The sequence below is a fragment of the Cryptomeria japonica genome, chromosome 10 (assembly GCF_030272615.1).
Source record: "Cryptomeria japonica chromosome 10, Sugi_1.0, whole genome shotgun sequence".
NCBI lineage: Eukaryota > Viridiplantae > Streptophyta > Pinopsida > Cupressales > Cupressaceae > Cryptomeria > Cryptomeria japonica.
Window position 1 is genome coordinate 214,952,255 of NC_081414.1, and position 72,089 is coordinate 215,024,343.

The 72,089-nt window shown below is 36.2% G+C and overlaps 1 protein-coding gene across 4 annotated transcripts; it reads left to right on the plus strand.

The window, feature by feature from the left end:
• The first annotated feature begins 13,606 nt into the window (after nucleotides 1-13,606).
• LOC131037688 (transcription factor HHO2) lies at nucleotides 13,607-16,829 on the plus strand. Of its 4 annotated transcripts, none has more exons than XM_057969871.2 (6): nucleotides 13,607-13,756; nucleotides 14,877-15,090; nucleotides 15,216-15,454; nucleotides 15,556-15,943; nucleotides 16,065-16,138; nucleotides 16,236-16,829. In XM_057969871.2, the coding sequence occupies exons 1-6, from the start codon at nucleotides 13,622-13,624 to the stop codon at nucleotides 16,650-16,652; spliced, it is 1,467 nt and encodes a 488-aa protein (XP_057825854.2). In that variant the 5' UTR covers nucleotides 13,607-13,621; the 3' UTR covers nucleotides 16,653-16,829. The 4 variants fall into 4 exon arrangements, with proteins under 4 accessions (XP_057825854.2, XP_057825856.2, XP_057825857.2 ...); XM_057969873.2 differs by lacking the exon at nucleotides 13,607-13,756 and adding an exon at nucleotides 13,839-14,257; XM_057969874.2 differs by lacking the exon at nucleotides 13,607-13,756 and adding an exon at nucleotides 14,302-14,400.
• The last annotated feature ends 55,260 nt before the right edge of the window (nucleotides 16,830-72,089 follow it).

Sequence of the window (72,089 nt, forward strand, 5' to 3'; positions counted from 1 at the left end):
CTACACTACCAAAATAAATTTCCAACTAGTCAGCTTCTCAAAACTACAAAATATGAAATGTGTAGGCTCATGTCGGCTCAAACCAGTTCAAATCCTTATATCGAACCTAAAACATGTAATCAAAAGATTCCCATAGGTTGGCCCAATCACCTTGAACTCATCAACATCCACCAGAATCACCTCAATTATCCAGACAATACGCTACACCATCAAATATAAGCATAATCTTGTTCTTCCTGCAATACCAGATAACCAGACCAAGAAACTTGCTCTAGAATCAGCACCAGAGGCTAGAATTGCATGAAAAGTTGCCTCACTTATCTAGTCAACTATCTCTATCACCACAACAAAAACTGCATCACTAGAAATGAATTTTGCTTATCAAATTCATACAATGTGTTCCACCGACCAGACATATGCTCATGAATAACCAAACTTACTTAAGACTTTCGGTAATTCTAATCTCCATATACCAGATAGGATTACAAGGTTGAGGTGCCATCACTAACAAACCCTAAGTAATATCCATGCACCTAACATCATCAATCTCCATTGGAACATCACCGAAATAGTGTCTTTTGCCAGCATAATGTTCGATTATAATATATATGAGTGTAATAATAAGAATATACAATAAGTCAGCCTTAACAATATTTTCCCAAATGATATCTTCAACGATCAATTCACACGTTACAATCACCAAAGCTAAATAATAACATAATCTCTTAAGGTTGGCCAAACATAATTCAAAATTATCCAAGCACCACAATCACCAGAAGAAAAGATAGAGCATCTGGGGTTACCTGAACCAGGCGAAGAGCACAAGTCCAGAGCACATCAACATGATCCAACTCAATACTATGAGGTTAAATACATGAACAAATAATCATCAACAACTTAACATCAGAAATGAAGAAACCAGAGCACAAAGATTTTCTCAACACTACATAACTGAATGTGTACATCTAAAGGACAACATTTAGGGCATAATTTTCTGAGCACCAAAACCATGAATACAAAAATCTCAACCAACGACAACACCCATATAAAAAATTGCACTTCCACAACTGCATCAAAACACAAATGCGGAGGACTGCACTTCTGAGATAAGTTAATTGAATTTTGTTAGACTGCATGAATGACCAGAGCATGAAACCATTTGCCACAACCAACACCAAATCTCTCTCATCAAGATAAATTTATCTTCATACTGACAATACATATTTCTAGAGCAATAAACATGTTTGCAATACATCAAAAATATCTAAAAACTGCCATCTGAACATATATACCTATCTTCCACTATTCTACATCAAATCATACATACCTATCTTCCACTATTCAGCAACACATCCAGACCAATCTGGATCACCGGGTTTGACATCAATGACAACTTAAGACAAGTATTTCTAACAAACATGTGGGTTGTGGCTATCATAAAAAGGAAATGAATATCGTCAATTATGTCCCCAATATCTACAATTTGTGACTCAACAAACAACTCTATAATATCTTGCAAGAAGTAATCCCACAAGGTTAGAAGTAGAAGAAAAATACCATACTACTAAATCAAATTGATATATGAATATGCAGGTGGAAACTCAACACAAGTCTCATGAATCAAGGTGGATGATGGGAGCACACATAGGTTCATGTTACTAAGATTATTCTTAGATATACAATCCATTCTAGATGCATGAAAGTGTAAACTAGTAAATGAAACTCTAGGCTCATTTGAAGAAAAATTTGAGAAGACATAAAATCAAGAGGCATGATCAACTATCCCAACTACAAAAAACTCTCTACTATAAATATCTTTGATAAGTAGTGGATTGGGTGTGAACTGGACTATCTTCCTTGCCCCACTATGTGCAATTTGATATATGTAAATCAAATTGGAGGATAATGAGGGAACAAAGGTACATCATGAAGTGTTCCATCATGAACATATATTGATCCTTTCTCATTAATGCTAATACAAGTGAATTATTACTCATCAATATGTATGGTAATGTGCAAGGTTCATATGAGGAGAATCAAAGATAAAGCTCCATATGATGTGAGGCTCTTGGATTAAGAAGTCATTGGTTGGAGTAAGGATTTGTCGATGCGAAGAGTGCATGATTTTTCATCTTATCCACTACATGTGTCATGATGGATGACCTTGATTGTGTGGATGTTGAAGTGGAAGAAGATGATGTACTAGATGAAGGAAACTAAATATTATTCTTAAGTTAAAGGTATTTTTGTTGGCATTATGTGAACCGGCATGAAGACATAATGATATTGTATGTTGTCATTGATGTCAATATGAGACATGGTGTGAACCGGCACATGTGATAGGTGAAAAGAGAGAGGAACCGGCATATGTATGAACCAGTTTATATGCCAAAGTGAAGCGGTATATTTGTTCAAGGTGAACCGGCATGTAGTTATGGGAACCGGCACATGGAAGCATTGTATGACTACCGGTTGGTAGGTAGCTTCCACTTCAGGATTTCCAGTTGGATTACCTCAAGTCTGTATGACTCAATTGGTGATCTTTGTGTGATGAGTTAATAGTATAATGGAGGATAGATCGTGTTGCCACGTAAGCTCTGTGTGCGTGAAGGATCTTGCATAAAGATGACTATTCCTATCTACCTCGAGAATGAGCAAAGTCTGTCAAACAGTGATAACGGGTGATGGGTTATCAGCCACCATGAAATCGGTGGATAATGGATGATGGAGAATGTCTTGAGATTGATTCAAGATTGTTGCATTTAATGCAGTATGATTCAACGATCAGGATCGAACTTCTTGAATTGCTTAACTTAACAGGTTTAGGGTTTAGGGTTTTTGCTACCGACCTGTATGTTTCCTATAAGGTCAATGTTGTGTTTCTTTCTAAGGTTGTTGGCAAAAGTTGTGTGTGTGTATCCTAAGGAAGTGATACGTGATTCTTGCCAGACCAAAGGAGAGAAGAGATACCTGCAAAGTGAATGTGCAGAAGGTGAAGAGGAGCCGAAATGGATCTGCATTAGCATTGAGTACTGTTAATAGATCATTGTAATTCCTGTTGATCTCTAACCACTTCAATAGTTGTAAAATCCCCTAACAGGGTAGCCTTAACTGGCTTGTTGCAAAATCCCCTAATAGGGTGGTCTTAATAGGCTTGATTCAAATCCCTTAACCGGGTAACTCGAGGTTAATGAGTTCTGAGAAGCTATAGAGCTCTAGAGATCCTTTAGCTATTGAGTTCTTGAAATCCTCTAACAAGGTGACCCTACCGGGTTTAACCCTTAACCGAGTATTATTGCTATCCCTTAATCGGGTGATCCCTAACATGATCGGTTCCTAGCAGAACCTATTGTAATGTCTTTAACCGGACAAGGCTCCTAACAGAGCGGACTTCAAAAGAGTTCAAAAGAAACTTGTGGGTATTCATCCCCACCATGGTTTTTCCCAATTGGGTTTCCACGTGAAAAATATGTGTGTTATGTGTGATGCTTTTATCTTGTGATGCTTTGTTACTACCTGTTGAGCATATGATGGTTCTATGTTTTATGCCTGTCTATAAAGCATACTGAACTAACTATTGTGATGATCAGAGGATAGTTTACCTGTTCATGCATGAGGGTGAAATGGTAGTGTTGTTTTGAGTTAAATGAAAAGCTAAGTGTTCAACCGGTCAATGCATGTTTTAGACACTCTTGGCTTTACCGGTTGCAGTCTGTGTTGAAAAGGTATTCCCGTTTGCAAGTCATTTGGAGTATTTGCTATCAAACTGGTTTTGGACTGCAGATTGTGTTTGTACTGATTCACCCCCCCCTCTCAGTACTGGTTTGGTACCAGTGGTTCATCATTGAGTTATCAATTGGTATCAGAGCACCTCCAGGTCCTCTATGTTGTAAGCTTAACTACTTGAGGAAAAGATCCTAGTTAAATGATGAAGAGGGAAGGTCCAAAGTTTAACAGGGAAAACTTTGGTATATGGAAAGACAAGATGAAGATATTCATCAAAATCATGGGTGTTCAACATTGGAGTTATGTTGAAAATGTATATGTTGTTCCTACCAGTACTCTCATCGATGACCAAAAGAGAGAGATACAAGAAAATGGGCAAGTCATGGAAGCCCTCATCAGTAGTCTATCTGACATTGAATTTATTGATGTTCAAGATAAGGCAAATCCCAAAGAGGTATGGGATGCTCTTGAAAATATCTATGGTGGTGGTGAGCATGTAAAATAGGCTAAGGAAGAAAGCCTGAGAAGGAAGTTTGAAGACATGCGGATGGTTGAAGGAGAGACCATTCAACAGTATGGAATAAGAATCAAAACGGTTGTTGGAGAAATCAAGAGTGCAGGTGGCAAAATAGAAGATTCCACTGTGGTAAGTAAAGTCCTGAGATCCCTGTTGCCGGTCTATGCAATAAGGGTTGCTGCTATTCAGGAGCTGAGATCAATAGACAAGTCTAAGGTGTCCTTGGACTCCATCATAGCCAAGTTGATAGCCTATGAGCTGAATAGTTTTGATGACAGTGTTCAAAAGACAAAATTAGCATTTAGAGCCTCTGCTATACCATCTAAAAAAGGAAAAGAGGCTAGCACTAGTGGGGAACCTAATCAGAACAAAGAAATGAATGATGAAGAGTTTCTGATGGAATTTGAAGCTCTTCTTGCCAGGAAATTTCCAAAAGGAATTGGTAAATACAAAGGTAAGCTCCCTTTGAAATGTTTTTCCTGTAACTGGATATGACATATTGCTATGAACTGTCCTAATAGCAACAACAAGGATAAACCGGAAAGGTTCAAGAAATTCAAAGGAGGAAACCGGAGAAACTGTTTTGTTGCAGTTGATGAAGGTGTCACAAATGAGGAATCAGAAGATGAAGAGAATGAAGACATTGTGTTTGTTGTTGTAAAGGAAGATGTGGTAGACAAGAAGGCTCTTGTCTCCTGGTTTGATAATTCAAATGAGTGGATCATTGACAGTGGTTGTTCTCACCATATGACTGGTGACCGGAGCAAGTTTCTATCCTTAGAAGAGTATGATGGTGGTGTGGTCTTCTTTGGCAATGATGCACCATGCATGGTCAAAGGCAGAGGATCCATCTCTTTGAATGGAAAGATTAGTGTTGACAATGTGTACTGGGTTGATGGTCTCAGACACAACCTTCTAAGTGTTGCCCAGCTAAATGACAGTGGCCTCACTCTGCAATTCAAGAATGGAGTTTGTAGAATCAAAGGAAAAGATGGTAAATTGGTGGCCACCGACATGCAGACCAAAGGTAACTTATTTCAGTTGAATACAAATGTAAGTACCTGTCTTATGGCTAAGCTTGATGATAGTTGGATATGGCATAGGAGACTCTGTCATATAAACTTTGATAATATTGTAAAGGATAGTAAGATCAAGGCAGCTAGAGGGTTGCTGGTGCTAAACAAACCGGATAATACCTTGTGTAGAGAATGTCAATTGGGGAAAATGTCTTCCTCAACTTTTAAAGGTAAATCTTTCACTGCTGACAACTTGCTTGATCTTGTACATACTGATTTGTGTGGTCCTATGAAAACTAGAAGTGTGTAGGGTGATAGGTACTTCATGATCCTCACTGATGACTGCTCAAGAATGATGTGGGTCACATTCTTGAAAGACAAGTCTGAAGCTTTTGGGAAATTCAAAGCTTTCAGAGCATTAGTGGAGAAGGAAAGCGGTAAAAGGATCAAATGTCTCAGAACTGATCAAGGAGGGGAATTCACTTCCAGTGAATTCAACAAGTATTGTGAAGAATTTGGCATCAAGAGACAACTGTCTGCCCCCCAAACTCCATAGCAAAATGGCCTAGCAGAGAGGAATAACTGGACTATGGTTGAAGCAGCTAGAACCATGTTGATTCAAGGAAAGGTAGCTCACACCTTTTGGATAGAAGCGGTGAGCACTGCAATCTACACTATGAACCGGGTACTCATCAAAAAGGGTAAGGACAAAACTCCTTATGAGTATTGGACCGGTAAGACACCTGTGGTTAGCTACTTTAAGGTATTTGGTAGCAAATGTTACATCAAGAGGAGTGAACATCAGGGCAAATTTGAAGCTAAATGTGATGAGGGAATATTTCTAGGATATTCCACCAAGAGTAAAGCTTTCAAGTGCTACAACAACAGGACTAAGAGAATTATGGAAAGTATCAATGTAAGAGTTGATGAATCCCCTGGGAAAACTGAGGAAACCAGTAGTGAGAAAGCTATAAATGAACCGGTTGCAACCTTCTGGGAACTGGTTGTTAGCCAGCCAAGTACCAGTAACAGTGTCCCTAAACCGGTGAATGTTGATACTGATGAAGATGAGGATGAAGAAGAAAAGCAAGAAGAACCAATTAAGACCATTTCTCAGTATGTCAAGTTGAATCATGATCCTAAGTAGATCATAGGTGATAAGGATGCAAGAATCCTTACAAGAAGAAAGATCAGAGAAAACTCATGTATGATCTCTGAATTTGAGCCTAAATCATTCAAAGAGGCTCATAAAGATGAAGACTGGATCAAGGCAATGGAAGAGGAACTTGATCAGATAGAGAAAAATCGTACATGGTCCTTGGTACCTAGACCTAAGCATAAAAATGTCATTGGCACCAAATGGGTGTTCAGAAACAAGTTGAATGAGGATGGCACAGTGATTAGGAATAAAGCTAGATTGGTATGCAAAGGATATGCTCAAGAAGAAGGAGAAGACTATGGAGAAACCTTTGCTCTTGTAGGTAGATTGGAAGGAGTTTGTATGCTTCTTGCATATGCAGCTTTTAAGAGGTTCAAAGTATATCAAATGGATGTAAAATCTGCATTCCTAAATGGTGTACTTGAAGAGGAGGTATATATAGAGCAACCAGATGGGTTTTCCCTATTTGAAGACAGTGATATGGTGTGCAGGCTACATAAAGCATTATATGGTCTAAAACAAGCACCTAGGGCATGGTATGAGCTCCTACATTCCCATCTTATGAAGATTGGATTTGAGAGAACAAGTGAAGATAGCAATATCTACTTGAAGTCTGAAGGAGATCAGATCCTGATCTGTGAGGTTTTTGTTGATGACATTATCTTTGGAGGAGATGACAAGATGAGTCATGAGTTTGTTGATGAGATGAAGAAAGAGTTTGAGATGTCACTCATAGGGGAGATTAAGTTCTTCATTGGACTGCAGATCCAACAGATGGAAGATGGAATCTTTATCACTTAGTCCAAATATGTCAAAGAGGTACTGAAGACCTTTGGCATGGAAGATAGCAAACCGGTTGGTACACCGATGGTGACCGGTTGCAAATTGACAAAAGAAGATGATTCCGCACTAGTTGATGAGAAGGAATACTGATCAATGATTGGTAAGTTGCATTATGTAGTACATAGTAGACCAGATATTGCACATGCAGTTGGCATTACTGCAAGGTTCCAAAAGAGTCCAAGAGAATCCCACTTGATTGCAGTCAAGCGGATTCTTAGGTATCTGAAGGGAACAGTTGACTATGGATTGTGGTACCCATACAACAATGATTTCAATCTGAAAGTGTTCACTGATGCTGATTGGGCAGGTAATGTGGATGACTGGAAAAGCACAACCAGTGGTGCATTCTTTTTCGGTGGAAGACTGGTCTCATGGATGAGTAAAAAGCAGAGTTGTATCTCTTAGTCTATAGCGGAAGCAGAGTATGTTGCAGCTTTCATGAACTGCACTCAGACAATCTGGATGAAGCATGTACTGGAAGGCTTCAAGATCCCTGTATTTGAACCGGTAAGTATATTCTGTGATAACACAAGTGCTATCAATATATCAAAGAATCTGGTTTTACATTCTAGAACCAAACATTTTGTGCTTAAGTATCATTTCTTGAGGGAAAAGGTTCAGAATAAAGAGATTGCACTAGAGCATGTGTCTAGTAAGGAGCAGTTAGCAGACATATTCACCAAGCCTCTCCCAAAGACAACATTTGTGCATTTGAGAGGTGAATTAGGGATATTGCCCCTTCAGGAGGTGAACTAAAAGTAATTGTTCCACATTAGTCAGGTACTGGAAAGACAAATTTTTGGTTGATTGATGTGTTGAAGGATGCTACTCCTCAGGGGGAGCAACATGATGAAACAGAGATGCTTGTACCTCCACTTTGGCATTGTTGTCAAAGGGGGAGAAGGAGTGAAGCGAAAAGATATCTACAACAAATGGGAGAAGATGTGAAGCAAAGAAGATATCTTTGTATATTGCCATCAATGCCAAAGGGGGAGATTGTTGGCATTATGTGAACCGGCATGAAGACATAATGATATTGTATGTTGTCATTGATGTCAATATGAGACATGGTGTGAACCGGCACATATGATAGGTGAAAAGAGAGAGGAACCGACATATGTATGAACCGGTTTATATGCCAAAGTGAAGCAGTATATTTGTTCAAGGTGAACCGACATGTAGTTATAGGAACCGGCACATGGAAGCATTGTATGACTACTGGTTGGTAGGTAGCTTCCACTTCAGGATTTCCAGTTGGATTACCTCAAGTCTGTGTGACTCAATCGGTGATATTCGTGTGATGAGTTAACAATATAATGGAGGATAGATCGTGTTGCCACGTAAGCTCTGTGCACGTGAAGGATCTTGCATAAAGATGACTATTCCTATCTACCTCGGGAATGAGCGAAGTCTGTCAAACGGTGATAATGTGTGATGGGTTATCAACCGCCATGAAATCGGTGGATAATGGACGATGGAGAATTTCTTGAGATTGATTCAAGATTGTTGCATTTAATGCAGTATGATTCAACAGTCAGGATCAAACTGCTTGAATTGCTTAACCTAACAGGTTTAGGGTTTAGGGTTTTTGCTACTGACCTGTATGTTTCCTATAAGGTCGATGTTGTGTTTCCTTCTAAGCTTGTTGGAAAAAGTTGTGTGTGTGTATCCTAAGGAAGTGATACGTGATTCTTGCCAAACCAAAGGAGAAAAGAGATACCTGCAAAGTGAATGTGTAGAAGGTGAAGAGGAGCCAAAATGGATCTGCATTAAGATTGAGTGTTGTTAACAGATCATTGTAATTCCTGTTGATCTCTAACCAATTCAACAGTTGTAAAATCCCCTAACAGGGTAGCCTTAACTAGCCTGTTGCAAAATCCCCTAATAGGGTGGTCTTAACAGGCTTGATTCAAATCCCTTAACCGGGTAACTCGAGGTTAATGAGTTCTGAGAAGCTATAGAGCTCTGGAGATCCTTTAGCTATCAAGTTCTTGAAATCCTCTAACAAGGTGACCCTACCGGGTTTAACCCTTAACCAGGTATTATTGCTATCCCTTAACCGGGTGATCCCTAACAGGATCGGTTCCTAGCAGAACCTATTGTAATGTCTTTAACCGGACAAGGCTCCTACTAGAGCAGACTTCAGAAGAGTTCAAAAGCAACTTGTGGGTATTCATCCCCACTGTGGTTTTTCCTAGTTGGGTTTCCACGTGAAAAATATGTGTGTTATGTGTGATGCTTTTATCTTGTGATGCTTTGTTACTACCTATTGAGCATATGATGGTTTTGTGTTTTATGCCTCTCTATAAAGCATACTGAACTAACTGTTGTGACGATCAGAGGATAGTTTACTTGTTCATGCATGAGGGTGAAATGGTAGTGTTGTTTTGAGTTAAATGAAAAGTTAAGTGTTCAACTGGTCAATGCGTGTTTTAGACACTCTTGGCTTTACCGGTTGCAGTCTGTGTTGAAAAGGTATTCCTGTTTGCCAGTCATTTGGAGTATTTGCTATCAAACCGGTTTTGGACTGCAGATTGTGTTTGTATTAATTCACCCCCCCCCTCTCAGTACCGGTTTGGTACTAGTGGTTCATCATTGATTTATCAATTTTATCTTATTAATATGCTTTGTATAACACTGATGATCATCATGTCCTAAATTTTTGCAAAATACATATTTTTGTCGATCAAAGTCTTAGATGAGTCCCCCTTAGAAGAAGAAGAATCAAAGGTATCTTATGAACGTGATTCCTTTTCTTGCTCATTGTTCTTGTAATCCTTGTGTTTATGTTTCTCGTCTTTTCCATTTAAAAATCTTCTGGTCTTTGATACTTGGTGTTGAAATAAGAACGTGATTTGGAAGACTTGAAAGAGACCATTTTTACCAACTTTTTTTGCTCCTTGATGAGTCATTTAGAAAAATCATCAAGTGAATGCATAGTGAATCTAGTACCAAGTGCATCTCTATTGGCATAATAGAAATAAATACTTAATAGTCATACCAAGCTTGGAAAGGATGGAAAGAATCAACTAGGAGTTATGTTTCTCAGTACCACATTATGATAGCTATAATCTAAGATACGTGATTTTGGTGAAGAAGTATTGGATTCTATCCAAATTTGTAGGATTCAAACCCATGATCTCATTCTCCAACTAAAATCCCTTCAAGATATCTTTCTTAAAAATAATAATAATTGTTCATCAAAATCTGATTAGATGTAGTGCAAGATTCAACATGAAATAGGAGACACGAACATGCATAATGTATCAAAATCCTCATCACACCTATTGAACTATTTTTCTCTTCTATACATGAAGCAGTCACCAGTGAGGAGGGACCTCAAGGAGATCAATCCAAACCGGCCAACAAGAGTAAACACAACGAAAACAAACAGATATGATGGAAGCAATGTAGAACATATAGTTTTATTGCATGAAATTTGATTACATCCAACCGGTAACAACCGGATTACAACATACCGACACACAGGCCTGGTAGAATAGGTCACACCGGGACCTTGAAACGAAAGATCTATCTTCTAGGCATAGTCTAGCTATCTGATACTTCTTAATTCTCTGATTGATTACATTCTAAAGAATGATTACAAATATATATATCAATCCAAAGGATCCAGTCGGCCCAAAAGGGATCAAAACGCAAAGAACAAGACCTAACTTGCAAAATGAACAAGGTTGGCCTCCGCCAAGAGATTCCTTCGAAAAAATCCAAAGGGTGAAACGTAGAAGGTCGGCCACATGCCAAGAAACATCACAATCAACATCCAAGGCTCCACAAGCTTCGGAATGGGTTTCGGTAGATCACTAGAATAGGTCTCAGGCAATCGGTAACAAAGGAATCTGTGACAAGAAACTGTCATGAAAACCAGTAGCGATATCTTGTCGGAAAGTGATCCAAAAGAGATGCGGTTTGAAAGAAAGAAATATGATCAAGTCTTCAAGTAGAATCCAACTCCACAGGATCCGGTGAGCCAAAACCGGGACACACAGAAAGGAAAACTGAAACTGCAAACATAAAACAAAACAAAAAGAAAATGTTTTTGGTTTATGCAAGATTGTTGTGAACCGAGGATGCTCCTGCATCAATACAACTCATGTAGGCACAAGTTTTGTACGCATGGTCACTTTGCACAACCCTTATTTTTTATATGTATCTCCATTTTCTTCTACCTATTGGAGAGATATGGGTTGAATCGATGATGATTTGATTGCAAAAGTACATAATTTTTTTTAATTATAAAGACCCTCAAAATGCAAGAAAACCCTATTGTTCCCCCAAAATTGACCTAATTTACATGTTTTCCAAGAAAATAACTAAAATAGAAAAAAATGAGTTTTGATGAAGCTAATAGGTACCTGGTAAATATTCTAGAACAATAGGTTTTCTATCTATGAAGAGGGTTGCACTAAATTTTTGATGTCACGAGAATCATGACATACAGATTGTAGTGAAAGTTATGAGCCTTTGGGTGATCTAATTTTATAGGCCTATAAAAGACACCAATAGATAAATATAGAAACATCAATTAAGTTACACTGAATCAAAATTAAAACCAACTTTCCAATAATATATGATTTACAAGAGATGGAGATTAGACACTTAAGTTATACCTAATTTACCAAAAAAATTCCAATTTTCCCTTATGGTCCAATCATAGACGAAGGGGCTTAGAATTGGGTGTTGGGTGGCTAGGGCCTAGCCCCTATATACACACATGATTGTGGTCGAGGTTGGTATGGGCAAAGCAACTGGGCAGTGTTGCATTGGTAGAGGGGCAATGTGTGAGTGGCAGATGAGTTATGGATGGTGGGAGCTCCAAGGAATAATTTGTGAAATATTTTGCATGAATAAAATAAATGATGTCAACACTTGCATAGGAATCAACCAATGTACAAGAATTGACAAATTACGTTAGCGACCAATTTAAATTACATTGATAGTTAAAAAATTAAACAATTACATTGGCAAAATTCATAGAGTTGCAATAGAAATGGAAACCATGGCTGCATGATATATAGTTTCATAAGATGAACATATGGATTCCATACAACAATATGAGACTTTTCCTTGAAAAATGTGCCTAAAAAATCTTGCCCAAAAATCAACTACTTAAATTTTTACTTAGAAACGACAATCGATCTTTATATTTTTGGCTATTCAGGATGTAATGGTGAAGTTTGTTTTTCTCCAAGATGCACTAAATTGTTTTCAAATCTATATCCCTCAAAATTTGAATCGAAGCTCAAAGATTTGGTGTTTGGATACTATGTTGGAATTGATGATTGAACCTTACAACTCCTAGAAATCACTTGTAAAAAAATACGTATCAAAAAGAGAGATCAATCAAGATAGATTTTGTCAACAACCTGAGAATTGTATTGATTCAATAGATTGTATGAATGATTTCAACAAATGACCAATTCATATGAAAAGAAGAAAGAAGCCCTAAGTCAAACCCTGGGTTTACATTAGATTATATTGTGACAAGTATCCTCATCTTATATAATGAAACAACATGACCCATAATAAACTCAATCTAATATTATAAAATTCTAATTTACTATATAACAAAAACACTGGATAAAAAATTATAACTTAATCAAATTTAATATTCTCAATTATAATATTGAGACTCAAATTTTATTCATTTTCCACATTTAGGACTGAATCAAAATTTAACCATATGGGCACTAGTCAAATGTCAACACTGAAGTAGGACAAAACATCAATATATAAAAGTTGAAAAATCAATTGAAGCCAAGTAAAAGCCCATTAAGGATTTAAGAAAAAAAGCCTTAAATAAGTAAAAAAATGTAAATCCTATGACACCTCATGGCTCCATTACGTAGAAGAGGAAAAAGACGCTGCGGGCATCTGACGTCCCAAAAGCCGTCTCGATTACTCCAAAGCTGCTAACCCTAAGAATGTTAGGGACGCAACCTCCTGTATATTCGACCTTTATATTGAAAAGGATAACCTATTAAATAAGAATTTGGAAAGAGTGGAATACATCCCAAATGGAAGAAGTCCAATTCTTTTTGCGGCGAATCGGTGAAGGACGATCAGGATGCCATCGTCCTTTGCAATTCTTGCTACCCGTAGACGTTGCTTTCATCAACTCACAACTTTTTCGGTGCAGGAATCAGCATCCACATCCACCCACAACATATGACGTGCAAGTGCACCCCCAAATGCTAGACCATGATAATTACAGCTGATAAACTTCAAATTTGGGTTTGAATGATAGTTTGCACCATAGGAATCAGATTATGATAAGTACTCGTGTTGGATTCCAAAACAATTGAAACTTAGGACCATGATGATATGGTTTAAAGGTTTGAAATGAAGAATTTGTTGGGTAGTGGAGGAAAATATGTTTTTAAGTGGAGTGGTGATTGGTTTAATGGTGGAAATGCTTGGTTCAAAAAGAGTTTGATTCTTCCAATGTGCATAAGCCCCCACACCATAGAAGATGAGGTCAGATTCTAATCCCAAACAAATTTAATAGAATGTTTATCCGACCAAAAAATAAAAATGGTTTTTAATGTGTGGTTTGAGTCAGTTTTTGGGTTTGTGGTTACCAAAGAAATCTCAGTTGGAAAAGTTTCACGAGATTAATGTGTAGAGAGTGAATTTCTAATATGTGGTACTTTGGGTGGGTTATTACAGAGGCCGTACTAAGGGAGAATAAGAATTATTAGACTAGGGAACTTTTGAAGGAATTGGAATCGGTGGCCCTTGTTGAATATGGTCTTTTTTTAGTTGGTCAGAATGTTCTTGCCTTGCTCATTAGTGAAGGTGCAGAGTACGATTCTACCAAGATGAATCAACTTGTCATCATTTTCTCTAATTTTGGGAAAGTAAAGAATAATTGATGAAGATCTTTCTCATGTGAAAGCTTTGGAGTTCGGAAGAAAGATGATAAAGTAATGAGAGTCTGAGCTGGGTCTGATTCTCCTCTGATAAAAACAAGACATGGTTAGATGATTGTATTTACAAACCCACCACTTTTTACTTTGTAATCTTCTCTTGAATGAAGTGTTAATTGGGTTTCTCTATGTTTGCTTTAATTGGCCTTCTACTGTTGTGTGACAAGTTGCACCATTATCTTTTCCTTTGAAGTAATTGCGTTCTTACCTTTTTCTTTCAATTAATTAAGCTTTAGAATAGCTGTCAATATTGGATAGCTCAGAAACAATGGATTCTTTTGTGTGATATATTCCTGGGGTAGATTTGAAACTGAAAAGCACAATTGAAAGTTGAAGTTTGTTTGATATGGTAAAATAATGTTGAAGTGGTGTGATATTCTAAGCACTTCAAAGGTAGATCCCTTACAGTCCAGGAGGAAAAAGATAAAATAAAGCTTTATTCAAGAAGAAGTAATCCGCTTTTTTCTTGTGGGGTTCATAGAGAGTCCCAAAGACAATAATCTAAGCACACCTTATACATTCCCATAGGAACAAATATTGGATTGCCATAACCATTAATGATTACCTCTGAGAGGATGTGCTTTTGAAGATTTGGGGTTTTTGTCCTTGGGTTTGATTTTGATTCTGCTGTAGGAGCCCAGTGATTTCTGATATTTATTTTCTTGTAGGGTTTGCTTTGGGATGAGATGGAGATAACCCAACAAGAGATCTCTCCCTGTGAATTAACATTGGAATGCAGGCCATCTGCAAAAAGATCACACACTGTCTTTGGAGATGAGACCCAGCAACTTCAAAAGTATCTGCGAGGACTGCAAATGGAGCGTCATAAAATTGAAGCTTTTAAACGAGAACTTCCTCATTCTATGCAACTGCTTGATGATGGTAAGTGATTGATTGATTCCTTCTTAATTACCAGTTTATTTGATCTCCTGATGAGGAATTTGCACATCAGAACTCTTTCCCACAAAAAATTAAGCATTCTTGTTTCTGGTGGTGAAAATCCTCAGCTATTGAGGCTTCAGAACAGCAGCTGGGAAACTGTGAGAAGTTTAAGCACCCCATAGATGAGGAACAAAAATCTGTACTCCAAGAATTCATTCCTGTAAAAAAACCTAGCTGTGAAGAATCTGTAGGGAATAAATATGAGGGAATTGAGGTGAAGGGAGAAACTGCATATACATCAAATGATATGCCCAAGTGGATGATCTCAACTCCATTATGGAGCCACAACTATGAAGCTAAGCAGGTCAGCAATCACTATCATTTCATAAGGATGGGTTTTATGATTTTCAGTTTCCAACTTTCCCAAATGACATTGTGATATTAGTCTTTTTGGTTGCTCTACAGAATAGTTTGAAGCAGCAGGATTCACATCCACAACAAAGCTTTGCTTTACATAGAGCCGGTGGAGCATTTTCGCCATTCTCAAGAGAACAGAATGAAAACCCTAGATATCCACACCCTGATCAATCATGTGGTGCAGATGAGGTTGACAGCCATGCAATACCCAGCTGTAAAATGGTAGTTAGCTTGAAGAATAGAAATGGTGAAGATGATAATGGATTCAAGAAAACTTTTGAAGCCCAAGATGGTAGTGTTTCAAAGACATCTGATGGGGCCAACACCAACTCCAACACAACAGCCACTGAATGTCAGAGAAAGCCCAGAAGATGTTGGTCTCAAGAGCTCCATCGAAAATTTGTTGATGCTCTTCAACACTTGGGTGGCTCACAGGGTCAGCTTAACTTTTTCTTTTCATTCTTTCATGACTTCTTTTGAGTAGATTCATAGATTATCTTAGTAATACTCATATCAAATTCTTGGTTGTCATGATTGAAACTTGTTGGAATGCACAGCCACTCCAAAGCAAATCAGAGAATTAATGAAAGTAGATGGGCTTACCAATGACGAAGTCAAAAGTCATTTGCAGGTCTAATCTAATCCCTTTAAGGCATCTTTCACTACTTTTTCTTTTGAGATGCAAAGTGTGAGTTCTATGATTCATGTGTTCATTATTTAATATACAGAAATATAGGCTGCATACCAGAAGGCTGAGTCCTCCTTCTGTATCCACCTTAGCTCAACCTCAAGTTCCTCCTCACTTAGTAGTGGTGGGAGGCATTTGGGTTCATCCAGAACATGCATCTACAAGGGGCCAAGGTCTCTACGCTGCATTACCTGCTATACAACATGGGCATTTCTATTGCCAACCTTCTAATCCTGCCATTAATGGAGCAGAAGACTTTTGTCCTCAGAGGATTAATACACCACTTTATGAAATCCAAGAAGAGCCTCGAGGATCACCTCAATCATGGGGTATGGGAGTCTACACAAAATCTAAAAGTTTTGACATGAAAGAAGAAGATGAAGACAGTGAGAGAGGTAATGAGGAAATAACAAGAAATATTGGAAGGGGACTCTCTCTTCGCCGCTGTTCACAGTAAGAAAATGATCATGAGAAGGATAGGAAACTCACTGAAATTACACCAGATTATTGAGTAACATACTGTCTCGTCAGATGTGACTGATAAAATCGGCTTCGGGAATGTGTATAATTTTTCAAAAATATGAAAAGGAATAACGTTGGTAGATGTTGAACCTACTTACGGTACTTGTTTTAAGTTACGAGCGTATATATACATATGTAATACTGAAATTTGCATTCCCTCTTATTTTTAATGTAGTTTTGTGTTTTTTTATAATGTTTTAATATATTCTTGTGTGAGATGGAATTCATTTCCTTAATCTTTATTTATTTAATTTTTTTTCTATATTTTATTCGACTGCTCTAATACATTTGTCTATGATACATGTATTCAAAACACATTAATTAGGTTCATGTGTTGATCTATTTTAACATATTGACTTATCATGATACATCCATTTCAATAACTTTGGTCATTTCTTTAAGTGTAGGGTTGATCTCTTAGTTGCAAACCTAACTCTCAAAATTTTAAAATTCAAATTCATAATTTGATTAACTTAGGTCTATTCTACTGGCAATTGTGAGCTTGACAAAACACACGTTTATATGATTTCATGCTACGTGCTTGTATTTAAAAAACACTTATTTGCATCTATTTTAGGATTATTTGATTCTCTCACATTTTTTCATCCTCTTTGATCCTAATAAACATAATGCTTAGACTTAATACATTAAAAATGAATCTAGCTTTGCATATTTATTTGTATGAGCATTTGTACAACTATGACTAGCTATCTTTAATATCTTGTCTAAATTCTTTGGGGGTTTACCTAATACTAATACTTGTTCCCTAGCAACATTATGTCAATCCCCAAGATATTTCTTAATAATTCTAGATATTAGAAGAAGTAAATTAGACCAAACTAAGGCAAATCATAAAGCAGAGGTAGACATTACACATGATCAAATGTATGTATAAAACAAATTTAGATTCAATTTCTAAAGCACTACTTTGAGAGAGGGGAATAATTTCTGAAACATTGTCATTAAAAAAATTCATTATTTAGTCGTTAAACCAACATTTCTTCTTTGCATTTACTTTCAATCCTATAACATTAGTTCATAACTGCACTAGCCCATATAAGTATAAGTAATTAATCTAGGTTAATTTAATGCTTATTTGTTTTCATTCAATTAGATTAAAACCTAGATTAAGTTTAGGGGATGTTTATTTCTTTTAAATTTTTGGTGAACTTCATTACTTTTATATGACATAGTTTTTTCATAAAGTTTTTTAAATTTTTGGTGAACTTCATCACTTTTATATGACATAGTTTTTTCATAAAGTTATTTTTCATAATCATTAGGGTTTTTAGATTTAGTATTTTTTATTTTAAATCTTATTTTCAAATTGAATCTTTTTTTTCACCCTTGTGCTTCATTTATGTGTTGGTGTTTTAGGATTTTGTGTGTATTTGTATCCTTACACCTTGACTCTACCCACCCTTACATTACGTTTATGGTTCATGTTTCTCACTTACTTTTAAATTTGATATACCATTAATTTTCTCCTCTTTTTTAATCTTAGATTGATTTCCCTTTTTCATATTATTGTTTATAACGTGAGATACTTGAGATTTTAATCTTTCATTATGTATTCACTTAAAAACTAATATAACTACCTCTTCTAATAACAACAATATCTTTAATGATCAATGTGTTGAGACTATCTTGGCTGACCAAAAATATTATGAGATCATGGTTGAAATGTAGCTCAATAAGATATGGAACAAGATTTGATAAATATATTAGTTTAGGATGTCATTGTCACACTAAGATTTTACATGACCATGGATCCTTAATGAATCTTGCTAATGGTGTCACTATTACTATCTCTAGAGTGCTACTATTACTATCTCTAGAGTGCTTACAACATGGCTACACTCCTCCCCTCATTACTTCTAGTTTTCCTCCCATAGTTTTTAGAATACAACCCATCTCTAGCACTATTACTTCCATAATCACCACTATTATATCCTCCACTCAAATCTACCATACCATTTCCCTATATTAACACATGAATAACACTTCCAAAAATATGAGGTCAATCCATTCACAACTATGTCCATCTTATAATAATATGATATTTAATTACAATTTGGATGTACTAATGTCAAATATCAAAGCAACTTAGAATATAGTAATTGAACATCCATTAAGGTGGTTGAGAGAAATTAATATTCTATTATTTTTCTTATAACTTAAAATATTAGTTGTAATGGCATTAAGAAAGGCAATAGATTATGATGGTGGCGATTACATGTTGACCTAAATTCATTTAAAACAGCTTGTTTATTCATAGTGCAAGGAAGTTATGTAACAAAACAACTTCCTACACTAACCTTGAGAGGAGGGTAATGCAAAAACTTTTATAGATCATTACAACAGTTACAGAAACTTAACAAAAATAGACAAAATAACATGAATACCATAACATAGTGATTTACGTGGAGAAAACCCTTTCGGGATTTAAAAAACCCACACTTCAAAAGCCGTCTAATATATTATTCAGCAATCAATAACAAGTTACAATATATTTGCAGAGAAAATTTTTCACAAGAGTACAACTAATCAGAGATTTAGAGGTAACTCAATAGCCATAACCCTCTTACACACAACCTCTATCTCATGCACCCCATATATAGGAGATATAATACAAGAAACCCTCAAAAGGTATTACAAAACCATGGGCTAAAACCACCCAATAAAGTAGAGCCAACCTTATCTCCCTTCTAGATACCTTATGACGTATCAAAACACACATCAACATATGTCCATCCCTTTTACAGCTCATTTATGTCTCTGATGCAATTTATATTTCCTATTTTAGGAGTACAAACTTCTGAAGGCCATAACTTGTGAACCGTGTGTCCTATTGACGAATCGTTTAAAGCATCGGAAAGCCTGCGAAGTGCTCTATTGCCTCATAAATAGATATGTCATTTACACCCACTTTTTTAGGGAATTTCAGGGCCTCTAAATTTCTCAAAATTAAATTTAAACCTTTCATTAGACTCCTCCAAAACAGAAACTTTAATATCTTTAAAACTAGCTATGATCTTGTGATGAAACTTTACCGGAGTTCTTATCTAGCCAACCAAAAGCTTTGGGGATAATTTCGCACCATTTCGTGCTGAAATGAAAAATTACTATAAATAGTAACCTCATGTAGATGCAAGGTTGAGACACCATTTTCCCAACAAAACTCCCACTTTTCTAAAACCTTTTAAGAGCAAAGGGAGTACATCAACACAATAAATTAATTGCTAGGGGCCATGAGGCCCATAGACTTCGAACACCATCTAAACTTCTCTGTGCTCACAACCTTGGTTAAAGAATCTACAACATTCATCAATGTTTCTACCTTAACCAACTTCTCTCTACCATCCTTGACCATATCTCTGACAATATGATACTAAACATCATGCTTGGTCCAAGCATGAAATGTCAGGTTCTTATCTAGGCAAATTGCGCTATGATTGTCACAATAAATTGTCACTGCACCTTGTTTTATTCCAATATTTGAACAAAGTCTCTTAAGAAAAATGGATTCTTTACAAGAATGAATAGCTTCCATATACTCTTCTTATGTAGTGTACAAATAAACCACAACTTTTCACTTACTCATCCAACTAATTGCACCACCAAATAAAGTAAACACATAAGCATTGATGGATCTTCTGCTATCAATATCACCTAACCAATCTGAATCCACATAACCATGAATATCAAGGGAAATATCGTCTCCAACCAAATTACAATGATAACACAAAGAATACTCTAAGGTACCCTTGAAATATCTGAAGGCTCTTTTGACTACATCCCAATGAACTCTACCAAGATTAGACATATATCTAGAAATAACTCCCATTGCTTTGGCAATGTTTGGTCTAGTACAAACCATAGCATACATCAAACTTCTAATTGCACTTTGGTAAGGCACTTTGCTCATATCTTCCATCTCCGATGGGGATGTAGGACAATCTGAAATAGATAATTTAATTCCAACTATAAAAGGAACACACAATGGTCTACAATCCTACATTTTAAACCTCTGTAATACTGAATTCACATACTTACTCTAGCCTAGCCATATCTTTCTGTTCACTCTATCTAATTTCCATCCCAAGAATGTGTTTTGCTGCACCAAGATCTTTCATTTCAAATTTAGCAGCAAACTGAGACTTTAGTTTTGAAATCATACCTTTCCCTTTATCAATGAATAACATATTGTCAACATAAAATGTAATGTACAAGAAATGATCACCATAAGATTAATAATAAATACAATGATCTGATTTAGAAAGTTCAAATCCCAAACTTAACACATAAGTATTAAGACATATGTATCAAATTTCTGGTATCACATCCTAGGACTCTATTTGAGGCCATACAAATATTTCTTTAATTTATAGACCAAATTACTTTCACCTCTCACCACATAGTGATGTTGGCATGATTGGCATAACTAATGCAGATGACATGATGTAGTTAAAGACTAGTGACTAAACCAGTAGAGGATAGAAGACTATTTGTGATGAAAAGATTAAGATTTTGTGATTAGATGACTTGATTAGTTATTTGTGTTGTCATTGATGGCAACTTATGTTAAATGATGTTAATTGATGTTTCCTGATGTTTGGTTTGTCATCTAAGTGGTTTATTCTACCGAAGATAGGGTTTACCGACAATATACGAAAGACTGTGAAATAGGACTTTAACTGGTAAATGCAGAGATGTTTTACTTGAAACGAGTGATTGGTGATGATTGGTGATTTGTGGATTGGAATGTAAGCTTGTATAACAGAAATGAGTATCTGATCAAAACCGCATCTTGTGATGACTGCTGGAAGACATGTTTCTAATTTTTAATGAAGTTTTGCCAAGGTTTTAGAACCGGTGAAGAAATCACCAAACCGATAATGATTTTTGGTATGGCAGTGATGGACATCAAGTCTACATGTTGGTGGTAACACGAAACAACCCACATGAATGATTTGTTTTCTATTTTGGCACGATCTATGGAAGAATTTCTTGGGAAATGGCGAAACACTTAGAAGAATATTTTAAGGCTTTGACTTTGTTACAGATTGAGATTTTTGTGATGAGTTGCGATCAACCAATGGTTGATGTTGCATTTTAATTTATTGTAATGATCTAGATGTTGATCAGATATGATCTTTGATGATCTGTGTTGTAATTCATGATGTAGTTTAGGGTTTAGTGGCCGACCTAGTGGAAAATATTATTTATGTTGTCATAGTTGATGTTCAGTGTGTCGGTGGTTTTAGAGAAGAGTGTGAAGTTGTACTAGAGAAGAGTGAGATCTTCTTGTTAGTTGCAGATAGTGGAGCATAACTGGATCTGATTTAGCAAGATGAGAAGTGAAAGTAACATATCGCTTTTTCACTATTGTTTCCTAACAGTTGCAATAGATTAAATCCCTTAACCGGGTAGGTCCTAATAGGCCTTAATCTTGTAAATCCCCTAACAGGGTAGCTCTCAAAAAGAGTGGTAAATCCTCTCATTAGGTTGATCCTAGTAGGTCATTAAGATCCTAACCGAGATGCACATCCAAATCCCTTAATCGGGTGACTCCTAACAAGGTCTGCTCCTAATAGGGTGTATTGTAAGCTCTTAACAGGACTAAGCTCCTTACATTGCATACTTCAAAAGAGTAGAAATATTTGTGGGTACTAACTCCCACCGTGGTTTTTTCCCTATTTGGGTTTCCACGTCAAAAATATGGTGTTCATGTGTGGAATGATTTTCATGTGATGTTATTGATTATCTTTAGTTTAATCATTATTTCTCATACATCGGTTATAACAATTTATCAGAGATTTATCAGTGGTTACTGGTATTGTTTAATGAGTTGGCATATGTGGTAAATGAAGTTGAATTTGTTGTAAGTTTGATTTAGTTTTAAAGTTTGAAATTGGTGTTAATACTGATTCACCCCCCTCTCAATATTAACTGGATCCTCATATAATTAACAATTGGTATCAGAGCTTTGGTCCTCTGTGTGCAAAAAGCCTAACCGCTTGAGGGAAAGATTCTGAGGAAGTCAAGATGATGAAGAAAGAGGGTCCTAATTTCAACAAGGATAACTACAAGATCTGGAAACATAGATTGAAGATCTACATCAAAGGCCTTGGTGCACAATATTGGAAGCAAGTTGAAACAAAATATGTTTCCCCTACTACTACTCCCTTGACATCGGATGAACTCAAAGAGAAGAAAGAGAATAGGCAAGCCTTAGAAGCTATTGTAAGTACTTTATCTAATTCTAAATATATTGATGTTCAAGGATTGGTTCAACTTCAGGTGAGGTTTGGGAAAAGTTAGATATAATCTATGAAGGAGATGAGTAGTACAAAGAGCCAAAGAGGAAAGATTGAGAGGAAAGTTTGATGACATGAGAATTCTTGAAGGAGAGAATATTGCACAGTATGGTCAGAGAATCAAAGAATTTGTTGGTGGCATAAAGAGTGCTGGAGGTAAAATAGATGATGATGCAATAGTAAGTAAAATGCTTAGAACTCTTCAACCTCAGTATGCTATAAGAGTATCTGCAATCCAAGAACTTAGATCTATTTCAAAAGATAACACAACTATCGATTCATTGATTGGTAAAATTACAACTTTTGAGTTGAATAGTTTTGACAATAGTGTGACAAAATCTATTGAATCTGCCTTTAAAGCTTCTATTACCAGTTCATCTACTAGAAAAGGAAAAAATATATGTCAAAATCATTATTGCAGGTCAAGTCATGGAAATAACCAGGGAAATGAAAACAATGAAGATCATGTGATGGAACTTCAGGCACTGCTAGCAAAAACATTTCCAAGAGGCACCAGTAAGTATAAAGGAAAGCTACATTTGAAGTGTTTTTCTTGTAGTATAATCGGTCATATTGCTGCTAATTGTCCTAATGCTGACAAGAAAGAGAAATTTAGAAAATATAAAGGAAAGGGCAAAAAGAAATGTTATGTTGCAGTAGATGAAGGTCTGACCGATGAGGAGTCTATAGATGAAGATGACAATGAGGAAATTGTGTTTGTATCCATGAAGGAGGAACTGTCAAATGAAAAGGCACTGGTATCTCATATGGAGAATAGTGATGAATGGACTATAGACAGTGGTTTTTCACACCACATGACCAAAGACAAAAGTAAGTTCATAACCCTTGATGAATTTGATGGAGGTGTTATTAGTTTTGGAAATAATTCTCCCTGCATGGTGAAAGGCAAAGGTTCAATTTCTCTATATGGGAAGAGTAATGTTGATGATATGTTTTGAGTTGATGGTCTAAAGCATAATCTTTTAAGTGTTGATCAGTTCAATGATAAAGGTTATTTTCTTGAGTTTAAAAGTGGAGTCTGCATAATTCTTGGAGGTAATAGTGAACTGGTTGCTACTAGGAAGCAAACTAGAGGTAACTTATTTCATTTCAATAGTAATGTTAATAATTGTCTGGTTGCAAGAATGGAAGACATTTGTGTCAATCCTAGAGGATCCGGTTAATACTGAGAGGGGGGTGAATTAGTATTAATAAAAACTGAAACTTTTAACACCAAAAAAGACTTATCTCAGATCTGAAAGTATTCAACACTTAAACCAATTTTTCATAACATATTTCCTTATCAGATCATGCAAACTTATGAATCAGATTAGCCATCAATTCAATATTAGATCAACAAACACTATTACCAACTTGTTTACTGATCATAATGTTTCATCAATCATATAATGATCAATACTAGTAACCACTTTAAGATCTCTGATAAATAAACATAAACTCTCTTAACCCCTTATTAGAAATAAAACATGAACATCACAAGAAAATAATTTCATACATGAACACCATAATTTTCATGTGGAAACCCAAATAGGGAAAAACCATGGTGGGAGTTGGTACCCACAAATATTTTGTACTCTTTCGGAATGTGCCCTGTTAAGAGCCAAGCCCGGTTAGAAGCTTAAAATGATGCCCTATTAGGAGAAAACCCTGTTAGGAGTCACCCGGTTAAGGGATTTACCTCAGCCCTATTAGAAGCTTTGATCTGTTAGGATCAACCTCACAAGAGGATTTAGAACTCAGATATTGAGTCATCCTGTTAGGGGATTTTACAATATGAGGTTTGTTAGGACCTACCCGGTTAAGGGATTTTAGTTGCTATAATTGTTAGAGAACAACATTGAATGATCTATGTATAGCACTCAACTACTTACTTGATCAGATCCAATTAAGTTCTAAGTTTGTATCTCACTAGAAATTCTTCTCACACACACTGGTTCGGCTTCACACACTTCTCAAAATTACCAACACTTCAAAATGTCAACCTTATCGACATAAATAGCTTTTACAACTAGGTCGACATCAAAAACCTAAGACTTACCACATAGATCATCACAAATATTTACATCTCATTAAAAATCATCATAAGGATCATTACAATCAATTACAAATCAATATTGGTCATTGAATGATCATAAATCATCACAACAAGTTGATATGGTACAAAGCCAAACCCTTAGCACATTTTGCTAAACACTTTGCATATTCCCAAGAAATTTGTTATCCAAACGCACCAAAACATCTCTCAAACACATCACGTGATTTGTGTCGCGTTATCATCAACATGCAAACTTGATGTAGATCACCACCAAACCAAAAATCATTACTGATTAAGAGAATTCTTTACCGGTCCTTAAATCCTTCTTAAACCCTAGGAAAACTTCATTAGAAATTCAAAACATGCCTTCTACAAATCATCAAAGGATGTGGTTTCGGTTACATACTCAAATCCATCATAAAATCTTATGTATCAAACTACAAGTCACCAAACATCGTCAATCACCCGATTCCATCAAAACTTATCTTCTTTATCGATAAGGTCCTAATTGCCAGTCTTGCTGGTAAACCCTGTCAAACTCTAACTCCGGTAGACCAAATCACTTAGCCAACAAGTCAATCATTGAAAACCAACTGTAAAAATCATTAAATATTAGTTGACCCTGGTTGCCATCAATGACAACACAAATAACTGATTATGTCATCTTTCCTCTACCTATATAGTCATCCATCATCATCTCAACCTCATAAGTTATGCCAAACATGCCAACAATCTCCCCCTTTGGCATTGATGGCAACACTAAATATCAACTTACTCAACTCATATTGTTCTGCTTTGTTCTGGACCTTCTCTACAACTCTCCTCTACTTTGTTGCACCTCATCTGCTGGTTACACTCTATCTTCTCCTCCTGATCATATGTCTTCTCTTGACTAATCATATTTCTTCTCCCCCTTTGACAAAAATACCAAAAGTGCATAAGCATCACAAATCATCAAGTTTGTTGCAGCTGCTTTCTTTAGTATGTCTGCAAACTCATTGAAGTTGCTCGCCCTGTGGAGTAGCCTGCATCTCATTAATTCAAAGTGGAAAATAGTCATGAAGCCCACTAGATTGATGCATCCTGCATTCTAGTTTTTTTTGAGTAGGGGTTTGACCCCTAATTTACCTCTGAGTTACTCAAAGGTTGTCTTCAGCAATGGTTTTGTGAAAATGTCTGCTAGCTTCTCTTTGCTTGTCACATACTCCATGCGAACTTGTTTTTCCTATACTCTTTTCCTTAGAAAATGATATTTCAATTCTATGTGCTTTGTTCTTGCATGTAACATGGGATTTTTTGAAATATTGATTGCACTAGTATTATCACAGTAAATAGTTATCGGTTCAGACATATCAAATCTGAATCCTTCAAGCACATGTCTCATCTAGATTGCCTGCATGCAATTCATTGATGCTACAACATACTCTGCCTCTCTTGTTGATTGAGAAACACAAGTTTTCTTCTTACTTGTCCAGGCAACCAATCTACCTCCAAGAAGAAAAGCTCCACCGGTAGTGCTTTTCCAGTCATCTACATTGCCTACCCAATCTACATCAGTAAATGCATTCAAAGAAAAATTCCCTTTATAAGGATACCATAAACCATAATCTACTATGCCTTTCAAGTACCAGAATATCTTTTTCACCGCTACCAAGTGAGTGTCCTTGGGATTCTTTTAAAATATAGCAACCAATCCAACAATATGTGCAATATCTAGTCTGCTATGAATGACATAATGCAATTTTCTAATCATAGACCTGTATTCTTTCTCATCCACAGATGGTGAGTCATCTTGCTTAGACAACTTGCAGCCTGTCACAATTGGAGTACCAACCGATTTAAAATCCTCCATGCCAAATGTTTTCAACACCTCTTTTTACATACTTACTCAAACAGATAAAAATCCCACCATCCAATTGTTGGACTTGTAACCCAATGAATAATTTAATTTCACCAATAAGAGACATCTCAAATTCCTTTTTCATCTCCTTGGCAAAATCCATGCATGGGTCATCATTACCACCAAAGATAATGTCATCCACAAATACTTCAGCTATCAATACTTTCTCTCCACCAGTCTTTAGATATATGTTAATGTCCTCACTGGTACGTTGGAATCCTATCTTGATCAGGTGTGCATGCAACCTTTCAAACCATGCTCTTGGTGCTTGCTTCAATCCATATAGTGCCTTATGTAGTTTACAAACAATATCTTTGTCTTCAGACAAAGAAAATCCGTCTGGTGTTCTATGTATACTTCTTCTTCAAGGATGCCATTGAGAAAAGATGATTTAACATCCATCTGATAGACTTTAAATCCTTTAAATGTAGGATAAATAAGTAGCATTCTTACTCCTTCCAATCTCAGCATAGGTGCAAAGGTTTCACCATAATCTTCTCCTTCTTCTTGTGCATATCCTTCGCAAACCAAACTTGCTTTATTTCTCACAACCTTGCCTTCTTCATTTAACTTGTTTCTAAAAACCCATTTGGTTCCAATCACTTTCTTGTCTTCCGGTCTAGGAACAAGTGTCCATGTCTTGTTCTTCTCTATCTGATCCAACTCCTCATTCATTTCACTAATCCAGTCATCATCCTTTAATGCCTCTCTTACTGTTTTCATCTCAATAATAGAAATCAGACAAGAATTTTCTCTAATTTTCCTCCTTGTTTGTACTCCAGCATGTTTACCTCCAATTATTTGTTCTTCTAAGTGATTTAACCTGACATACCTTGGAATAACCAGTTTCGGTGTTGTGCTTCCTGCTTCATGTTCTTCATCTTCTTCATCTCTCTCTTCCTTTACTGGTTGAGCACCTATTTCTGCAACATTTCACTAATCAGTCTTCTGCACTTCCAGTTCTATGAACACAAGTCTTTCTTCATCTTTCTCAAGTTTAGATCTATTGGTCTCTTTAGATTTCTCAAGGAGTTCATCTATCTTCACATTAGCACTCTCAATGATCTTCTTAGTTCTCTTGTTATAACATTTAAATGCCTTACTCTTTGTAGAGTAACCAAGAAAAATGCCTTCATCAAACTTAGCATCAAAATTTTTAGTGTAATCATCTCTCTTAATATAACATTTACTCCTAAAAAATTTGAAATAACTTACACTAGGAGTCTTTCCATGCCATAATTTATAAGGTGTTTTGTTATTACCTTTTTTGACAAATACCCGATTCAAAGTATAGACAAAAGTGTTGATTGCTTCTCTCCAAAACATCTTTGGTACTTTACCTTCAATTATCATGGTTCTAGCAGCTTCAACAACTGTCCTATTCATTCTCTCTGATATCCCATTCCCTTGTGGAGTTCTAGGAGTTGACATCTGCCTCTTAATTCCCTATTCATCACAAAACTTCACAAACCCATCAGAAGTAAATTTACCTCCCTGGTTAGATCTCAAACATTTTAGATTATTCCCGGTATCTTTCTCAATAAGAAATTTAAATGCTTTAAACTTACTGAATGCCTCAGACTTTTCTCTCAAAAAATTTACCCACATAATTTTGGAATAATCATCAGCAAAGATCATAAAATACTTATCACCAAAATAGCTCTTAGTCCTCTTAGGACTACAAAAATCAGTATGAACCTGTAAAGCGGAAAAATCGAACCCTAGGTGTTCCCCCCCCCCACTCCAAGGAGAGAGAAAGGAGGGTCACTAGGGTTGACGGTTTTCACTTAGGGAAGACTTTACATTCAAAAGAGGGGTTGAAACCCACAAGATCCAATCCCACACAACGCAAGATTGGATTCTAAATGAGTTTCAAGGGTTAAGACATCAAGGATACCCTCTTTTGTAAAGAATGTAGATAGAAAGATTGAACTAGGAATGCATGTAAAGTAAGAAAGATTCACTTATAAATGGAGATAGGGACACAGGATGAAGATATGGACCTGAAATTAGCAGTAAAATGTTGAGACGATGCTGTTCTGCAAATTTGAGCGAAAGTTGATGGGACAATGGCGCCCGGAGTGCACACGGTCCTCTGAAAAATCCGTGAAACAAAGGGGGATCTATTCGTCTCTGCACAAGGATTCCAGATCTTCAATTACAGCCGCGTACCTGCAACCTACACACAGAAAAGAGAGGATGATTGGGGGGTTAGGGATTAGGGGTTTGCCTTTAGGTCAAACCCCAGCTTTGGAATTAACCAAGAAATGAGAATGTTGTAAATGTAAATGTTTGTAATGTAAACAAGTACTGATACCTTGTTGTAAGAATGTTTGTATTCTTACATGCGAAGGTGTAATGATGTTGTATGTTGTATGTTGTAAGTGATCTCCTCTTCAATGGTTGAATCCTTGTCTTGAATGCAACACTTAGCCTTGAATGGAGACTTAAAATGCTCAATTGCTTGAAGGAATGCTTGAATGCTTGAATGTTTGAATGTTTGAATATCGCTTCCACGTCTTGCTCTTACTCCTTTCCTTCCTCCCTTTCTAGGAGAGGAAAATTAGTTTATATACTTGTCAATTAGAGTTGAGAGACTGATTTTTCCGACCTTAGGCCGACATAGGAACATTGTTTTCCGAATTGCAAACTAAAAGACCCGATGCCCAACAAGAGACCGGGCCCAAAATAGGGCCAGGGACCAGGGCGCTAGGCGCCATGGCCCTGAGGGACCAGGGTGCTAGGCGCCATGGTCCTAAAGGACCAAGGTGCTAGGCACCATGGTCCCACCTCTCAGGACAACAGGGTGCAAGGAAGGATAAGGCCAAGGTGCAGAAATATGCAGTTTTGATGTTGTAAACAAGTTTTGGGGTCTCCATTCAGGTTCAATGTTGCACCGCCATCGTGAAGACCCAAATGCAGTCGAAATTGCAAGTGTCACAATTTTAGGACGCTACATTTAGCCCCCACTTTAGCGGAAGTATAAGCGTACGCCCATACTTCCGGTAAAGTACAAGGAAGCAACATTGAAAGACTTTCACCACGTCAAGGAGGCAAGATACACCAAGCCCCTAGTGGACTAAGGATCTTACGACTTTGATTGACAAAGTAAAAGGGAAGATCACGAGGGAGAACCATGACTGTCAGTAGTAAGGTTCCCTCACTATGAGTCATGCAAGAAAAATACCAAAAATTTTCAAGGCAAAGATAAGTTTGCCAAGAGATTTTCAAGTATCTTGAAGAGATATGAACAGGGTGTATGCCCCCCCTACGTTAAAGCGATCGCACACGCCTCATCGGGGGTGATTGCTTTAAGGTAGTGATACATATAAGAAATGAGAAGGGAAAGGAGCATGTTATCACAAGGATTTAGCCCCCAAGTGTGAGATAAGCCCAAGGATAATAGACACAAAACACAAAGCACGAGGTGACTTCACTTTCCTTGGGGTCAGTATGCTGTATGATAATTCATGTATATCATATGCATAATTGTTCTTCATTCCCCAATCAAGGAAGGTCACCTAGAAGAAGGGAACACATGTGTCTTTTGAGTCAACATGAGAGAGACCAAAAGAGATCTCAATGCTTTGCATCGTCCTCAAGTAAACAACACTAAGGACAACAAATAGAAGAATGAGAGTAACACATAGAAGAAGTAACAAAAGAGATCAAGAGAGAGAGGAGAGAGTCTGCTATGCTAATGAACTAGTCTAGCACGTCATCTACCCCCCAATCTTGCTGATCAATATTTCGGGAAGGCAGGAAACATGCTAGAGGAGGAACATCCAACACAGCAGATGGAGCTATCACAAGATCCAAACAAGGGCTATGTTCATGTTCCAACCCACGTTGTTCTTGTCTAGGAGCTAGGATAAGTGCTTTAGAAAATGCGTTAGATAAATGGTTATCAACATCAACATATTCATATTCACTATTAGAGGAAAGAGGAGTAACATTTTCATCATGAATAACATTTTCATCTATATCATCATCAAGATTTATAAAAATAGGATCTTTAACTCGCACAGGATCAAAACCATCATGCATCTTATGTTTAGGAGATTTTGGCTCAATTTTTGGCTGAGGAGAAAATGGAATAATACTAGCTGAAGGTGTTTTTGGGGATTGCAAAGTTTGAGAAGCAGCTGCCTGAGCTCTAAGACGATGCTTTCGTCGGCGTTCACGTGCAGAACAATTTCATCTAGTCTTAGTGGGAAGTTGAGAATATTGAGGAGGAGGAATGTTCTCATCCTTATCACTTGGGTGTTTAGGTTGTGGTCTCTTAGGTTGAATAATAGGAGAAGAGGAAGGTCTCTTCTCTCTATAAGAGGAAGGAGGAGGAACTACTCCATATAAAGGAGGAAAATCTAGTTTAGGAAGGAGACCAAGTCCATCATGACGAGGAGGTATAGGTTTACCTTTAGAAAGTCTATTAGACATAGACGTAGTCACATCCACAGGGATGGGTTGGGAATCTTCTTGAGGAAAGACATTAGTTTTATCCTTCAAAGGAAGAACTTCCTTCTCAAGAACGATAGGAATATCAAGTTTGGGTATTCTAGGTTCACTTAGAGATAGGATCATATCTTTTTTCCACTTTTGATGAGATTTGAAAAGATAATCACTTCACGGTGGAAGAGATTGGAATTGTTTAGGCCAAAAATAATCAATAGGAACGCTAGAAGTTCTTTCAGCTGGTTTAAAGAGACTATGATTGACAGTAACAATTTCACCATTATGGGGAAATTTCAAACACTTGTGAATAGGAGAAGCAATAGCTTTCATGGAAGATAGCCAAGGATAGCCTAGCTTCACACAAAATTGTTCAGATGATGGAATAATAGCAAAGTTGACATCAAGGGATTTGTTATGGACCTCAATAGGTAATGTAATAGAACCAACTACAGGAGAAGAAAATGCATCAAATAATTTCACAACCACATTTGTTTTGTCATAGATCACTTGATTCAATTGCAAAGTAAAAAGAAATTCTTCAGTAATGACATTAACCATGCAAGAAGGATCAATAAGCACACCATGGCAAGGTGTATTCTTGACTTTTGCAACTATATATAAAGGACCATCAGGTTCCCTGATAGTTTCACTGGAATCAAATGTGATGGAAGATTCTTTAGGGATTTTCTGTTGTTCCACAAAGTTAATCACATTCAGAGTCATAGACACAAGACTATCAGGTGAGAAAGAGGAATCATTAGTCTCAATCACATTAGAGGTATGAGAAGGTAATGGATCAGTGAAAATCTTAAGATTTTGGTTAGGAGGAGCTACAGATGTGTTGCCTTTATCATTCACACCAGAAACAAAGATAGTATTATTATCAATCAAATCTTGAATTTTACCCTTCAAAGCAAAACATTTTTCAGTATCATGCCTAGGTTGACGATGAAATTGACAAAAAGATTTGCTATCAAAATAGGGTGAATTAATCTTTGTAGAATCTATTTGCCTTATAGGAGGAAGAGTAAGCACATTCTGTTCCAATAACTTATTCATAATACTATGCAATGATTCATTCAAAGGAGTAAACTTTCTTTCTTTCTTGAAAAACTTAGAAATAGGAGGCACACCTGATGCTGCATTCACATTGTTGTTGTTGATGTTTTCATTTAACTTAATGGACTCTCTGTTCGGTTTAAACTTCCCAAATGGTTGTTGACTACTATCACCCTTATCACTCGGAGCCATAGGATTTTCTTTTTCCATTTGACTCACAGTCAGTTGATAATTGTGAAGAGTTGCGCACAACTGTTGGAAAGAAGTAAACTCAGAAAATAGAAGTTTTTCTCTAATATCTTTTTGTAAATTAGAAATAAAGATTCTTTGAATATCATTGTCAGGTACTGGAAAAGAAATTTGAGCATACAAATTCTTATATCTACCAATGAAATCAGTCACTTTCTCTTTAACACCTTGTTTACAATGCATTAAATCAATCAAAGTAACTTTAGGACTTATATTGTTTCGAAATTGTTGAATAAAAGAATTTGCAAGTTGTTGGAAAGAAGTAATAGAATAGGAAGGCAATGAGAAATACCATTGTAGAGCCTTATCTCTTAATGTTCTACTAAACAGTTTTGCAAGCAACCTTTGGTCATGAGCAAAATCGGTACATATTGTTTGAAAGGTCTTAACATGTGTTAGAGGATCACCCTTACCATTATAAAGCTCCAATTGCGGGATTTCAACATGTTTAGGGGGGATAGCTCGAACAATGTCAAGAGAAAGTGGGCTCGCAACATCAAATGTGGGCACACTAAACTTAGATTGATTCATAGAGGCAATTTGTTGCTGTAAAGAAGAGACAGTTTGTGCAAGATTGTTAATGGTCGCTTCAGTCGAAGAGTTTATATTAGACGTGTTAGATTGTGATGGAGGTATTATGTTATTGAAAGAAGGTATTGATTGAGAGTAAGGTGGTGGGACACTATGATAGTTAGTCATAGGAGATGATTGGAAAGGAGGAACACTACAAGGAGGAATGGAATAGTTAAACGAATTGCCCCCTTGCATCATGTTCATTTGTGGAGATGAAACAGGAACACTCATTGAAGGAATGAGTGAAGAAGTTGGATTGAATGAAGGAAGAGGGTTGATTGAAGAGGAAGGATTTCCCCCATGACTGGTGATCATAGGTGGAATGTCTTGTATTGAAGTAGTCATTATGTTTGATGTAAAAGTAGGTATACTAGCAATAGGAGTTTTCAAAGGAATAGAATGATTAACTTGAGTAGGAGGTTGTGTATAACCCAAAGTTTCGGCACAACTCTTCGTAGGCATCACATTCGAATCCACAATGTGTGCAATACTACGTAAAATATCAATTCCATTCTTATCACTTTGAACCATATGTTTTAGACCCTCAATTAATGAAAGAGCTTGACTATCGGGGTATTCTTGAGACATCCATTGCTGAAAATCATCAAATTGGTTATCCAATTTCAAAAGTTGTTCTACAGGAACCTCATGGAGAGCTTCTTCATCATTAAGAGGATTAGAGGAATTACCCATGTCCTTGTTAAAAAGGCCATTCAAATTAGGTTCCATCTCCTCAGTAATTATACCTTGGAAGGATTTAATTCTAAGGCTTTGTCTAACGGGAATAGTGTAAGCAGGGCTTATTGTTGTAAAACTCATGCACTAAAGAGAGAGAAGATTTTGAATTTTAGAGGTCACAAATTTCAATAAAATCAGCCAATCTCCTGGATTTAAACTGTTAAATACAATCAGGACAATCTCCCGAAATTTCGGAAAAAATGTCGGGGACCGTGGCGAACGGAGTGCACACGGTCCTCGCAACTTTTTTCGAAATTTTCAGAGATGAAAGTTATGATGATTTTAAAGCTAATCTGAAAAAATTGAGTGATTTTACGATCTGTAGATAAGCCAAATTAAAGTTGCAATCTCAAAATTGAACCCTACCCAGATTGTTGAAAAATGCAAAATTTGAATTTTGAAAGAGAGAGGGAAACTAAAATTTTGAATTTTATGATTTTAGAGGGAATACTGAAAGCAATGCAAGCTTTGAAATTTAAAAGTTGACTCGATTTCATGCAAAATTCAATTTTGAAAGTGGAAATCAAGGTTGTTACAATTAAACACTTAATTTCAAAAGTCACAAACTGCAAGAATTTGAATAAAACACTGAAATTTTGAATGAATGCCAACACACTTTTCAGATCTAGGACAATAAGAAATACAATTTTAACACAAATTGCAATTTCAACAATTTTTGAATGATTATAAGCCTTAATCCAAGCAATCACTAGACCAACTTTGACTTTAATTTTGAAAGTGTTAGAATTGATGAAATCAGCCAAAATTCTGGATTTTAGCAGAAAAATACAGTAAGATCTAGCTCCCAAAATTTCAGAAAAAATGTTGGGGACAATGGCGCTCGGGGTGCACACGGTTCTCGCAACTTTTTTCCAAATTTTCAGGGATGAGAGATATTATGATTTTGTTGCGGAATCCAAAGTTACAGCCGATTTGGAGGTGTTTTGATCAGTGAAATCATCTGTCAAAGGTTGAATCAAGAGAGTTTTAAAAATTAGGGTTTTGACACTTAACCACTTAATTTTTAGAATTAAAGCACAAATATGATTTGACAATTTGCAATAGAAGGGTAGATCTAAAACAAGCATTAATAATTAAACATTTCACAAGCTCAATTACTAAAAAGAAAATTTAGGGTTTTTATGCAATTAACCTCTAAAATTTGCAAAAGATCAAACATGGAAATGTAATTAAGGAAGCAAAATTTTTCAGATCTAACCATGAATAATCAGAATTAGGATGTTCACGTCGGGTTCACCAAAATGTAAAGCGGAAAAATCGAACCCTAGGTGTTCCCCCCCCCACTCCAAGGAGAGAGAAAGGAGGGTCACTAAGGTTGACAGTTTTCACTTAGAGAAGACTTTACATTCAAAAGAGGGGTTGAAACCCACAAGATCCAATCCCACACAATGCAAGACTGGATTCTAAATGAGTTTCAAGGGTTAAGACATCAAGGATACCCTCTTTTGTAAAGAATGTAGATAGAAAGATTGAATTGGGAATGCATGTAAAGTAAGAAAGATTCGCTTATAAATGGAGATAGGGACACAGGATGAAGCTATGGACCTGAAATTAGCAGTAAAATGTCGAGACGATGCTGTTCTGCAAATTTGAGTGAAAGTCGATGGGACGATGGCGCCCGGAGTACACACGGTCCTCCAAAAAATCCGCGAAACAAAGGGGGATATGTTCATCTCTACACAAGGATTACAAATCTTCAATTACAGCCGCGTACTTGCAACCTACACACAGAAAAGAGAGGATGATTGGGGGGTTAGGGATTAGGGGTTTGCCTTTAGGTCAAACCCCAGTTTTGGAATTAACCAAGAAATGAGAATGTTGTAAATGTAAATGTTTGTAATGTAAACAAGTACTGATACCTTGTTGTAAGAATGTTTGTATTCTTACATGTGAAGGTGTAATGATGTTGTATGTTGTATGTTGTAAGTGATCTCCTCTTCAATGGTTGAATCCTTGTCTTGAATGCAACACTTAGCCTTGAATGGAGACTTAAAATGCTCAATTGCTTGAAGGAATGCTTGAATGCTTGAATGTTTGAATGTTTGAATATCGCTTCTGCGTCTTGCTCTTGCTCCTTTCCTTCCTCCCTTTCTAGGAGAGGAAAAGTAGTTTATATACTTGTCAATTAGAGTTGAGAGACTAATTTTTCCGACCTTAGGCCTACATAGGAACATTGTTTTCCGAATTGCAAACTTAAAGACGCGATGCCCAACAAGAGATCGGGCTCAAAATAGGGCCAGGGACCAGGGTGCTGGGCGCCATGGCCCTAAGGGACCAGGGCGCTAGGCGCCATGGTCCTGAAGGACCAGGGTACTGGGCACCATGGTCCTGAAGGACCAGGGCACTGGGCGCCATGGTCCCACCTCCCGGGACAACAGGGTGCAAGGAAGGATCAGGCCAAGGTGCAGAAATATGCAGTTTTGATGTTGTAAACAAGTTTCGGGGTCTCCATTCAGGTTCAACATTGCGCCGCCATCGTGAAGACCCAAATGCAGTTGAAATTGCAAGTGTCACAATTTTAGGATGCTACAGAACCAAATCAAGAGTATTATCTGAAGAGAAAGACTTACTCTTAAAGGATACAGAGGTCATCTTACCCATCTGACAATCCTTGCATAACACATTGTCTGGTTTCACAAGCCGGGGCAAACCTCTAACAATACTTGACTTACTAACTTTAATCAAATTGTCAAAATTGACATGACAAAATATCTTGTGCCACAACCAGCTATCTTCAATCTTTGCCACCAAATAATCATTTACATTAGTATTCAGATGAAATAGATTACCTCTAGTCTTATTCCTAGTAGCAATCAGTTCTCCATTATTTTGAAGAATCCTGCACACTCCACTTTTGAATTCAAGTAGGTATCCCTTATCATTAAGTTGTCCAGCACTCAAGAGGTTATGTTTTAGTCCTTCAACCCAAAAGACATCATCTGCATTACTCTTCCCATTTAATTAAATTGATCCTTTACCTTTAACCATGTAGGGAGAGTTATTACCAAATCTCATAACATATCCATCAAACTTTTCAAGGGATAAGAACTTACTTTTGTCACCGATCTTGTGGTGTGAGCAACCACTATCTATTATCCATTCATCGTTGTTATCCTTGTGAGACACCAAAGCCTTCTCATTAGTCAGATCCTCCTTCACAGCAACAAATGCTATCTCCTCATTGTCATCTTCTTCTGATTCATCATCGGTCACACCTTCATCCACTACAACATAACAATGTTTCTTGATTTTTCCTTTGAATCTCCTAAACTTATCTTTCTTGACAGTGTTAGGGAAGTTAGTAGCTATGTGTCCAATCTTACTACAAGAGAAACACTTCAAGGGTAATTTACCTATTCCTCTAGGGAATCTTCTAGCCAGTAATGCCTCAAGTTCCATGATCTTCATCATCACCATCACCTCTGCTACCACCATGACTAGATTTGCAGTCATGATTATGACAAACATCTTTTCCTTTCCTTGCCGATGAACTAGTTACAGAAGCCTTAAAGGAAGATTTAGAAGGTTTGGAAATACTATTATCAAAACTATTAAGTTCAAATGTAGTTAACTTTCCAATTAGAGAATCAAAAGTAACTTTATTTTTTGAAATGGATCTCAGTTCTTGAATAGCAGACACTCTGATAGAATATTGCAGTAAAAAAGTTCTAAGCATTTTGCTAACAATAGTATCATCTTCAATCTTACCTCTGACATCTTTGAGCTCATCCGGTGTCAAGGGACTAGTAGTAGGAGCAACATACTTGGCTATCACATGATTCCACTATTGTAAACCCATTCCTTTAATGTAGATCTTCATTTGATCACTCCATATCCGATAGTTGTCCTTGGTAAACTTGGGACCCTCCTTCATCATCTTTCACATAATCTTTCCCTCAAGATGTTAGGCTTTTTGCACATAGAGGACCAATGCTCTGATACCAATTGTTAATCCTAGAGGCTTCAATTAATACTAAGAGGGGGGTAAATCAGTATTAACAAAAACTAAAACTTTCAACTCCAAAACAAACTTATATCAGATTCGAAAGTATTCAACACTTAAACCAATTTTTCATAACAAATTTCCTTATCAAATCATGCAAACTTATGAATCAGATTAGCCATCAATTCAATATCAGATCAAGAAACACTATTACCAACTTATTTACTGATCAAAATGCTTCATCAATCATATAATCATCAATACCGGTAACCAATTTAAGATCTCTGATAAATAAACATAAACTGTCTTAACCAATTATCAGAAATAGAACATGAACATCACAAGAAAATCATTCCACGCATGAACACCATGATTTTCACGTGGCAACCCAAATAGGGAAAAACCACAGTGGGAATTGGTACCCTCAAATATTTTGCACTCTTTCAGAATGCGCCCTGTTAGGAGCCAAGCCCGATTAGAAGTTTACAATGATGCCCTATTAGGAGCAGACCCTGTTAGGAGTCACCCGGTTAAGGGATTTACCTCAGCCCTGTTAGAAGATTTGATTTGTTAGGATCAACCTCGTAAGAGGATTTAGAACTTAGATATTGAGTCACCCTGTTAGGGGATTTTACAATATGAGGCCTCTTAGGATCTACCCAGTTAAGGGATTTTAGCTGTTGTAATTGTTAGAGAGCAATAGTGAATGATCTGTATATAGCACTCAACCGCTTTCTTGATTAGATCCAGTTAAGTTCTAAGTCTACATCTCACTAGTAGATCTTCTCACTATTGGTATTTTGGTATGGTTTTGTCATTGATGTCAACACCTACTGAAAACTAGCACTTTGGAGATCCAGCAACATTCACCAGCAAGCAACTATTGCATAGTTCCTGGTATATGGTTCACTGGCAGGATATAATGTTCATCGGCACTTGGAATGATATGGAAGACACTTGGTAATGTCAAAGACATCGTGTGGACAATTTGTTTTGAAGAATTAATCATTGGTATATTCATATTTGCATATTTGCTTTTACCGGCAAATAGGTCCAAGTTATCTAGGGTTACACCGACAGGTTTATCTTTTCCAGATCAGCATGGCACGATATGAAGATGATTTATTATTGTTGTAAATGCATTAAGCTGACATGTTCAATTAGTTATTGCATCAGATATTATATTGTTTGTAAAATGATTTTATTGTAATATCTTGTAGAGCCGACCTACTAAAATTGGTCTTAGGTTATGGTATAAATGTAAGATCTTATTTGTAAGATCAAATGTGGAATGCGAAAAAGAGTTGTGTGAAGGTATATGCGAGATTAAGCAGAGCTATACATGAAGACATCATTTGAAGGTGAAGTTAGGTTTTTGTAGAAGCATATCAGCATTACACCGGTACCTGAAACCAGCATATGAAGATGCTATTTTGTGTAGTACATTCTTATTGGATTTAACCATCCAACTGTAGTCAGTGTGACTCTCATTTTGTGATTGAGTAGTGAGCTCTAGGCTATTGGCCTTTCTGCATGTGCAGACCCCATTATGTACACTTACTATCTGCAGTAGTATCATCTGATTGTGGGTAAGGTTTCCCACTGTGGTTTTTCCCCTTATAGGGTTTCCACGTACAAATATTGGTGTTATGTTTTGTGGATGACTTTATGTTTATGTTTCATGCATTAATCCTTACCGGTATAGCAATTTACTATTAACACTGTCTACCGGCATACTTAACTGGTTTGCCGATATTAAGCATTAAGTTGGTTAAACAGTTTTTGGTTTGAATTTATTAGACAACTGATTCACCCTCCCCCCCTCTCAGTTGTCTCCGGGACCTAACAATTGGTATCAGAGCTTAGTCCTCTTTTGCAGAAGTTTAACAACTTGAGGAGATCCAATGTCTACTAATTATTTCAGGAAGGACAGTCCTAAACTTGATGGAACCAACTATGGGATATGGAAGATCAGGAAGGAGACACATCTGAACTGCATCGGTAAAGACATCTGGGAAGTTACAAAGAATGGTTATACTGCTGTTGTAGTTGGTCAGACTGCTCCAACTACCTTAGCTAAAGATGAAGAGAATGATTGCAAAGCAAGAGAAGCACTTTTGAGTGCATTATCAGATCAACAAATCATGGGATTATCAGATAGGTCTACTGCTAAAGCTATTTGGGATCATTTGGAAACACTGAATGAAGGAGATTCCATAGTCAAAATTGCAAAACTTGAAAGCTTCCAAGTCAGGTATGAACATCTGAAAATGGAAGAAGATGAAAGGATTTCTACTTTTATGGAAAGAGTAAATGAAATTATTTTGGATATTAAATGTTGTGGAGGAACCTTGAGTGAGGATGAAATTGTTTCAAAAATCTTAAGAGGTTTGCCACCGGCATATAAAATGAAGGTTACTGCTATAAATGAGTTAAGAATAATGCCTAATACATTAGTAACTAGGGATACATTGATTGGAAAACTTTCAGCCTTTGAAATTGGGGAATTTGGTCCTGTTGCTACTATAAAGACAGATTTGGCCTTTAAAGCATCAACATCATCTGCTCCATCATTTGACAAATTAGACTGGAAAGCCTTTTATGCAAAAGAACTTGAAGAAACCAGGAAGGAGAATGAAGAGCTTTAAGAACTTGAAGCACTATTTGCAAGAAAAATGCCAAAAGGTCCAATTGGAAGTAAGTATGAAGGTAAAGCACCCTTTAAATGTTTTAATTGCAATAAGATTGGTCATATGGCTTCGAGATGCCCTGATAGACATTCTAGACTAAGAGAAGAAGCTAGAAGACCATACAAGCCTAATCCTAAATATCAGAGATATAGATTTAAGAAGAACAAAGACAAATCTTGTTACATTGCTGATGATTCTGATGAGGATCCAATAGACAATGGATGGGTTTTTGTTGCTATAACAGAAGATCAACCGGCACCTACTGCTCAACAGGTAGAACAAGCCCTAGCAGCCAAAGTTGAAGCAAAGGATGAATGGATCATTGACTCAGGATGCTCACATCATATGATAGGAGACAAAGGTAAATTCTTGAACTTTCAAGAATACAATGGAGGTTTAGTAAGATTTGGAGATGACAAAGCCTGTTCAATCAAAGGTAAGGGTTCAATATCTCTTGATGGTAAGCATAACACTAACAATGTCTACTATGTTGAAGGATTAAAGCATAATCTTTTATGAGAAGGGATTTCAGTTACAATTTAAAAATGGAAAATGCAAAATCATGAATAGAACTGGTTTGGAAATTGCAACTAGCAATCAGACTAGAGGTAATATCTTTCATTTGAATAACAGTGAAAAGGCATGCTTGATTGCACATATAGATGAAACTTGGTTATGGCATAAGAGACTATGTCATGTAAACTTTGATTGCATGGTAAAAATCAGTACTTCTAAGGCAGTTAGAGATCTACCTAAAATTGTAAAAGCTCAGAATACAAGTAAGGAATGTCAATTTGGAAAACAAGTTAGAGCTAGTTTCAAAAGTATTCTAGAAAAATCCAATAATGCTCTTGATTTAATTCACACTGATTTATGTGGTCCAGCCAGAACTAAAAGCTTACAAGGTGATAGATATTTCATGCTAATTATTGATGATTATTCTAGAATGTGTTGGGTTACTTTTCTCAGAGAAAAATCAGAAGCACTTGGAAAGTTCAAACTGTTCAAAGCAATGGTTGAGAATGAAACCGGTAAGAAAATCAAATGTTTAAGATTAGACCAAGGAGGAGAATTCACATCTAAGGACTTTAATACATTTTGTGAAGTGAATGGAATCAAAAGACAGTTATCAGCACCTCGGACACCACAACAGAATGGAGTTGTTGAAAGGAAAAATAGAACTATCTTGGATGCAGCAAGAAGTATGTTATCTGAAGCAAATCTACCACATGTGTATTGGAGAGAAGCAGTTAGCATTGCTGTCTATACATTCAACAAAGTTCACATCAAAAGTGAAACCGGTAAGACCCCTCATGAACTATGGTATGGTAATACTCCTACTCTTAAGTATTTCAGAATTTTTGGAAATAAATGTTATATTAGAAGAGATTAGTATATTGGCAAATTTGATCCTAGAAGTGATGAAGGAATATTTCTTGGTTATTCATCTAAGAGCAAAGCATATAGATGTTTTAATAAGAGATTGCAGAAAATTGTTGAGAGTACAAATGTAAAGATTGATGAACAATTCAGAGGAACTTCAAGGTATATAGACTCTGAACCGACATCAGAAATTGTGACAAATGAACCTACACTAAATCCACCAGTACAAAATGAAGATCCAGTTACCCCGGTATCATCAGAGGATTCCACAATAATTGAAGAACAACAACAAACTAAGACACCCCGGTATGTAAGATTGAATCATTCTGAAGATCAGATAATTGGAAACAAATTTAAAGGAGTTATGACAAGAGGAAGATTGGAAAATGAAGAGGTATGTCTTATTTCTCAAATTGAACCATCATCTATCAATGAGGCATGTGAAGATAAATTTTGGATTAAAGCTATGGAAGAAGAATTAGGACAAATTGAGAAAAATAATACTTGGACATTAGTTCCCCGACCTAAAGATAAAAATGTAATTGGAACCAAATGGGTATTTAGAAACAAACTTAATGAAGATAGTAAGGCTATAAGAAATAAAGCAAGACTAGTATGTAAGGGATATTCTCAAAAAGAAGGATTTGATTACAATGAAACCTTTGCACCGGTAGCCAAAATTGAGGCAGTTAGATTATTCTTGGCTTTTGCAGCTCACAAGGACTACAAAGTTTATCAAATGAATATTAAATGTGCATTTTTGAATGGAGATCTTGAAGAGGAAGTATATATTGAGCAACCTGATGGATTTTCTTTGACAGATGACAATGATATGGTTTGCTGGTTAAGAAAAGCTTTGTATGGATTGAAACAAGCCCTAAGAGCTTGGTATGCAAGGTTGGATAAGTATCTTTTGAAGATTGGTTTTACTAAAGGAAATGTAGATAGCAATTTATATTACAAAATAACTAATGATGACATCTTGATTATTGAAGTATTTGTTGACGATATAATATTTGGAGGAGAAGATGGATTATGTAAGGAATTTTCTATTAAAATGCAGCAAGAATTTGAAATGTCTATGATTGGAGAAATAAAATTCTTTTTAGGTTTGCAAATTTCACAGACCGATAAAGGTATATTTTTGAGTCAATCCAAGTACTTGAAAGAATTACTAAAGAAATTTGGGATGGAGAACTCTAAACCGGTAAGCACACCTATGACTACAAATGACAAATTATCTCAAAGGGATGAATCTACACCTGTTAATCCAACTAGATACAAATTTATGATAGGAGGTTTACTGTATTTGACACAAACCAGGCCTGATATTATGAATGCAGGATGTATTGTTTCTAGATTTCAAAGTAATCCTATACAAAATCATGAATCACCAGTAAAAAGGATTTTCCGGTACTTACAAGGCACAACAAATCTTGGATTATTGTATCCTAGAGATGAAAATTTTGACCTATGTGCATACACAGATGCAAATTGGGCAGGAGATGTGGATGATAGAAAAAGCACCACTAGAGGAGTATTCTTTCTTGGAAAGATATTAGTTTCTTGGTTGAGTAAGAAACAGAGTTGTACATCTTTATCAATAGTAGAATCATAATATGTTGTAGCAGCAACTAACTGTACACAGGTACTATGGCTTACGCAAATGTTGAAAGACATAAAGGTAAAATGCAAGGAACCTATTACTATATAATGTGATAACACTGCAGCAATTGATATATCTAAGAATCCGGTATTACATTCTAAAACAAAACATGTTTCTATCAAACTGAATTTTCTAAGGGAAAAAGTTGAAGAAAAGGAGATAAAACTGGTTTATGTGAATACTAAAGAACAACTTGCAGATATTTTCACAAAACCTTTGCTTAAGGAGAATTTTGAATATCTCAGAGATCAACTTGGAGTCATACCACCACTGGTAGAGACTTAGACAGTTGATGATTATCATCAACCGACAGAATTAAAAGACAAATCTTTTACTCTGGTCTTTGATGAGGAAGCTACTTCTCAAGGGAAGTAGTTGGTATATTGAATTGATTGGTATTTTGTATGAACTTGAATTTTGTAGCTTTGGCATTTGATGTCAAAGGGGGAGAGATATCTATGGAAAAACACATTATCTTTTGAGGAGAGATTGGTATTGAAAAATAAATCTTTGGATAAACACATGTTGTTCCCAGGGGGAGAAATTGTTGTTTAAGGGAGATTGATTGTTTTTGGTATTTGGCATTTCTGTTTTGGCACTTTGATGGTTTTTCCATCTTGTGTTGCCATCAATGCCAAAGGGGGAGATTGTTGGTATTTTGGTATGGTTTTGTCATTGATGTCAACACCTACTGAAAACTAGCACTTTGGAGATCTAGCAACATTCACCGGCAAGCAAGTAACTATTGCACAGTTACTGGTATATGGTTCACTGGCAAGATATAATGTTCACCAATACTTGGAATGATATGGAAGACACTTGGTAATGTCTAAGACATCATGTGGACACTTTGTTTTGAAGAATTAATCATTGGTATATTCATATTTGCATATTTGCTTTTACCGGCAAATAGGTCCAGGTTATCTAGGGTTACACCGGTAGGTTTATCTTTTCCAGATCAGCATGGCATGCTATGAAGATGATTTATTATTGTTGTAAATACATTAAGCCGACATGTTCAATCGGTTATTGCATTGGATATTATATTTTTTGTAAAATGATTTTATTGTAATATCTTGTAGAGTCGACCTACTAAAATTGGTCTTAGGTTATGGTATAAATGTAAGATCTTATTTGTAAGATCAAATGTGGAATGCGAAAAAGAGTTGTGTGAAGGTATATGAGAGATTAAGTAGAGGTATACACAAAGACATCATTTGAAGGTGAAGTTAGGTTTTTGCAGAAGCATATCAACATTACACCGGTACTGAATCCAGCATATGAAGATGTTATTTTGTGCAGTACATTCTTATTGGATTTAACCATCCAACTCTAGTTAGTGTGACTCCCATTTTGTGATTGAGCAGTGAGCTCTAGGCTGTTGGCCTTTCTGCATGTGCAGACCCCATTATGTACACTTACTATCTGCAATAGTATCATCTGATTGTGGGTAAGGTTTCCCACCATGGTTTTTCCCCTTACAGGGTTTCCACGTACAAATATTGGTGTTATGTGTTGTGGATGACTTTATGTTTATGTTTCATGCATTAATCCTTACCGGTATAGCAATTTACTATTAACACTATCTACCGGCATACTTAACTGGTTTACTGGTATTAAACATTAAGTTGGTTAAATAGTTTTTGGTTTGAATTTATTAGACAACTAATTCAACCCCCCCCTCTCAGTTGTCTTCGGGACCTAGCACTCACACACAATGGTTTGGCTTCACACACTTCTCAAAATCACTGACACTTCAAAACATCAACCTTATTGACATAAATAACTTTTACAACTAGGTTGGCATCAAAACCCTAAGACTTACTACACATATCATCACAAATATTTACAACTCATTACAAATCATTATAGGGATCATTACAATCAATTATAAATCAATATCAGTTGTTGAATGATCATAAATCATCACATCAAGTTGATCTGGTACAAAGTCAAACCCTTACCACATTCCACTAAGCACTTTTCACATTCCCAAGAAATTCGTTCTCCAAATGTGCCAAAACATCTTACAAACACATCACTCATTTTGTGCCACATTATCATCAACACGTGAACTTGATGTAGATCACTACCAAACCCAAAATTATTATCCGTTAAGAGAATCCTTTACCGGTCCTTAAACCCTTCTTAAACCCTAGCAAAACTTCATTAGAAATTAGAAACATGCCTTTTAGAAACCATCATAGGATGCGGTTCCGGTTACATACTCAAATCCATCATAAAATCTTATGTATCAAACCATGTCACCAAATATCGCCAATCACCCGATTCCATCAAAACTTATCTGCTCGACCGGTTAAGGTCCTAATTGTTAGTCTTGCTGGTAAACCCTATCAAACTATCAAACTCTAACTCCGATAGACCAAATCACTTAGCCAACAAGTCAATCATTGAAAATAAACTCTAAACATCATGAAACATTAGTTGACCCTAGTTGTCATCAATGACAACACAAATAACTGATCATGTCATCTTTCCTCTACCGATACAGTCATCCATCATCATCTCAACCTCATCAGTTATGCCAAACATGCCAACAAGTTAGTTGTCGCATAAAAGATGTTGTCATGTTAATTTTGATAATTTGGTTAAGATAAGCAAGTCAAGTGTTATAAGAGGATTACCCCAACTTGTTAAACTAGATAGTGTGATAAGCAAAGATTATCAAATTGGTAAGATGACCTCTATTTCTTTCAAGAGCAAGAATTTTAATTCTAAGAATATTTTAGATTTGGTACATACTGAACTCTGTGGCCCTATGAGAACAAAGAGGTATTACGATGATAGGTATTTCATTCTTTTCACCGATGACTATTCTAAAATGATGTGGGTGACATTTTTGAAGGATAAATCAGAAGCATTTAGTAAATTTAAATCATTTAAAGCTTTGGTTGAGAATGAATACCATAAGAACTTGAAGTGTTTAAGATCAGATCGGTGAGGAGAACTCACATCTAATGAATTTTTTAAGTATTGTGATGAACGGGGTATCAAGAGATAGATGTTAGCTCCAAGGATACCATAACAAAATGACATAGCAGAAAGGATGAACATAACAATATTTGAAGCTGCTAGAACAATGTTTTTACAGGGTAATGTATCTAAAATGTTTTAGAGAGAAGTAGTCAGCACTGTTGTATATACTTTAAACTGGGTACTAGTAAAAAGAGGTAACAACAAGACACCCTATGAGCTATGGTATGGAAAAAAACCTTGTGTAAGTTATTTCAAAAATTTTGGGAGTGAATGTTTTATTAAGAAAGATAATCACACTAAGAAATTTGATGCAAAATATGATGAGGGAATCTTTCTTAGTTACTCTACTAGAAGTAAGGCATATAAATGTTATAATAAGAGAACTAAGAATATTATTGAAAGTGCTAATATGAAGGTAGATGATCTCTCTAGAAATTTAGAAGGTGCGAATAGATTTGAGCCTGAGAAAGATGATGAGAAATTTGTGATTATTGAATCAGAAGCACAAAATAATGAAGAACCGACAAATCAAAAATTACGTGCTCAACTGGTAAGTGATGACATCAATGAATAAAATGAAGAACAAAAAGAAGAAGATGCAAAACCAGTATTAGTATTTCTTAGGTATGTTAGATTAACCATTCACAAGAGAAAATAATTGGTGATAAGAATGCAGTTGTGCAAACAAGGAGGAAAATCAGAGAAAACTCCTGCTTGATATCTACAATAGAACCCAAAACAGTAAAACAAGCACTAAAAGATGATGATTGGGTTAATGTAATGAATGAATGATTAGATCAAATTGAGAAGAATTAGACATGGTCACTTATTCCTAGACCAGAGGATAAGAATGTAATTGGAACAAAATGGGTCTTTAGGAATAAGTTGGATGCAGAAGGAAAAATTGTAAGAAACAAGGCGAGATTAGTCTACAAAGGGTATGCACAAGAAGAAGGTGAGTATTATGGCAAGACCTTTGCACCGGTTGCTAGATTAGGAGTGAGAATGCTGCTAGCATTTGTTGCATATAAGGGGTTCAAAGTTTATCAAATGGATGTCAAATCAGCCTTTCTGAATGGGATTCTAGAAGAAGAAGTCTACATTGAACAACCCAATGGACTTTCTCTGTCTAATGATAAAGACATGGTATCCAAATTGCATAAAGCACTATATGGTTTAAAGAAGGCACCAAGAGCATGGTATGAGAGATTACATGCACATCTGATCAAAATTGGATTACCAGTGAGGACATCAACATCTATTTGAAGACTGATGGAGACAAGATATTGATAGCAGAAGTGTTTGTAGATGACATAAATTTTGGTGGAAATGATGATATGTGTATGGATTTTGCTGATGTAATGAAAAAGGAATTTGAAATGTCTCTAATCGGTGAAATAAAGTTCTTTATTGGGTTACAGGTTCAGCAACTGGATGGTGGTATCTTTATTTGTTAGAGCAAGTATGTCAAAGAGGTGTTGAATACTTTCAGCATGGAAGACTGCAAATCGGTAGGAACACCGATGGTGACAGGCTACAAGTTGTCCAAACTAGATGATTCCCTTGTTGTTTATGAAAAATAGTACAAGTCTACGATTGGTAAGTTGCACTATGTTGTTCATAGTAGGAGGAAAATTGCTCATGTTGTTGGATTAGTTTCTATATTTCAGAAAGAACCTAAGTAGACACATTTGGTGGCAGTGAAGAGAATTTTTTGGTATCTCAAAGGTATAGTAGACTATGGTTTATGGTATCCCTATAAAGGAGATTTTACTTTGGATGTCTTTACTAATGCAGATTGGGCAGGTAATGCGGATGACCAAAACCGCACAACCGGTGGAGCTTTTCTTCTTGGTGGAAGATTAGTGGCATGGACAAGCAAGAAACAAACATGTGTTTCTCAATCTATAGCTGAAGCAGAGTATATTGATGCATCCATGAATTTCATATAGGTAATATGGATGAGACATATGCTAGAAGGATTCAAAATAGATATGCTTGAACCAGTGACTATCTATTGTGATAATACAAGTGCAATAAATATTTCTAATAATCCTGTACTTCATGCTAGAACCAAGCACATTGAATTGAAGTATCATTTTCTAAGGGAAAGAGTTCAAGAAAAATAGGTGAAGATGGAATATGTGAGGAGTAAAGATCAGATAGTTAGATATCTTTACTAAGCCCTTACTGAAGACTACCTTTGAGTTTCTTAGAGGTAAACTAGGGGTTAAACCCCTACATTGGAAGAACTAGAATGATGGAGGTGCATCAATCCTACGGATCTAATGTTTGTTCTTCACTAAGGATTTATGAGGTGCAGGCTACTCCGTAGGGGGAGTAGATTAGATATAAATATTTGATTCAATGCTCTGATATAATGATTTTATATAATGTTCTGATTTGGTTAGCAAAGATGATGATGACAGAAGTAACATTAAAGAAGATTGGTGATGCACATACACCTTTGGCATTGCTGTCAAAGGGGGAGAAGAAAAAGATCAGATTTGGGAGAAGAACAAGATCAGAGATTTGGAAGAAGAACAAGATCAAATTTGGGAGAAGAACAAGATCAAATTTGGGAGAAGAAAAGGATCAGAGAAGTTGGAGAAGTATTGGTTTAGGGGGAGAAGACAAAAGGAAGAGACTGATAGTTGATATGATACTAACAACAAGTTGCAGATGATAAAAATTAATGGTATTGCAATCTGATTGGTATATCCGATTAGTGTTGCCATCAATGCCAAAGAGGGAGAAATTTGGCATGATTGGCATAACTGATGCAGATGAGGTGATGTAGTTGAAGACTGATGATTGAACCAGTAGAGGATAGAAGACTATTTGTGATGAAGAGATTGACATTTTGTGATTAGATGACTTGATTAGTTATTTGTATTTTCATTGATGGCAATTAATGTTAAATGATGTTAACTAATATTTCCTGATGTTTGGTTTGTCATCTAAATAATTTAGTCTACCAGAGACACAGTTTACCGGCAATATATAGAAGACTGAAATAGGACTTTAACCAGTAAATGCAAAGATATTTTACTTGAAACGGGTGATTGGTGATGCTTGGTGATTTGTGGCTTTGAATGTAATCTTGTATAATGGAAATGAGTATCTAACCAAAACCACATCTTGTGATGACTACCAGAAGACATGTTTCTAATTTCTGATGAAGTTTTGCCAAGGTTTTAGTAGGGTTTTAGAACCAATGAAGAAATCATCAAACCAGTAATGATTTTTGGTATGGTGGTGATCAACATTGTCTACATGCTGGTGGTAACACAACACAACCTGTGTGAATAATTTGTTTGTTGTTTTGGCACAATTTATGGAAGAATTTCTTGGGAAACAACGAAATGCTTAGAAGAATGTTTTAAGGCATTGACTTTGTTACAGATCAAGATTTTTGTGATGAGTTACGATCAACCAACAGTTGATGTTGTATTTTAATTTGCTGTAATGATTTGGATGTTGATCCTATGTGATCTTTGATGATCTGTGTTGTAATTCATGATGTAATTTAGGGTTTAGTGTCTGACCTAGTGAAAAGCATTATTTACGTTGACATAGTTGATGTTCAGTGTGTCGGTGGTCTTAGAGAAGAGTATGAAGCCGTACTAGAGAAGAGTGAGATATGCCTTTGAGTAGCAGATAGTGGAGCATAACTAGATCTAATTTAGCAAGCTAAGAAGTACAAGTAACAGATCATTTTTTCATTGTTGTTTCCTAATAGTTACAACAGATTAAATCCCTTAACCAGGTAGGTCTTGACAGGTCTTAATCTTGTAAATCCCCTAATAGGGTAGCTCTCAAAAAGAGTGGTAAATTCTCTCACAAGGTTGATCCTAATAGGTCATTAAGCTCTTAACAAGGCTGGACGTCCAAATCCATTAATCAGGTGACTCCTAACAGGGTCTACTCCTAATAGGGCATACTTCAAAAGTACAAATATTTGTGGGTACTAACTCCCACTGTGGTTTTTTCCCTATTTGGGTTTCCACGTCAAAAATATGGTGCATGTGTGGAATGATTTTCATGTGATGTTATTGATTATCTTTAGTTATTCATTATTTCTGATACACTGGTTATAGCAATTTATTAGAGATTTATCAGTGGTTACCGGTACGTTTTAATGAGTTGCCATATGTGGTAAATGAAGTTGAATTTATTGTAAGTTTGATTTAGTTTTAAATTTTCAAATTGGTGTTAATATTGATTCACCCCCCTCTCAGCATTAACTGAATCCTCATAGAATTAACAAATGCTCTAGTTGTGTCATATAAATATCTTCCTCCAAATAACCATGAAGTAAAGCTATTTTCACATCCATTTTCTCAACCTCTAAATCATAAGAAACATCAATAGAAAGAAAAAATCTAATGGATGTCATTTTTTCCATAGGAGAAAATATCTCACCATAATCAAAATCCTCAACCTAAGAGTCGCCTTTTGCAACCAACCTTTCTTTATACTTTTCAATGCTTCCATCTAAACCAATCTATGTCTTGAACACCCATTTACGACCAATAGGTTTCCATCCTTTAGGCAATGGTACAAGATCCCATGTACCATTCTTTTTCAAAGCTACCATTTCTTCTTGCATAGCAATCTTCCAAGATTCTACATCATTCATACCTAGTGCCTCTTCTACAAATCTAGGCTCATCCAAATTAATATTCAAAGCAAAAATACATCTCCAATCATTAGGTGTAAACTTTCAGGTGGTTGTCTATGTCTTATAGACCTTCAAACAAGATGAGTTGGAGGTTCTTTCTCCTCTTCTGAAGATTCAGATCTAGATGAGATCTCCTCAACTTCTTGCCTATCTAGGGGTCTCGATTCAACTCTTTCAAGTGTAGAAGAGAATTGAATCACATCTTCCTGCTTAGTTTGTTTTGGTTGCAATGTAATAGGAGACTTAATTTCTCTAAAAATAACACTCCTACTATGAATTACCTTTTGTACAAAAAGGTCCCAAAGCTTTTATCCTTTCACATTATAATTGTAATCAAAGAAGATACATTTCACAACCTTGTTCTCCAACTTTGTTTGCTTCTCCTTTGACACATGTGCATATACCTCACAACCAAAAAATCTAAGATGTCTCAATGAAGTCTTGTGACTTCACCATGCTTCCATAGGCATTTTATCAACAAGAGCTGATGTAGGAGACCTGTTAATCAAGTAGCAAGTAGTGGCAACAACTTCAACCCAAAATTTTTGTTCTAGACCAGCACCACTTAGCATACTCCTAGCCTTCTCCATCAATGTCCTATTCATTCTTTCTGTAACCCCATTTTGCTATGGATAATATAGAGTTGTCTTCTATTTGTTAATACCACAGTATTTATAGAATCTATCAAAATCATTAGAGAAAAATTCACCACCATTATCAGTCCTCAAAAATTAAGTTTTCTTTCTAGCCTACAACTCAACCATTTCTTTAAATTCTTTGAAACGATTGAAAACTTTAGATTTACTCTTTAGAAAGTATACCCATGTCCTTCTAGTAAAATCATCAATAAATGAAACATAATATGTGGATTTTCCAATTGAAGTAACATCTACAAGACCAAACACATTAGAATGAATAAGATCCAAAACACCTCAAGATTTATGAAAACCTGAGTAAAACTGAATGCGATTTTGTTTTCCATAAATGCAATGCTCATAGAAATTGAATTCAAGATTGCAATCATTCAAACCTTCAACAAGGTTTTTATTTTTCAGGGTTCTTAGACCCTTTTCTCCAATGTGGCCAAGTCTCTAGTGCCATAACATAGTCTTCTCTATAGGTAATTTTTCTTCAGAAGAAAGAGAACCCTTAGGTACCCAAAATCCATGTGCATCCATTGAAGGTGAAACCCTAGGGTCTTCTGATGAAGTATCCACAGATTTTCTTTTTACAAACTTGCTATTACAATATGTATGCCTCTAGCTTATACAAAGTGTCGAACCTGACACCTATAGAAATCACCATAGAGCCCTTAATCATCTTGCATCCTGCATTAGAAAAGACTACGTCCACACCCACATCTATAATGTTGCTCATAGATAATTTTGGTTTTAATCCAGGGATATGCAACACATTGCAAATCCTTTTTATTCTACCATCAGGAAACCTAATTCTAACTTTACCTCAACCAACAATGTCTAAGTGTGAATCATGACCCAAGTACACCTTACCTCCATTAAATTCTTCATATTCAGAAAGCCAATCTTTATTGGAAGTCATATGAAAAGATGCACTTGAGTCAATTAACCATGCATCATTACCTACATGAATAGCCAAAGCTACAATGAACGCATCACCATCTTCTTTCTAGGACTCAGAATCAAAATCAAACTTTTTCTTTTTCTTCTACGTTTCTTCTTTGTCATCCTTATGGATGTGACCTAGTTTACCGCAATTATAGCATATGACTTTGGACTTTCTAGGAGATTTGGATCTCCCTTTGGATTTGGACTTATTGCACTTCTCATTCTTGTTGCCTTTTTCCTTAAGTCTTCCTCAAACAGTTAGGGCTTCCTTCAAACTAATGAATACCTTCCTTCGCATCTTCACTAATTAGGGAACCCACCATATTTTCAGACTTCAGAGCAACATAAGTTCTACTAATAGCCATAACAAGATAATCTCATGAATCAAGCAAAGAACAAAGCAAGATCTGACATTTCTCCCCTTCGTCCATCTTAACACCAACATATACTAATTGAGCCACAAACATATTAAATGCTTCTAGGTTTTCTACAATTCATCCAGTTCCACCCTCTTCCATCTTCAAGGAATATAATTTCTTCCTCAAGAAAATCTGATTCAATAAGGATTTCGCTCAATAGATTTCACCAAGCTTAGTCCATAACTTCTTTGCAGTGTTCTCTCCATGGACATTGATTAGAATAGATTCTACTAGACACAATTTGATTAGACCCTTGGCTTTTCAGTCGATGACATCATACCTGAGCAATTGTAGTAGGATATGTAGGTCTTGAGACATTCACATCAACAACATCCCATGGATCTTGATCTGTTAGAAGATCTTCCATCTTCAACTTCCACATCTTTTTGGAATCAATGAACACTAAGGGGAGGGGGGTGAATCAGTGTCCTGCTATTTTCAAACTTATTAAACTAATTATTAAACCACCAAATGAATAAGAATGAAAGTAAAGTTCAGAAACATAAACCAATCAACCACAAAACCATAACACTAGGATTTTATGTGGAAACTCAGAAAGGGAAAAACCATAGTGGGATTTGAACCCACAATATTATTATATTATGGATAGAAGTATGATAATATTATATAAGGGGAATGCACTTGCATTCAGGCACACTTTCTAGAGCTCACTACTCAATTAAAAAAGGGCTACGACCTGGAGGAAGGCTCACTACCTTACAGGTGATTACAATTGATTACAATAATGAATGAACTAAAGAATAGCATCTACTAATGCCAAATAGTAGTTCTGGTTAAGCTCAATTAGCCTTCTGCAACTGATTTGCCTCTCTGCTTTGTTTTCCTTCTCTGTCATATACCAAAGCATCAAAATATTCAATCACATTCACCACACTTTGCACATTCGCTCATACACAATTCTCAAACTCATATCATCTTCCAAAATGCTCAACCAAATCAGTCTTATATATCAACACCACCAAAATAGATCAATTACCATGTCGGCTTTCAAAAACTACATAACACTGTAATATGGTGAAAAATGATGAGGGGAGATCAAGTGGAAAGATTTACTCCCATCAAAAGAGGGATGAAAGTTTCACAAAGGATTCCCTTCAATTTTTCACAAATTACATTCAAAAGAGGGGTTGAATTCACTAGATCCAATCCCCAATGGTAAGAGATAGAATACTAAGTGAATTACAGTAAATTTGGAAGGTATTCGGAAAATAAATTGACCCTCTTTTGTAATAGAGTAGTTGAATTAAGAAAATTAAGACTAAGTGCAAAAATGACAAAGAAACAATTAAATCTTGAGATAGAGATGCAGGATGAAGCTCTGCATCTGGAATTAGTAGTAGAATGTCGAGATGAAGCTTCCTTGTAAATCTAAGAAAAAGTTGTAGGGACAGTGTGTAAGTTATACATGGTCCTCCGAAAAATCCACGCATCAAAAAGGGTTTTTACATCTCTGAAAAATGAAGCCTAAACCTGCAATGTTGTTGGGATTGGGGATTTTCCTTCAATTCAAACCTTGTTTTGGTATTAACCAAGTGGTTGTAAAATACTACAAGTAAATGAAAGGAAATGTTTGAAGTAAATCCATCTCAAGAAGGGGATGTAATTGAATGTTGATACCTTTGTAGATGAATTTTCTTTAATGGATGTGTGAAATAGGATGTCTTGAATGTTGATAGAAATCTCCTCTTCAATGGTTGAATCCTTGTCTTGAATGCAACACCTAGCCTTGAAAGGAGACTTGAAATGCTCAATTCTTGAATGAATGCTTGCACTTGATTTCACCTTATGATCAACTTTATCATCAACTTTACTTATACAAATAGGAGAGGAAGCACTCCTTATATACTTGCCAATTAGGGGTATTTAGGGAATTTCTCATCTTAGGCTGACATAGACAAAATTTTCCCGCTCAACAATTGACAAGCTCAATGCAAGGGGGGATCAAAGGCTAGGACAAAGGCGATATACCCTATCCAGAGGACAGGGGTGCCACAACCCTATCCTAGAGGGATAGGGGCACCACGCCCCTGTCCTACCTTGATTTAGGACAGGCAACAACAAAAGGAAGTGCAGTATAATGAAAAAATACAAGTTATTCATTTCTTGAGCATGTTTTGGGTCTTTGATCAGGGTTTGGGATTTGTTTGCTAATGCAAAGACCCAAAAGTGGTCAAAAATTGCAAGGGTCACAATTTTATGATGCTGCAAACACACAACTGATGAATAATGATGAACAACTAATATGCTAACCGATACTGAGAGGGGGGGTGAATCAGTACAGATAAAACTTGCTTTAATATTTTAACACTCTGTGAACACAGATAACCGGTTATCTATACCATTGTACTTAACCATAGCAATACCAGTTAAACATAAATGCTTCAGACAACTAAACCAATAAAACAAAAGTACATCAAATAGAATACAACACTTTTCAAATCTAGATAGCTATTTTACTAGTTTGAACATGCATGAGTTCCGTTAGCAATATCACAACCATTAGCTCTGCATGCATATACAATAGAACAAAAGCTACTCAATCATCTCATGAAAAATACACAGCCCATGACACACAAATTTTTCACGTGGAAACCCAAATGGGAAAAACCACGGTGGGGATGAATACCCACAAGCTTGTTTTTGAACTCTTTTGAAGTCCGCTCTGTTAGGAGCCCAGTCCGGCTAAAGCCTTTACAATAAGGTTTTGCTAGGAACCAATCCTATTAGGGATCACCCGGTTAAGGGATGGCTATAAACCCTGTTAAATGTTGAAACCCTGTCAAAGGTTACCTCGCTAGAGGATTTAAAGAACTCAATGAACTTGAGTCACTTGGTTAGAGGATTTGTAACAAGCTTGTTAAAGCTACCCGATCAAGGGATTTTCCTTCTATTGAAATTTTTAGAAGTCAACAGGAAAAGCTCCAATCTGATAACAACACTACTTGCTAAGGCAGATCCTTTTCAGTTCCTCTCCTCTGCAATCACACTCTACATATTCCACACCCTCGTTTGGCAAGTATCTCTACATGTAGACACAAACACAACTTTTTCCAATAAAAAACAATAACAAACATCATCGACGTTATAGACAACAACAATTAGGTTGGTTAGCATAAACCCTAAACCCTAAGCATTTTAGGTTTACAATTACAAGTGGTACAATCCTAATCGTTAAAATGCTTTGCATAGAATAGAACAATCTGAGAAATATCTCAAGTCATTCTGCATCATCCAATCTTCATCGTAACTGAAAAATAGTAACCCATCACGCACTTTTCTCATACCTCTATGAAAAATGCACATTCTCAAGGTAGACATTCAATGCATTCGATCTTCACGCACAAGATCCTCAAAGAAATCCTTCACGTGCACATAGCTAACATGGCATCTTGATCCTTATCCTTGTTCTTAACTAACTCATCACAGGACATCATCGGTTGCACCGCACAAGCCAAACCGGAAACCCTAGAGCTGAACTGAGACTACCAACCGATAGTCAAACTATGAACCCCAACACTAGTTCACTCCATCCCGGTTGACTATAGTCGTGCTTCCAATCTTCATACTGGTTCATACTGGTTCACCTACTTTGGTACCACATACTTGTTCACTTATTGACATCAATGACAACATACATTGTCACTTCTTCATCATATGCCAACAATCTCCCCCTTTGGCATTGATGGCAATACTTAGTGAATCATTGCTCAGTTAAAAATGTATACATCGGTTGACACTATACATGTGCAACTTAAAGGATGACCATTACCTGGATTGATCAGTGTGTATTCTCAATATCTTCTGTCCAAACAATATATCTTCTCCCCCATACATCATCAGATATCTTCTCCCCCTTTGACAACAAGGCCAAAGTGGAGGCACAAGCTTCCAATCTCTACTATGCTGCTCCCCTTATGGATTAGAATCCTTCAACACATCAATCCTGTAAGATCTGACATGGTAGTACCTGACTGATATAGAGCACACAACTTTAGTTTACTTCATGAAGGGGTAGAACCCCTAATTCACCTCTCAAATAGGTAAATGTAGTCTTCGGTAAGGGCTTAGTGAATATTTCTGGTAGCTACTCCTTACTGGAAACATGTTCTAATACAACCTCTTTATTTTGAACCTTTTCTCTCAAGAAATGATACTTGAGCTCAATATGCTTGATCCTAGCATGCAATACCGGATTTTTGGAAATATTGATTGCACTAGTATTATCACAGAAAATAGTCACCGGTTCAGATATAGTTACTTTAAAGCCATCTAGTACATGCTTCATCCAGATTGCCTAAGTACAGTTCATAAATGTTTCCATATACTTCACTTCAGCTGTAGACTGGGAAATATAGCTTTGCTTCTTACTTGTCCATGAGATGAGTCTCCCACCAAGGAAGAACGCTCCACCAGCTTTTACTCTTTTGGTCATCCACATTACCTACCCAATCTGCATTGGTAAACACTTTGAGATCAAAGTTGCCATTATATGGATACCATGGTCCATAATCAACTATCCCTTTCAGATATCTAAGAATCCTCTTTACTGCTACCAAGTGGAATTCTCTTGGACTCTTCTGGAAATGAGCCACTATGCCCACTGCATGAGCAATATCCGGTTTCATGTGTACCACATAGTGTAGCTTACCGATCATCGACCGATACTCCTTCTCATCCACCAACACTATATCATCCTCCTTTGTCAGTTTGCAGTTGGTCACCATCGGTGTTCCAACCAGTTTGCTCTCCTCCATGCCAAAGGTATTCAATACCTCTTTGATATACTTGGACTGGGTAATGAAGATACCCTCCTTCATCTGTTGAATCTATAGACCAATGAAGAAATTTATCTCTCCAATCATAGACATCTCAAACTCTTTCTTCATTTCATCTACAAATGCATGACTCATTTCATTATCTCCTTCGAAGATTATGTCATCTACAAATACTTCATAGATCAGTATCTGATCACCTTTAGATTTCAAGTAGATGTTGTTGTCCTCACTTGTTCTCTAAAATCATATCTTCACAAGGTGAGAGTGTAACCATTCATACCATGCCCTTGGTGCTTGTTTCAATCCATACAGGGCCTTGTGTAATCTACACACAATGTTACTATCTTCTAACAAAGAAAACCCATCTAGTTGCTCAATATACAGTTCTTCTTCTAAGATTCCATTCAAGATTTTAGACTTCACATCCATCTAGTGTACCTTGAATCCCTTGAATGTTGCAAATGCAAGTAGAATTTGGACACCTTCCAGTCTCGCCACTAGGGAAAAGGTTTCTTCATAGTCTTCTCCCTCTTCCTGAGCATATCCCTTGCATACAAGTCTTGCCTTGTTCCTTACCACTGTGCCTTCTTCATTCAGCTTCTTCCTGAAGACCCATTTGGTACCTATGACATTCTTGTGTTTCGGTCTAGGTACCAAGGACCATGTTTCATTCTTTTTTATCTGGTCCAGCTCCTCTTCCATTGCCTTTATCCAGTCTTCATCGGTAAGTGCTTCTCTAGTGGTCTTAGGCTCAAACTCTGAAATCATGCAAGAGTTTGCTTTCACCTTTCTCCTTGTGAGTATCCCTGCATCTTTGTCTCCTATGATCTGCTTTGGATCAAGATGTAGTTTCACATACCTAGGAATGACCCTAGTTGGTTCCGCTTGCTTTTCCTCTTCTTCTTCCACTTCATCTTCTTCTTCACCTACTATAGATTCTACCAGTATAGGAACACTGAGGTCTTTCTGGTGTTTGCAAATTGTTTCCTTCTTAACTAGTTCCCAGAAGGCTACACCCGGTTCATCTTCCGCTTGCTTGCCACTAGTTTCCTCAGACTCCTCAGGGGATTCATCAACCCTGACATTGATACTCTCAACAATTTTCTGAGTCCTGTTGTAGCATTTGAGACTTTTTCTTTTAGTGGAATATCTTAGAAATATTCCTTCATCACATTTAGCATCAAACTTGCTCAGACGCTCACCTCTCTTGATATAGCACTTACTACCAAATAGTTTAAAATAACTCACATTAGGAGTTCTCCCATTCCAGTACTCATAGGTGGTTTTTTCTTTACCTTTCTTGATGAGTACCCAGTTCATAGTATAGACTATAGTGCTCACTGCTTCTCTCCAAAATGTGTGAGTTACATTTCCTTGGATGAGTATAGTCCTTTCCGCTTCAACTACAATCCTGTTATTCCTTTTCGCTATGCCATTATGTTGTGGTGTCCTTGGGGTAGACAACTTCCTCTTGATGTCATTCTCTTCACAATACCTATTGAATTTATCAGAAGTAAATTCACCTACCTGATCGGTTCTTAGGCATTTTATTTTTCTGTTGCTTTACTTCTCCACCAATTCTCTAAAGGCTTTGAACTTTCCAAATACCTCAGACTTGTCTTTCAAGAATGTGACCCACATCATTCTTGAGAAGTCATCAGTAAGGATCATGAAATACCGATCTCCCTAAATACTTCTTGTTTTCATCAGACTACACAGATCGGTGTGCACTAGATCAAGTAAGTTATCTGTTGAAAAAGACTTACCTTTGAATGTTGAGGAAGACATCTTCCCAAGCTGACATTCTCTGCATAAAGCATTCTCTAGTTTTTTCAGCAAAGGCAATCCTCTTACTACCTTGATCTTAATAGCTTTAACAATATTATCAAAATTCATATGACAGAATCTCCTATGCCATATCCAACAATCATCAAATTTCGCCATCAAGCACTGACTAATCTTGGCATTCATCTGAAACAAGTTTCCTTTGGTCTGCTTACCAATGGAAATAAGTTCACCACTCTTTCTAATTATTTTACAGACCCCACCTTTGAACTCCAGAATAAGTCCTTTGTCATTCAGCTAAGGAACACTCAAAAGGTTGTTCTTAAGGCCTTCTACCCAGTAGATGTCATCCGCACTACTCTTTCCATTTAGTGAGATGGATCCTTTTCCTTTCACCATGAAAGGTGCGGCATTGCCAAACCGGACAACACCTCCATCATATTCTTCCAAAGTTAGAAACTTTCTCCGGTCACCAGTCATGTGGTGAGAACACCCGCTATCAATGATCCACTCATTATAGTTGTCAATGCGAGAGACAAGGGCTTTCTGATCAGACACCTCTTCATTTACAACTAAAAACACTATGTCCTCATTCTCTTCATCCTCAAATTCTTTATCGATAACACCTTCATCCACTGCAACAAGACAATTTCTCCTATCTCTTCCTTTATACTTTCTAAACCTTTCTGGTTTATCCTTATTATCATTGTTAGGATAGTTAATAGCTATATGTCCTATCTTATTACAGGAAAAACATTTTAGAGGAAGCTTACCTCTATATTTTCTGATGCCTTTTGGAAGTCTCTTGGCAAGAAGAGCTTCAAACTCCATCAGAATCTCCTCATTGTCCATATCTCTGCTTGGCCTGGATTCATAACTGGTGCTGACCTCTTTTCCTTTTCTAGTTGGTGCAGAAGAAACAAACGCTCTAAAGGATGACTCTATATTCTTAACACTACCATCATAGCTATTCAATTCATATGCAGTCAACTTTGCAATAATAGAGTCTAAAGATACCTTGGTTTTGTCGATAGACCTTAGCTCCTGAATAGTGGCAACCCTGATTGCATAGACTGGTAACAATGATCTCAGAACTTTGCTGACAATGGTGGCATCATCAATTGTTCCACTAGTGCTCTTGATATATCCAACCATAGTCTTGATCCTTATGCCATATTATTGAATGGTCTCTCCTTCAACCATCCTCATGTCTTCAAATTTTCCTCTAAGGCTTTCTTCCTTAACCTTCTTGACATGCTCATCACCACCATAAATGGTTTCCAATGTGTCCCAAACATCCTTAGGACTGTCCTTATCTTGTACATCAATGAACTCAATGTCGAACATGCTGCTAATAAGGGCTTCTATGACTTGCCCATTTTCTTGAATCTCTCTTTTCTGACCATCGGTCAGAGTGCCAGTAGGGATTAAATAGGCATTCTCAACATAGCTCCAGTGTTGAGCACCCAAACTCTTGATATAAATCTTCATTCTGTCCTTCCATATTTTGAAGTTGTCCCTATTGAACTTAGGACCTTCCCTCTTCATCATTAAAGTAGGATCTTTTGCCTCAAGTGGTTAAGCTTATAGCACCAAGGACCTGGAGGCGCTCTGATACCAACTGATGAATAATGATGAACAACTGATACTCTAATCACTACTGAGAGGGGGGGGGCTGAATCAGTACAAAAAAAAATTGCTTTAATATTTTAACACTCTTTGAACACAAATAACCGATTATTTATACCATTGTACTTAACCATAGCAATACTAGTTAAACTGAAATTCTTCAAACAACAAAACTGGTAAAACAAAAGTACATCAAATAGCATACAACACTTTTCAAATCTAGATAGCTATTTTACCAGTTTGAACATGCATGAGTTGCGTTAGCAATATCACAATCATTAGCTCTGCAGGCATATACAACAGAAAAAAAGCTACTCAATCATCTCATGAAAAATACATAGCCCATGACACACAAATTTTTCACATGGAAACCCAAATGGGAAAAACCACGGTGGGGATGAATACCGACAAGCTTGTTTTTGAACTCTTTTGAAATCCGCTTTGTTAGGAGCCTAGTCTGGTTAAAGACTTTACAATAAGGTTCTGTTAGGAACCAATCCTGTTAGGGATCACCCGGTTAAGGGATGGCTATAAACCTTGTTAAAGGTTACCTTGCTAGAGGATTTAAAGAAATCAATCAACTTGAGTCACCTCATTAGAGGATTTGTAACAAGCTTATTAAAGCTACCCGATCAAGGGATTTTCCTTCTGTTGAAATGGTTAGAAGTCAATAGGTAAAGCCCTGATTTGATAACAACACTACTTGCTAAGGTGGATCCTTTTCAGTTCCTCTCCTCTGCAATCACACTCTGTAGATTCCACACCTTGGTTTGGAAAGTATCTCTACATGCGGACACAAACACAACTTTTGCCAACAACAAAAAATAACAAACATCATCGACCTTATAGACAACAAAAATTAGGTCAGTTAGCATAAACCCTAAACCCTAAGAATTTTAGTTTTACAATTACAAGTGGTCCAATCCTGACTGTTAAAATGCTTTCCATAGAATAGAACAATCTGAGAAATATCTCAAGTCATTCTGCATCGTCAAATCTTAATTGCAACTAAAAAAAGTAACCTATCACGTGCTTTTCTCATACCTCTAAGAAAAACGCACATTCCCGAGGTAGACATTCAATGCATTCAATCTTCATGCGCAAGATCCTCAAAGAAATCCTTCATGTGCACATAGTTGATGTGGCATCTTTATCCTTATCCTTGTTCTTAACTAACTCATCACAGGACATCATCGATTGCACCGCACAAGCCAAACCCAAAACCCTAGAGCTAAATTGAGATTACCAACCGATAGTCAAACTGTGAACCTCGACACTAGTTCACTCCATCCCAATTGACTATAGCCACTTCTAGTCTTCATACTGGTTCATATCGATTCACCTTCTTGGGTACCACATACCTGTTCACTTATTGACATCAATGACAACATACATTATCACTGTTTCATCATATACCAACAACAAAATGAAATGTGTAACCTTAAGTCGGCTCAATCCACTCACAAAACCATATGTGGACCAAAAAAAAATGAAAATAGGCTTCCCATAAGTTGGCCCAATCTCCTCGAATACGAAACCAATCACCAAAATCATCCCAAGTTTTCCGCACCACACGTTACACCAAAATGGCTTTGTTCTTCCTGAATTATAGGATACTAGTCCTTCAATCTCGCTCATGAATCAACAGTAGATATCATGATTAAAGAATAAATTTTCCTTGAACCTTGAATCATCTGCCTCTATAACTGTAACCAAAATTACACAACCAAAATCAAGATATGCATACTGAACTCATACTCTGCACTGGTTACTGTATTCCACCTCCTAAACTTATGCCTCATGAACAATGCAACTTATGGTAAATGAAATCTACATGTACTGGATATGATTTTTGGACTGATTTGTCATCAATGATAACCCCTAATCATTTCTCATGTACCAATATTCACCAGAACAATGTCTCTTGCCAACAATCTCCCCCTTTGGTATTGATGGCAACACTGTGAAAAAATAAACTGTACACTCAAAGTTGCAAAACTTCAAAACTCAAGAAGGCTCAACAAGCTCAATAAGCTCCTCCTGAAGATTTGCACCATTTTTCACTATGTTCTCTCTCCCTTTGACAACAATGCCAAAGATAGGAATTTGCTAAAATTTATATACAAGGATATATACAGTGACTTACAAAAATTTGAAAATATCTGCAAAAATTATTTTTAGGCTCAGCAAGTGGTTATCCTAAACCTTCTTCAGACTCTCCAAAATACTGATCATCCCACTAAAAAATTATGCGTGCATCTCTAGTCCTCTTCTATCTATCAAAACACTCATATTTAGAGCATCCTTTGCATCTTGCATACTGCTCATCAATGTGTCTATCTCGAGGAGTGATAATACTTCTTACTTGTCCCACTTAGGACAAAATTTTATCCTTCTCATAATTTAAACTCTTAATCTTATCCAATATACTCATAACTCTATTGGAAATATGGATGAATTGATTATGTGTTGCATTGATTTTTTGTCATTAACGTCAACACTATCTGTTATGGTTGGTTATTGGCAGACAGGTTTTGGTTACCGATAAAAGATCTTGTGTTACCGGTAAGGGTTTAAGGTTTAACTGGCAGAGCTTTCACTGAGAAACCTTGATAGAATGCTAAGTAGTGTTGGTGCAGCTTCTAGATGAAATTCAGGATGGAGAAGGTGATCCTTGATAGTGCCTCAACTAATTGACGATGTCGCTTTGGCATGGTGGACCCAGATTAGGTCTGGTACCTATCTAGGTTATGGACCAGTATCATGTTAACTTGTTCTCTACACGTTACTGGGATATTTTATGGATTGGTTATTATTGTTTTGGTCTAAAGCCGACATGGCATATCACTGTAATATGGATGTATGTAATGATCTTATTGTAATATCTTGTAGGTGGCTGACCTAATTGGTTTAGGCCTTGGGGTTTGTATAAATTGATGTAAGATCTCATTTTAGATCATGGAATGGTATTGAATGGGAATGAAATAAGTGTCGTGGTCATGGAATGCAATATAATATGTGAAGGAGATTTGGTCTATCATAGGTGATCAAATTGGGTTTAAGTAAGAGGTTAAAGGCCTCTGGTGTTGAGCTTAACCAGGACTGTAATCAAGCATGGTAGATGCTATCTCTGGCAGTTCATTCTTCTAGATTGTTGCCCAATTATCTTGAGGTGGTTATAACCTCTCTGTAGTCAGTGAGACTCTTTTGTAATGAGCAGCATGCTCTAGGCAGTGTGCCTTCTGCCCCTCATTGTATCACATACTTTCTGCAGAAGTATCATCTGACTGTGGGTAGGCTTCCCACCATGGTTTTTCCCTTTACCAATTTTTCCACATACAAATCATGGTGTTATGTGGTATGGTTGCATTGTGTTAATTCTCTATTTCATTCTTAAGTTTTATTGCTTACCGGTATCTGTTTCTTCTATTCTGGTATCCAATGTTTATGTGCTCTAGTTAAAGGTTATAAAGTAGTTTGATTAATATAATCTATTAACAACTGATTCACCTCCCCCTCTCATTTGTTCATTGGTTATCCTAACAATTGGTATTAGAGATTTGGTCCTCTTTTGCAGAAGCTTAATCGCTTGAGGTAGATCCTATGGTAGATAATACTTCAAATCCACCAGCAACTATTTTCAGAAGAGAAATCCCTAAGCTTGATGGAACAAATTATGGGCTATGGAAAATCAGAATGGAGAGTCATCTTAGATGTCTTGGGAAGTATATTTGGGAGATCATTGAGAAAGGATATACACCTTATAATCCAACATCTGGAAATCCTGCTCTTGTAGACTTGGATAAGAATATTGAAAATGATTGCAAAGCTAGAGAATCCCTCTTGTGTGCACTTCCTGATCAAGAAATCATGGGATTAATTGATAAATCATCAGAAAAGGTTATGTGGGATAAATTGCAAACTCTGAATGAAGGTGATCCTACTGTCAAAATTACTAAACTTGATGGTTACCAGGTAAGGTATGAAAAATTGAAGATGGAAGATAATGAAAGAATTGCTACATTTATGGAAAGAGTAAATGAGATTGTCATGGGAATTCAATGTTGTGGAGGATCTCTGAGAGAAGATGAAATAGTTTCCAAAGTCTTGAGAGCCCTCCCACTGACTTACAAGATGAAGGCAACTGTAATTAATGAATTGAGAACAATGGCAAACACTTCATTTAACAGAGACATTCTGATTGGAAAATTATCTACTTTTGAGCTTGAAGAATTTGGACCTTCTGGAGTTGTAAAGTTTGAACCTGCTTTTCATGCATCATCATCTATTGACAAAAGTGATTGGAAAGCCTTATATGAAAAAGAATTGGAATATATGAGGAAAGAGGATGAAGAATTTGAGCAACTTGAAGCCTTATTTACTAGCAGAGTGCCTAAAGGACCAACAAGAAGTAAGTATGAAGGAAAGGCACCTTTTAAATGTTTTGCATGTAAAAAGGTTGGTCATTTTACATCTAGACGTCCTGAAAGGAATGCAAACTTTGAAGAAAGAGTTAAGAAATCATTTAAGCCTAATTAGAACAGATATAGATTCAAGAAAAGTAAACAATGCTACATAGTGGATGAGGAAGGAGTAAGTGATGACTCTGAGGATGAACCGGCAATAGACTCTGCTAGTGGATCCAACAATGGAAAGGAATGGGTGTTCTATGCTTTAAAGGAAGATGAACCAGAACTGAATATCATGAATGAAGAAAAGACCCTGGCAACAAAAGTTGAAGACAAGGATGAATGGGTAATTGATAGTGGATGCTCACATCATATGACTGGAGATAAAAGAAAATTTTTGTCCCTACAAGAATACAATGGCGGTCAAGTCAGATTTGGAGATGATAAAGCATGTATGATCAAAGGTAGAGGTATTATTTCTTTGGATGGAAAGCATAATATTGATAATGTCTACTATGTAGAAGGTTTAAAGCATAATATTTTAAGTGTTGGTCAATTGGTGGACAAGGGTTTCCAACTTCAGTTTAAAGATAGAAAATACAAATCATTAACAAAACTAGTTTAGAGATTGCAACTGGTACTCAGACTGGAGGTAATATCTTTCACTTGAACACTGGTAATAAGACATGTTTGATTGCTCATAATGATGAGAGTTGGTTATGGCATAAGAGGTTGTGTCATGTTAATTTTGATTGTATTGTTAAGATCAGTTCAACAATGGTAGTTAGAGATATACCTAAGCTTATGAAGCCTCATAATCCGGTCTGTAAGGAATGTCAATTGGGAAAGCAAGTTAGAAATTATTTTAAGAGAATACATGGTAAATCTAATGATGTACTTGATTTGATTCACACTGACTTATGTGGTCTAGCAAGGAATAGAAGTTTTCAAGGTGATAGGTATTTCATGTTGATAATTGATGACTATTCTAGAATGATGTGGGTGACTTTTGTTAGGGAGAAGTCTGAAGCCTTTAAGAAATTCAAGATCTTTAAAGCAAAGGTGGAAACAGAAACTGTATTGAAAATCAAATGTCTAAGATCAAATCAAGGCGGTGAGTTCACTTCTCATGAATTTAATAGTTATTATTGTAATACCCTAAAAATGGTCATCTAAACCATGGGTCCCTAATCTCGACAACGTCACCAAGGTCCTAACCAAAGGCAATTAAATAAATCTTGAGCACACAATTAATTCTTTAATCATCAAATGTCACATGGCAAAATCAATCACTCAATATTAATTAAATATTTATTTAATTAATTAAATCATTCCAAGTAAATCATTTTAAACAATCATCTTATTTATTTTAATTAAATATCCTAGCATATTTAATTAAATAAATCAAATTGCCATAAATCTTCAAAAAAGGAAACAAATCAAGAAAGAGGAATTAATTCAATTAAATAAATCAATTGAGTACAAATCTTCAAAAATGGAAATAAATCAAAAAAGGAATTAATTGACAAAAAATAATTAAAATTTGAGAAAAGCAATCAATTGGAGATAATCTTGAAAAAACAAATTAAAAATTGATAGATAATCTCAAAGAAAGCAATTAAAACAATTAAATATCAAAATTGAATGAAATAGAGAATAAATCATTTTTTTCCTGATTTTAATCTTAATTTTAGTTCAATTTCCTTTAAATCAGTTTTTTCTTGATTTAATCTTAATTTTAGTTCAATTTCCTTTAAAACTGAGAAAAGCATCCAATCACATGAATTCACCTGGATTGTGCTTCCTCTTGGAAAATCTTGACCGCTCATCATCATTTGATCTCAACCGTTGGTTTCTTTTTGAATTTTCTATAAATTTAGGCTCATCTCTCATTCAAAGAGAGGCTGGAGAATATATTGTTATTATATTATTTGTGCTCTAGACTCATTGATATATTGCATATTAATTATTTCATATTGATTAAATCATTTAGTTTAATATTGCAAAAATATTGTTAGATTAATCTTGCATCCATCTAGCTAATATCATGCTCATATAGATAAAATCCTTCGTCTTGGTATAGTCTAGTCACTAGTATTGCTAATAATTTGAGAGCAATCTTATACTCACATCTTTTAGAAGGCAATGGGTTGATTTGTTATGGTTTTATTATTCATTGATTATATCTTTCTAACCATGCATGTAATGACTTAACTGAAGTGTTGTGTCTTGCAGATATAGATTCTTAGTCCACTTTTCACACCCACATTTATGGCACCCACCATGGGGCTCGAACCCACAACTACAAGATTTATAATGTTTCTTGGAGAAATTTAATATTTGGTTTTTATAACTAATAAACATGTGTTAAATTTGCAAATAAAAATCTTTCTTTTTTATTGTTCTTCTATGACAGTCAAAAATGGTCTCGGTTTGGAGAGCATAAATTTTTATTGAACCATTGGATCTTAACCAATTTTTTATATGTTGTTGAAAATCAAGTTGTCTAAATATTTACTAAAGGGATTTTCCTAAAACGTTTGGGTTTGAAAGTTATGATTGACAGAGTGCAGGACTGTTATTTTATTCATTCTTCTATGACAGTCAAAAATGGTCTCGGTTTGAAGAGAATAACTTTTTATTGAACCGTTGGATCTCAACCAATTTTTGATATGTTGTTGAAAACAAAGTTTTGTACAGGTTAAATAAACATATTTTCCTAAATATTTTGGGTTTGAAAGTTATGATTGACAGAGTGCAAGACTCTCATTTTACTTATTCTTCTGAGACAGTAAAAAATGGTCTCGGTTCAAAGGGAATAAATTTTTATTTAACCATTGGATCTAACCCAAATGTTAATATATTTTGTAAAACCAAGTGTTCCACATTTCCACTGAAGTGATTTTCCAAATTATTTTTGGTTCAAAAGTTATAAACAACAGAGGGCAGTACTATCAAAAATTGTCATAACTAGGATAGTCATAAAATGGAAATTCTTGTTAGATTAGTTTAATTTCAGTTTACATGATAGAATTTTCTTTTGATGATTTTTTTTTATGTTATTTTGACAACTAATTTTGGGCTTTTAATGTTTGTAGGATGCTTGTCAAAGAATCTATCAATCAAACATATGCTTGCCAAAGAATCAAGAAGAAAATGACTACTGACATATTGATTTTGCAAGTTGCCTAAGGAGAATCGACTAAACATTGTGTATTCATTTAGTATTTTCTTAGGCACTTAAATTGCTATCTAGTTAAAGAAAAAATCTGTCTTTCGTGTTTTCAGAAAAATCTAAGAGGTAGGAGAGTATGCTCTTGTCTTTTATAGACAATCAGAAATCTAGACCCTCGAAGCTTTTTTCTAAGTTTTGAGATTTGTGTACCTTTAGCGGGCTTGTCACAGTGGGAAAAAGTAATCACCCTATGAGAACGACCCAAGTGAGTACAGCTAGACTTGAGCATTCCAACTCACTGTAATAAATAGGCCTCTGGTGATTAAAGTCTCAGAGGATGGGATTATTTGAGTTTTCTCTTTGAGATCTCTCATATCGAGCATTTTGTAGGGCCTCGCGGTCTCAATCACGTTTACGTGACTACATCTTGTTTCGGTACCTTGTTGGGCTATAGGCCTCAATCATGCTTGCATGAATTCAAGGGGTAATTTCAAACGGAATTCTTGACTAAGAACTATAAGATAAAAGCTACCCGATTCACCTCTGAAAGGTTGATAATCTTTGTGCAAGAGAGATAGTAACTCTCCCAAGACACTTGCCATATCGTGCCCCCATTAGCATTTGGAGTTGGCTAATACGACGTTGAGAATCCATTGTGTGAGACTCAATGGCCATATTCTGATTAGCTATTGGGTGTGTACCTAAGTCAGAAAGCAAAGGTTTTCTTCTCTAAGCCAACTTCCATAGGGTTAGCGTGCTGTGATTGAATTATTATATATCTTGCGTGTTTTCTATGTTTTCATCCCTAAAACTAAAACTGAAATACTAAAACTGGAGAAAACAAATGAAACAATATCAAACAATTCAGTGATAAACTCTATCCATGTCCAAACTGGTCTTTGTCAGTCATCGAAACATCAATCCTTATCAAAAAAATGGTAGTCGTCAGTCATTGAAACTCTGTCTGTCAGAATCTCGTCTCTGTCCAATCCTCTGTCATATGAATTCCTGATCTTATCAGTTAAAATTGTCAAAATTGTCTAAACAGTCTACAACGAGCCTAAAATTGGTTACCATCCTCTTGAGCATAAACAACCTTGATAGTGTACCTCTGTCGTTGCATTGCACGATTTTGTCGATCATCTTTAAGCTAGTTCAAACAAACATTTTATCAAACCTAAGTCAACTTGGATAACGTCTTACATAGGATAGATCATTCCTGAAACTAGACCAGATCTTAAGTTACTTCTCTCAATCACTATGTTAAATGAACTACTAGCTACAATTTGATCTTGGCTTCTGTAACACATCTCGCTCTCGGTCCTGTCGGTTAAAAATGCCTGTTCAAACCAAAAGCTCTTCTAATTTTTTTGAAAAAAGTAAGAATCTCATGGATACCTTAGCTCCAATTCCCATGGCTGCCTATGCTCAAACGCTTCAAGATATAAAGAAAAAAATATATGACATGGAAATCCAACAAAATAGATCAATGACTCCATTTGAAAAACAAATGTATGATATCAAGTGTGAGAAACTTCAAGAAGTGCTAAAATGATTATGTGATTTGTCAACCAAATACCAACAAATGATTGACAATCAAAATCCAAATCTCAAACAAGCTCACAAGACACCTTCACCAAGATAAAAAGACATCTATTCCCTAGATAGGCAGCTTACACCTTTGGGGCAATCTATTGAGTCCGCTTTGGAAGAGCTTATTAAGAACAATCTTATCATATTGCCTAAAAATACCACATGGGGATGGGAATTTATGAGTAAGTATTGTGCATATCATAGACAAAATGAACATAAGACTTTGCATTGCATAGAATTAAAACATAAGATTCAAGATCTCATTGATAATGGTGTCATTGAAATTGAAGATCCTAATGACTCACCTAAAGAAAAAAAAGGAACTATTTCTAAGCATGATCAAAATCATGAACCTATGTCTAGCAAGGCTCCATATGTAGCCTCCATCCCTTCCATGATGCCTTCATCTCCTAAGACTTCTCAGCAACAATTCATACCATCTCCTTCAAACAATGAAACTTCTCATGTTGACCTTCAAGGGCTATCTCCTATGGTAATCCAAGTCAATGGAAATATTGATACAAGTTCCTCTAAAGATTTAAAAATCCCAGATCCTATGCCATCATACACTCCAATTCCAATCATACCCACTCCGGAAGGCCCTTTCCAAAATGCTTCCCCATCATGCCAAAATATGAAGACGTTCCAAGAATCCCCTATGCCTATGTACAATCCTACCCCTTCCTTAGAAGTGACTCCATGTCAAGACGATAATCTAAAAAATGAAGAAATAAGTCTTATCATAAATCAAGATCAAGACACCAAAACTCCCCAATCCCATCTAATGATTGAAAAAGATCCTATTTCACTAGAATCCCATGATGATCCCATTATACCTTTCCATTTCTTCCAAGATGATCCCCTTCCATCTCAAGAACAAAGCATCCTTCCTAAGCAAGAGCATGATGCCTCTTCCACCTTTTCAAATGGTCCTATTCAAAATGAAGAGTCAAACATCCTTCCTACTCTATCCAATGGTCCTCTTCCATGTCAAGATCAAAGTATCCCTTCATCTCCTTGTCATAACCTTCCATGTTCAGCTCAAGGATCCATCATGCCTATAAATCCCTCTCACGATCCAATTATTCCTTGCAAGACACCTCCACCTCAAAATGAACTTGCCTCTAGCATCAAAAGTAAGAAGAAACCCTTTGTTAAAAAGATCTTTCAAAGCATGCATTATCAAAGAAAAGGGTTAGAAATTCATGAACGAGGTATATTAGAACCCCCTGCTATTAAAGAAAAC

Bases quoted from the DNA above. Each gene is read 5' to 3' on its own strand.
- LOC131037688 (XM_057969871.2), top strand. From the start codon at position 13,622: ATGAAGAATTTGTTGGGTAGTGGAGGAAAATATGTTTTTAAGTGGAGT. The intron at 15,944-16,064 runs GTCAGCTTAACT...TGGAATGCACAG, and splicing joins ACACTTGGGTGGCTCACAGG to CCACTCCAAAGCAAATCAGA. The intron at 16,139-16,235 runs GTCTAATCTAAT...TTTAATATACAG, and splicing joins AAGTCAAAAGTCATTTGCAG to AAATATAGGCTGCATACCAG.